Here is a 68,883-nt window from a genome sequence, read left to right on the forward strand (position 1 = left end):
TTCTCTGCGGAGCCCCCGCCCCCCATCAGCAAAGGTGGGTTAATAGAGAAAACCAGCAGGAGTCTAGCGACACGGAGGTGCTGGGCAGACTGGGCAGCTCTCCAGCGTGGCCCACGCAGCCCCGCAAACACCTCCCTCAGCTGAGACTCGGAGCGGGCGCCTCGCGGGGTGGGCAGGCGGAGCCGGTCCCTGGGGCCAGGCCCAGCGCAGCCGGTGGAGCGCGGTCTCCGGGCAGGTGCCAGCGGTGCCTCCCCTGTCAGGGAGACTGCAGACCGGGGGCCACCTTCTCCCCCGGGTGCCCTGGGAGAGAGCCCTCGCCGAGGGAGCTGCCATCTCCGGGAAAGGGCCGCTGGGCTCCCTTCTCAGAGCTGCTCCTGGGCCGGCTGATCCTCAGAAACGGTCGGCCCGAGGACGTTCCGGCACCGAGAGGGGCCGACTCGACTGGGGCTGGCACATGCCGCGCCCCTCCAGCCGGCTACCGGTCAGCCCTCCGCCCCGGCTCCATCTGCCCCTCTCGTCCCCTCGGCTGCTCTGCCGTGGAAGGGACGGAGGGCGGATGGACAGGAGGAGGGCAAGTTCGACTTCTCCGTGTGGGAGCCACAGAGACAGGAGGCTCAGGGCAGAGGGCCGTGGAGGCTGGCCCAGGGCCGGGGCCGGGGCTCAGGGAGGGGAGGCGGCTTCCAGGGACGGAGGCCGGGCCCAGGGCAGTGGAGAGCCGTGGACGGTGATGTCCCTTGTGCAGGGAGGGCTCTCAGGAGAAAGGCTGTCTCTGGTGACAGGACTAGTTCGACCCTACCTGAGGGAGGGGAGGTGTTTCCAGAGAAGCCTGGTGCACCTCGGTCGCCCTCAGTTCAGAGCAGCCCTGGTGCCATGGTGGTCCCTCTGGGGCGGCCTCTGCCCCTGAGTGAAAAAAAACGTGAAGGGTGATGCTGGCCCACCCTACAACACTGCAACCTGATGCTCCACCTTGGACGTGTCCTCTGCATTGGAGGTGCCTGCCTGTCCGTCAAACAGGGCGTGGCTGCTGTTTGGTTCTCCCTGCCTGGGGACCGGTGCTCTCCTCCTCCTCCTCCTCCTCCTTGAACAGGCCTGGGTGTGACTCGGGGGCGGGGAGCAGGTGAGTGCCGTCCCCGCTAGCCGGGGCATCTGCCGTGTGGTTTCATTCCAGGGAATGGAGCCAGGGCCGCCTTCCTGGGGGCGGGAGCGGGGAATCGCAGCCACAGCACCGGACACGCCCTCCCCTTATTCCCTTGTGCAGTGAGCAGTGTGGGGCCCTTCCGGGGGGATGTCCCGAGTCTCCCGCAGGCAGGGGCCTGGGGAGGTCAGACCTGAGCCCCCCCCCCGGGGCCAGGGGCTGGGTACAAACACAACAAGGTGGCAGACAGGCCAGTGACAGCCGCCCACCCTTCCGGGAGCAGCGGGGGTGGTTGGCACCTCTGTGTCGCGGCTGGATTAATGGACCCCCAGCCGACCGCGTGGAGGCGCTAGTGAGAAGCTGTCGGGGCCGGACTCACGCTCCGGGTGTGCCAGGGTGTGAGGCCACCTCTGCCTCCCCGCACTGCTTGGTCTCGACTTGCGGATTCTCTTTCTCCTCCTCCACGACGAAGGAGTCCGAGTGAAACGCCATGTAGCAAGCCCTGGGCGAGAACTCGGACGTGTGTGTGGAGACAGAGGAAAGCCAGGAACACTGGTTAAGTGTGCGCAGTGACGCTCCCGCCGGGGCCCAACCACCGTCTTCCGCGACTTCATTAAACCAGCGGTGGCGTTGGCATGAGTTTAGCCGACAGGATTATCCCGGTGAAACCCACCGGCTGGAGGTGCGGTCCGTGTTGCTTGGCCCTGCTGCAGGGGGGGGGGGGGCGGATGCACCGAGCCGTCCTATGTGCCCCCTGTGGTCCCCCCCACCCCGAGGCGTGCAGCGGTGTGCACGGTTGTGGCCGTGATGTGCGATATACCCCGTTCGTAGTCGCCAGAGCCGGGAGCCGTCGGCCTGGTCTCAGGGTCCCTGTGTTTATGGCCCCTGCGCGTTGATTCATGGTCTTCACTGAGAGTGGGGGTCGGAATAAAAGCCCTTGGTTTCCCCTGCGTGCGTCCTTCCCGGTTCCAGGGTGGGAGCAGCTCAGACTGAGCTCCGGCGTGTGCAGGCCACCGTCACAGCAGGGGTTTCAGGCGGGGCCAGGCCACGGAGGTGAGGGTGCCCCCGCCCGCCCAGCGGGGCCAGGGCTCGCGGAGGCAGCTGCTGTTGCAGCTCAGGGCCCCAGCCCTTGCTGAGCGGCGGGAAGGTGAAATGTAAGTATTTCTGAGCCGTGCCGCCTCCCTGGCTCCTGTGCGAACCCGCCCGGTCACTTGTAGGCGAGCTGCACTTCCGGTGCCGTGGTGGCCACATTGTATCCCTCCCGAGCTGCACGGACAGTTGCCGGTCTGTTTCCGGCTCCCAAGGGGGAAAATGCTGCTTGGAGCAGAGCAGAGTGGGGCGCTGATCCCGATGGTGCTGGCTGATCCCGATGGTGCTGGCTGATCCCGATGGTGTTGGGACTCAGCGCGGCTGGGACAGGAGGGCTGGGGTGCATGTGGGGTACCCCCCGCGCCCTGTTAGATGTCCTTCTGTGCTGCATGCGTGTCCACCCGTGTTTCTGTTCTCCCGAAGCACGCGTGGGCCTATGCCCTGTCACACCAGTCACCCTGGGACGCAGAGGCGGTCCAGGGGGGCCTCTGAGTTACAGGGTGGGGACAGCTGTCTTCTCCCCACGGCTGAGCCGGGAGGGCGGGCGGACTCTACCCGGCCTGTGCAGACCCAGGAGGGCGCGGGGGCTCCCCTGGCGAGCAGAGTAGGTGTGGGGAGCAGCCCCCAGCCCCCTGCAGCGGGGCCCGGGGCGGGGCTCACTGCTTCCCGAAAGCAATTTCTGACACATCACACCCTGTTGGCTGGATGAGTCCTCACGCCACGACGGTGGGTGTCGGTTCACGGAACGCCACAGCCGAAAAGACTCTTTATCACTGCTGTAACCTGTTGGTCGTTTTAAGAAACACTTGAACCACACAAGGGTGATTTTTTTTCAGTTTCCACGGCACAGAATGGCCGAGTGGAGACCAAATACAGTCAGTGATATTATTCCAGTTCCAGAACAGGGACTCCCTTCGCGTGGTGGTGGTGGTGGGGGGGGGGGTGTTTCCCATCACGATGGATACAACTTCCCAGACCCTCGGTGACAAACACAGCAAACAGGTGACCAACACAGCAAACAGGTGACAAACACAGCAGACAGGTGACCAACACAGCAAACAGGTGACCAACACAGCAAACAGGTGACAAACACAGCAAACAGGTGACAAACACAGCAAACAGGTGACCAACACAGCAAACAGGTGACCAACACAGCAGACAGGTGACCAACACAGCAAACAGGTGACCAACACAGCAGACAGGTGACCAACACAGCAAACAGGTGACCAACACAGCAGACAGGTGACCAACACAGCAAACAGGTGACCAACACAGCAGACAGGTGACCAACACAGCAAACAGGTGACAAACACAGCAAACAGGTGACCAACACAGCAGACAGGTGACCAACACAGCAGACAGGTGACCAACACAACGATCAGGTGACCAACACAACAGCGGACAGCAGCACCGCGTCCTCCTGTAGATGTGACCCGCTGTCCACCCGCGTCCTGCGTCTGGAGCCCAGCGACAGGCGCCTGGAACCGAGGACGCGTCCCCTGGCCGGTCTGGCTCCGCGCTCACCGGCTTTCCCGCCGGTTCTGGGGTTCTGGGTGAGCCACCAGGGCGGCTGACTGTCACGGACAAAGGGAGTCCGTAGCCAAGGATCCGATCCCTGCGCTTCGCAGCGAGTGTATTTGAAACAGCGCATTGTGAGTGATGGTTAGCTGCCGGTCATCACGGCGTCCGGACGGAGTGAAACCGCGAGAGGAGGGGAAGGCAGGTCGACACGTCCATCTCCCTTCCGCTTCCCGGGGCCCCGGGGTCGGTGGACACCCCGCGTCAGACCCCGGACCTGGACGTTTCGGCAGCGGTGGCTGGCCCTTGTCCTCCGGTCCCTCCTTTGTGGGCTCCCTACCCACCCTGTTCAGCCTCCTTCGGTGCGACAAACTCTGCACCTGGGGAGTTGTTTTGCCAGAAAAACGGAGGACTGAGTGTGTGATGCGTCGTGAGCGAGCCCGGTGGGTCAGACCAGGGGAGACAGGGCCACTTGATGACCAGGGACACGGGCTGAAGGAGGCGGGTCTCGCCCATCGGCCCTGGGGTGCCCCGGGGCACCTCCGAGGAACACCCCTCCGGCCGAAAACCCGGCTCATTGGGGGGCGGTTTCTGGTTTCCGGGGGGCACTACCCGCCGTCCGTACTCAAAGCGGAGAGGGGAGGAGCTCTGTGCGCCTCGGCGGGGTCCTTCGGAGCAGCCTCTCACGACGAGGAAGACCCCCGCCCACCGAAGACCACACGGAATGCCCGTCTGTAGGCGGGGCGGGGCGCGTGGGCTGCGCCTGTGTTACACTCTCTGTGTGTCTCTCCCGAATCTGCAGGCCACGCCGCGGTCGGCAGGGACGACAGTGAGGTCGTCGCCCTGTGGGGCCGCCGTTCCGGAGCAGCCATGGAGACGCCCTCGGGTGCCAGGGGCTCGGCGGTCTCACCTCTGATCCTCTTCTTCCTGCTGGAGCTCGCCGCCGCCGCTGCCGCCACGGAAATACCCCTCTCAGGTACGGTGCCGGTGCCGGTGCCAGCGCTCGGGCCGGCTCCCTGGGGTCCCTGCGGGCGGGCGTTCTGATTTCCGGGAGGGCCGCATTTCCCTGCGTCCCCCAGCGCTCTGGGCCAGGGTGTGTCTCTGTCTTTGTCAGGTCTGGGTGGCTCGGGGGCCTCGGCTGCCGCCCCCCGTGCAGACGTGGCCCGTGCGAGCCTGAGCTGTAGGTGAGGGGCTTTGGGCCACAGAAGACCCTCTGCAGTGCGACCCACGGCGGTCCTTCTGTGTGCTCCGGTTCCTTAGTTTAGGGCCACTAGGATTTAGGAATGACTGGCACCCAAGCCACCATGACAGAAGGGAAACTGAGAGAGCTTGGTGTTCTGTTCCAGGGTGGCTGTGTATTCAAGGTGGGGGGTGAGTTAGGAGAGTGGTGGGTGCCCGTGCTGATAGCGCTCAGATAACACGGAGATGGTGGCGTGGGTGCAGACCCAGGGCCGGCGGTCTCCTGGAAGTGCGTGTCTCACACGCACGTGCCGGCAGAGGTGCACCCAGGGTTCTGAAAGTCGCTGATCAGGTCAAATGAGTGAAGCTAAAGGTTCAACGAGTAGCGTGTGTGCAATAAACACAGAGCGTGTGCCCGAGTGTTAACTGCGTCGTGCAGAAGTCTGGGGCACTCCTCCTGTGCTCTCCACACCGGGGACTTACAGGACCCTGCAGCGGTCATGGGGCGTTTCATCCGTGAGGTTCAAGCGTGATGATGCCATGTCTCCTGCGTGTTGTTTTGAGAGTCACGGCCCCAGAGTCACGGCCGTGCCTGTGGGTGAGCATCTTGGTGCTGGGAACAGCCCCCCAGTCTCCCGGGTTCTTGAGGGCCAGTCTCGGCCTCGGAAGGTCGGACACGCGCTGCCGGCGAGCACCGAGCCGGACGTGTCCCGCAGGCCCAGTCGGAGCGGGAGCACAGGAGGCCGTCACCTGTGCACTGGGAGGTGTCTACAGCCACTTCCCGGGGCCTCCCGAGTTGCGTGACGTGGAGCCTCCCATCACACACTGTGATTAGCCCCTACGCCTGCGCCCACCCCCAAGTGAGAACCCCCCCACTCTCTGTGGCAGGTGGTCAGGTCTCCGTTGCCACGTTCCCTCTTCCTAAGGAGCCCCACTGAGGTCCAGATGCGAGGTTCCCTCTGAGCAAGATGGGCTGTACCCCGTTGGCTCATGGACAGGCCGGGTGGGCCCGCCCACCGTGGAGATTCTGGGAAGAGCCAGGGGTCGGTCACCTGCAGTCGGGCCTTTCGGTTTGAGTCGGCATCACCTGGTGGGGAGCCAGGTCCCCGGGGCCCCGCGGGAAAGGGCCAGCGTCTTCCCATCCTGCCCGCCGCAGGTCCGGGCCCTGACCGCCCGCCTGCTCTGAGATGGCCCCCCCCCCCCCCGCCCCGTGCCATGGTGCGCCCCGTTCTCCGGCGGTGCAGGGCCTGAGGCTTCCCGAAACCCACGGCACGTGCCCCAATCCGGGTGTCTCAGCCCCTCACCCCTCTTCCTGCCGCGCTGTCCTCAGACAACAATTGTTATAAAATATGAATGACATGTTTTCGGAACAAGCGACTATTACCCACTCATTTCGGCACTCCGGAGCACGCACGGGCAGGTGGAGCCCGGGCAGGCCGTCAGCTCGAGTGTCGGCGCGCCACCGGGTGCCTCTGTGATCGGCCTGATTGCGGAGAAAGGGTTTTATAACGCGGGATGTGTGTGCTTATGACACCCGCAGGTGATGAACGCCGTTCCCTGAGTAACTAGCTGTTGCCGGGACTTCACGGCCTTAGCAAATTTAGGAGAGAATGATGCCCCAATAAACAGGCTGCTCCCCGTCATCAGCCGAGGCTCAGGGACCCCCGGCTGCGAGCCCGCGCCCCCCCCCCCCCACACCTGCAGCAGCAGCGAAGCACTTGGATTCTCGAGGAGGCCGGGGCCGCGCCCCTCAGACGCGGGAGCGAGCAGAGCCGGGGTGCGGGTCAGCTCGGCTGTTACTGCTCCGTTTGCTGGTGCCCCGTGGGGGCAGCCCGGGCGTGGGCGAGTGTCCCTGAGGCGGTGAGACTCGGTCACCAGGCACCTCGGGCAGAAGGGAGAGCCACCCTTGGGTGCTGGGAACCGCTCGAGCCAGCGTCCTGGGCTGACCAGCGGTCCCACGCAGCCGGCCAAGAAACACTCTCGCTTTCATGAGGGTCCAGCCTTGGTCCCTGAGAACATCCTTGCCAGCGTGCCGGGGGCTGAACCAGGAGGCATCTCGGAGCGGCTGACCGGTGTGACAACTGCCGCCGTCGCCTCTGTCCCCCTCCTCCAGGCCCCCCGTTGGGGCGCCGCCGGGACTGAGCAGGACAGTGGGCAGCCTGGGGTCACGCTGGCAGGGCCCTGGCGGGTGTCACTCAGCGTGAATCTGGTGAGCCCCTGACGTCCAGGGAGACAGACAGCTGACCATATGTGTGGTCACTGATAGAATGTGAGCGTCTGAGCAAAAACAGGGATGGCAGCAAACCTGCGTTCCCCACCCTGAGCTCAGCGGCTCCCCAGCAGCTGAGGCTGCTTGGGTCCGACCAGAACCAGAGAGGGTGGCAGCCAGCGCGTTTGGGGCGCCGGGCCATGAAACGGGTCAGAAGTCAGAACTGGGCGCTCGGTCCAAGGCAGGAACCGGTGGGTGCTCTTCCCAAGCGACTCCCGTGTGCCACATCGCAGCACCAGGCCCCCCGATCGCAGAGCCTGTGGGTGCGACACTCTCGCATGGCAGAGCGTGGAAGGGTGCCGCTGGGCCGTCAGGGTGCGCGTGGCAGGAGATGCGCCGGTAACGACCGAGTGGGGAGTTTGGGTGCACACTCCCGTCTCCGGGTGGGACAGTGAGCTGCCCCCTGTTCCAGTTCGGGTCCGAGAGAGGCCGGCGTCCTCATGTCTGCACGCAGAACGGCTCTCGCAGGAGGCTGGGAGCAGAGGCGCGAGAACCCGCGTCGGCCCTGACGCAGAGGCGCGGTGCGTGAGCCGGCTCAAGCTCCCGTCGCGCCGCGTGTCTCCAAGAACACGCACGTTGTCGGTTTCAGCGCGTGACGGGCTCCGTCAGTTCCTGCTGCGGTGGGTGTGGTCAGGCGAGAGTCCTGCGAACAAGGGTGCTTGGGGGTCTCCCGGAACTTTTAGGGATGCCAGGTGACCCCGAGACTGAAGGACTGAGAACGGCTTCTCCAGCCCGAGCCCCCGAACTCTCAAACGAGGAGAAGGAGCGGGTGGGGGCCGGGCGTGGGGTGCAGGGCTCGGGCCCCCTCTGCAGGAGGGTTCCCCCCAGTCGGCCTCCCTGGCTTTCTGCAAACTGCTCCTCTCAGAACGTACCCCCCGAAGTCAGAGTCCCGCTGGACCGCCAACCCCCCGACGGGGTCTGTCCCCTCCCGGGCTGGAGACAGCAGGGGGGCTGCACTCAGTGGCGGGGTGTCTGTTGGCAGGGACCCCGGGGGGCTTGGTGGCAGATGGTCACGTGCCGTGAGCTGTGCCCCCTCAAAGCTGAGCCCAGGCCTGCTCTCCAGCGTGCGAGCACTGAACGTGCCCGTGACCGTGTGTGTGTGTGTGTGTGTGTGTGTGTGTGTTTGGTCCTACGGGGGGCGGGGTGGGGGGGTGGCCTCGAGCCCCCAGCAGCTGAGTCCGGAAGAGGAGGAGAACTGGCGAGCGGGGGTGACAGCTGGCGCACACGCTCAGGGGGGCCCCTTGCTAACACGAGGAGTAAAGGGAGCAAAAACAAAGAGTCCAGGGATGCTGTGTCTCTCCTGTAATAATTAGTCGGACGTTTTATTAGTTTAGATGCCGGCGTTGGTGGCCGGGACGCCACCCGGAGTCGCCCCCGTGTGTCTGTGCCTGGAGATGTGTCACGAGTCGCTGGCTCAGCACAGGGAAATTCATGAGGGCATCTACCGAAGTCTGTGTTACTCCGGAAGGGGAAACTGAGAATGAAATCCAACCTCCGATAATAAGGAAAGTGTTAGATGTTGGTCACACGTCAGTGGAAAGAAACAGTGTAAAAGGAGTGAAGTACGTGTGATGTCTGAGAGAACCGTAAAGAAAGATAAAAACGGTAGACCTGTCCAAGTGACAGGGCCAGCGGGTGGTGGGCAGATGCGGAGACTAAATGCCGGGGACCTCAGAATAGGTCGTTTGCGGTTGGAACGAGACGGCAGGTTCTCTCCTGCTTTAAAAACGGGCCCGTGCCCTGGCTGGCGTAGCTCAGTGGATTGAGCGCGGGCTGTGAACCAAAGTGTTGCAGGTTTGATTCCCAGTCAGGGCACATGCCTGGGTTGCAGGCCACGGCCCCCAGCAACCGCACACTGATGTTTCTCTCTTTCTCTCTTTCTCCCTCCCTTCCCTCTCTAAAAATAAGTAAATAAAATCTTAAAAAAAAAAAACGGGCCCGTTATCCTGGGTCGGAACTCCGGGTGAACGGCCACGCGCAGCCTCGGCACCGGGTCGGGCTCCTCTGGGTCGACCGCACTGTGTTTGATGACCGTCCCCCCGTCGGTGCAGCCCCACATTCGCCGCTGCAGGGCGAGGTCTGCAGCGCCCCGTCGGAGCGGAACTGCCCCCGCCGGGTGTCAGAATCGTGTGTCTCCCTCCCTCTAACCCCCCTCTCCCCGTCCAGTCCCGCAGGTGCCGACCATCACGAAGCAGTCCAACGTGCTGGTCGCCTTCCCCTTCGACGAGCACTTCGAGATCGAGTGCGAGGCCAAAGGGAACCCGCCACCACAGTGAGTGTCCCTCCCGCCCCCGCCCCCGCCCCCACGGCGCTGCCACGTGGGGGTTCCCCGCCCTTCTCCCACGGCTGACCCCCGCGAGCCGGCCACACTGGACGTCTGTCTGCGGGCGCCACAGGGAGGGGCCGCCCCGGTGTGGCGGCTGCGTCCTCAGAAACAGAGTCCGGCTGTTGTTTCCCTACGGCTGTCCACCAGCTGGAGTCGCTCCTCCCCGAAACAAACCTTCTCGAGGGAGGTGCTCAGCCGAGGCTAGGGCGGCTCTGTGCGCTGGGCACAGGCCCCCCCCCCACCGTCCCGAGGGGGCCAGCCCCCGAGACCGGGGCGAGTCCTGCTCCGGGAGAGGCAGCATCTCGAAGCCAGAAGTTAGCGTGCTTGTGAGTGGGGTCCGTGTTACCACGTGTCTCTGCATGTGCCGCCCGCACTGCCCCGTGAGCAGGTCGCTGCCGCTGTTTTCTCGGCTGCTGTAGAAGCGTGCCGTTGCCCGGGGGGGCAGGATGCAGCCGGTGGGCACGGCACTCTCGGTGCTGCTCGGGACCTGCTGCTTGTTACCGTGGGTCATCGTGGTCCCCGCCGCTGAAGCCCGTCCAAAGTGCCGTCCGCGTCGGGGGAGGAGGACCTGTGTGCTGGGGTGGGGGAGGGGGGGCACAGGGAGAATTCCAGACGGTGAAGTTCCAAGTGGCTCAACACGGGCAGCGACGCTCCCTCGTTTCATCGGCTGCGGTTGCTGCCTGTCCCTCGTCTGTCCCTTGTGAAGGCACGTGTTCCGTGAGAATGTGTCACCTGACACGTGCCGTGACCCAGGAGGGGCGCTTTGTCACAGCACTGCCCAGAAAAGGGGAGCGGAGGGGAACGGCAAGGCGATTGCAATGGTGGCCGTGTGACAGCGACGCTGTCCTCCCCGGCACTGGGACAACCAGGAAACTCAGCAAAATTACGCATTGACCTGGGCTCAGATACTCGACATTTATCGTGGTCTCCGAATGTCAGTAACTGGGCAAACTCAAAACCAATCCTCACTTAAAAGGAGCAGAGCAAAGCCCGAGGGACTGCCGATGGGCTCTGTCGCACTCGCGTTTTTGCCGTCCAGCCGCTCTTACGAAAACACCGCGCCTGGTGGGGGGTGTCACGGCAAAGACCGGTCTCTGACAAAGACCGCTTCCGGAGGGCGTGAGGTCCAAGCCCAGGCGCCGCAGGCCTGGCGTCTGCGGGGACCCCGCTGGTTCCCTGTGCGCCCCCCTCGGCAACCACACGGGGTGGGGGAGGGAGAGCAGGAATTCGCTCCGGTGTGGGGGACCCCCACTGGTGACCTCGTCAGCTGCCACAGGCCCGGCCTCCTCACGCCCTCACGTGAAATCTGGGGCTCATAAACGTTCAGTCTGCGGCAGCCTGGGAGGAGGTTTCTGTTGTACCCCAGTAAATACATATATATTACATATATATTTAAATATATACTATATATATAAAAATACTAAGTATATACATATATAAGTATATATATAAGTGTATATATGTATATATTTAACCATGAATGCCTTGGTTTTCCGCATAAACGTCTGTGCATTTGTGTATAAATACCTCTGGGCATGTTACGGTTTTCCCACACCGTTAAGCTGAGTTTTTGTTACAGATTCACGTGGACGAAAGACGACAAGCCCTTCGACCTCTCCGACCCGCGGGTCATCGCCTCCAACCACTCGGGGACCTTCCGGATCCCCAACGAGGGGCACGTCGCGCACTTCCAGGGCCGGTACCGCTGCTTCGCCTCCAACCGGCTGGGCGCCGCCGTGTCGGAGGAGATGGAGTTCATCGTCCCCAGTGAGTCCCGCGGCGGGCGCCGGCCTCGGCGGTGGGTGGAGGGCCAGGGGGCCGCTGCCCTGGGCTGCGGAGACGCGGGGTTGGGGTTTAACTGACCGCCGGTCTGTGGACCAGGGGGCGCTCTCCCGGGGTGATGCTGGGACTCGGGGAGCCGGCGGGCCGTGGAGGTGGCCGCCGTCCACTCAGCGTCCAGTTCTACCGCGTGGTGAGACGCAGGCGTTAGTCGGGTTCGGCCGGCTGTGCCGCGGACACACCCTCAGCCCCTGTTCTCGCCAGGCGGCTCCCTCATTGCGCGGCTCCCCCAGGCCTGGCTGCTGTGATAGGGCGTGGGCGGTCCCCATGCAGCCTCCCGGTGGCCCGCCCTCGTCCCCTGGCTGCCGTGCGGGACCCGGGCGTCCTCGGGGGGACAGAGGACATGGAGCCTCCCTTCCGACGACATGTGACACAGGCAGCTTCTCCCCTGCCGGGGGCACAGAGCGCCCCGGAGAGCCCGCCCAAGGTGAACGGGGTGTCCGCCAGGAGGGGGCAGCAGAGGCCGGTGTTGTCGGGAAGGTCTGGTGTTCCTGGTCGGCACGGGGACCGTGAGCTGCTTTCCTGCCGGGGTGGCATGTATCCACGGTCGCCCCCAGAACCAGGCCTTGGTCACCACCAGCCTGGGCTCCGGGCCCGGGGCCTCTGGTGACCACCCGTCACAACCCCCCCGACCTTAAGGGACGCAGCGCCGTGGGGGTCTAACCAACCACGGGCTCGGAGAATAAGTCTTTACGTGTGACCGATCTGCCATCCGTGGCCAGGCGGCAGTTTCCTCCGGCGCCGCGGACGCTGGAGGGAGGGGACTCGAACACAGTCACAGCCCTCGCGGATATGGGGGAAGGACGCACACGGGCCTCCCCAAAACACCGTGGAAAACCGTGTGCCTTGTCCTAACAGTGGGTGGGGACTGGGTGTACACGGCTGCAGCGGGGAGAACAGAGATCGATAAAGACGCCCGTGACGTGTGCGTCCTAATTGCCCTAAAAGTCGGGAAAAATGTGAAGGACGAGCGAGCTGTGGTGTGAGGAGGAGGAGGAGGAAGAAAAGCGAGACGAGCAGACATCTTGCTTAAAGACTGGAAACAAGTTCACACACACACCACCCGTTACAGGCACGAGCACATGGACTACACGCTGCAAAGGAGGAAAAAGCCATGAATGGTCCACGGCGTGAGGTCCTTCTGTCCACCGACAGGCAGAGACGGTGCCCCAGTTGAGTGTCACCCACGGGGAGCAGCAGGGCGTGTCCCGGGTGGCCGAGGGGCCTCGTGCTGCATAGGGCTCCCAGACGTGACAACGGAGTGTGTCGGCGGAAATGGGGCCGCGGGGAGAGGCAGACGACTCTGTCCGCACAACAACAGGGTGACGGCAGAGAGGTGCTTCCTTCTCGTTATCGGAAGCTCCAGCGCAGAAGTTCCATCGGAGACGGCTGGGGGGTGGGCAGGCCTGGCCGGCAGCCACAGCGGGTGTGACCCTGAAACCCACACCGGGCGTGTTCCCGACACTTGGTGCCATCTCGGGGGGAGAAAGCAGGACCGTGGGCAGTTAAGCTGGGCGCCCACAGTACAGGGACACTGGGAAAGTCCAGCATCTTTGCAAACTGCTGACCGCGTGCATCTCCAGGTCACTCCCGGGCCACAGGGAGACGCCAAGGGGACTGGACGCCTCCCGAAGGGGTGGCGGCAGGGGCTCTGCCGACGGCACCTGCTCCAGCGGCCAGCGCCGTGTGCAGGCAGGGGGTGTTCCCACCCGAGACCCCCCCTCAGCGGGAGGAAGGGAGGGCAGCGGGTGACGTCCGCCCACCGGGGACAGAGCGTGAGGACGAACACGGGCACGCGGACGGAAGGGCGGACGGAAGGGAGGAACCAGCTCCCAGAAAGGAGTGCGGAGGGAGAAAACCATCGGTCGGCCGACACCAAGCATCGGTCCAGCAGAGAGGCGTGGAAGGTCCAGGGCTGGGAGTTGTGCATGATTAGGAGAAAATGTCTTCCAAAGATCGACATGCACGGGGGGAAACACCGCCGTTCACGGATTGGAGGCCTCGGCGGGGCTGAAGTGTGGTTCTTCTGCAGCGTGACCGAGCGCAGACCTCCAGGTGGACTGAGACTTGCCCACCCGTGGACAGTGGGACCGCGGTCTGGGTGTCAGAGAAGACTTGGACGGCGTTCCCGACCCCGGGGCCGGGGGGAGTCCTCAGCACGCCGTCCGCAGGCTCCAAGGGGAGGTCGTCGAAGGGCGCTGGGCTGCACTCGACCTTCAGTCCCTCTCTTCACCAGACGACCCCCAGACGGGGCAGAGGTCAGCCACCGCGCAGGACGGGCGGCTGCCTGCGGACATGACCAAACGCAATGTCGTGTGTGAGTGTGCGAATAATCGCACAAACTCCAGGAAATAACAGAGTGGCCCGGGACGGGAGCGTGCACCGGGGACTGGAGGAACCCTCACAGACGTGGGCGGGTGTGTGCTGGACTCAGAGACCGGCCCGCTGCGACCCAGGCGGCGAGAGTGCCCGGCCCCATGACGCTGCGGGCGACGCCCCAGAGCCCCAGGGCCCGGTCAGGGCGTGCGGCTCCCAGGGCCCAGGCCGCAGGTTTGCAGACACCAGCTCTCGACCTCCTCTGGGGAAGCCCCGTCCCCCGCACCCCTGTTGCCCGGCCCGTGGGAGAGCGCCCTGCTTGGGAGGTTCTCAGGTGGCGCAGCGGGCGTTAGCAGCGTCCCGGAGACACGGGAGTCCCATCCCAGTGGCGCAGACGAGAGGGCCGGCGCGGGTGCAGAGGGAGAGGACCACTGGGCGGTGGGCGTGGGTGAGCCCCGGAGCAGGTCGAGCACGCGTGCACTGCGGTCTGTCTGTGGAAGCTCACACGCAGGTGAGAGCAGATGTTGTCCAGGAGTGTAATCTCCTGGGGCGAGATTATGATGCAAAGTCAAACTCAGGGCAGCGGCCATCTCTGGTGGGACACGGGGGAGGGGGCGGGGTGCGGAGGGGCACCCGACGGGAAGGCCCTGGCGGCGACGGCGTTTCGTGTGTGACGGGCGGTGCGTAGAGGAGTGTGAGTCGTGCTTCCTCCCTTCTTTTCACCCTTTTCGTCTACTCTTCAAACGGCCCCTTTGTGTGTGTAAAACCAATGGGCGTGGAGCCCGGCGATCTGCCTGAGTTCAAGGTCCTGGGCTGGTGAGTGGGGTTCTGCGGCTCGGTGAAGGACAGGGCAGCGACGTGTGCCCTTGGAAGTGACCTCCGGAGTCCGTGCTCAAGGTCACGTCCCGTAGCAAAGGGCAATGGATTCTGGGTCAGAAAGGACCGCTTTGAAAATTATGGGTCTCGGATCATAAAACCAGGTCAATCAGCCTCTCCTCCATCTACCTACCTGCCTGTGTCTGTGCGCGCCGACCCATCCATCCGTCATCTGCTGTCTCTCAGCCAGTTAGCTGGAATAAGATGAGAGAGAGAGAGCGAGGGAGGTTATTGGAAATCTGCTGAAGGAGACGTGGCTGATCCCTAACCCGAATTCTGGCGGTTGCCATGGAGACAGAAAAGGGAAGGCGGCAGCAGCCGGTCCCACTGCAGAGCTGGGAATGGCTCGTTCCAGTCTACAGCGCTGCCTTCCAAGGGTCTTTAAAGAAACGTTTTCTCTGGCGATCGGGGCAGGCCCAGCGCAGACCCAAACAGTGTGGGGGGCTCTGGCCGGGCCCCGCGGGCGCCGGAGTCAGAGGCGCGGCGGGGGGGGGGGGGTTGAGCTAAGCGAGGGGCGATCGCCTCGTTTTCCTGCCGCTGTGAAAAGAGAGAAATAAATCGGTTCCTCGGGCGCTGTGCTCCGTCTCTCCTGAAACTGCTTGGCCGCCACCTCGCCGCTTTCTGGGGTCCTTGGTGCTTTGAGCAGGACCAGAACCCCAGGCCCCAGGGGTTTGCAAATCAGAGACCGACCGGTCAGAGCTTGCTGAAGCCTGTGCCCCCTGACCTTCTCTTGCACCACAGAGATTTGATCCTTTTTTGTATCAGTAGCAGCTTTGTGGTCTGAATTTTGTGATGCGTTTCTCTCGCTCCTTCAAGCTTTCACTAGCAGCCTTGAGGGCTCCAGCCACCCGAGTGCCCAGGCGGGCAGAGCCCCCACAGACGGGCAGAGCCCCCACAGGCGGGCAGAGCCCCCACAGACAGGAGCCTCACACGCACACACGCACAGCCCCTGCTGGCGACTGCCCTGCCCTTGGGTTGGCCAGGGGAGGGGTTGGAGGACAAGCTCCGGACGAGCACAGTGGGCTGCGTCCAGGCCCGGGAAGGGCCGCTCTGCCAGCGGGGTCTGCCGGTGCAGGGTGGAGAGCCGGTCCGGCACTCAGCAAGTCTCACTGAGCCCTCCTCCCGGCTGGCCGCTCTCCTCGAGATTCATGGTGCAGCAGGGAGGGGGGCACTTTCCTGGAGAAATGTCCACCTGGGGGCATGGCTGGAGAGCCTGGGAGGGGGGCGCTTTCCGCCCCTCCACTGTCCCGGGCCCCCGTGGAGTGAAGGTGGTGGCACACGATCCTGCTTCTCCTGGCCGGGGTCCCCCTCTGTCCGCCCAGGGCCGGGCGGCCTCCGCGACCCAGCATTCCTGGTCCCCCTGGGCTCGGGCTGAGCTTCCGTCCGTGTGACGTCTCAGACAACGTTCGAAGCATCGTTTACATACCAGACACAGCCAGCGATCAGACGTTTGATGTGGGCCCGGAGAACGGCCCTGTCCAGTCTGGTCAGGCCCCCCGGGAGCGGTGGGGGCTCTGGAGGGGCGGACCGCCCGTCTGGAACCAGCCGGGAGCCCAGCGCCAGGAAGGGTGGTGGTCCGGAACCACTTTGCACAGAGCTGCCGGTGTCCCAACTCAGCACACCCCGCGCATCTGCCAGACCCACCACACAGGTAGCCGCCGCCCCCGCCGGAGTGACTCGTAAACGGGGGCGTGTCTGCATTTGAACCAAAGCAGACTCCCTGCCTGCTGTCGACTCACAGAGATTAAGTTTCACGTTCACCCGTGGGTGTCAAAACGTTTGCTTTCCCACACGGCATCGGGCTCACTGAATGGCTTCCCAGTCAAAGGGTCGGACCTAAAAACCCCGACAAATTAATGTCCTTTGTGACGTCTGTCCTCAGACCTTGAGTTTTATCACACGGATAAATACTCTTCCCCGTTTCCAGACACCGGGCCCACCTTCGGCTGAAGGCCGCTCCGGAGATTTATGGGACGTGCCAAGGGCTTGGGAGGACGTGTACATTTCCTTTTCCTCGTTTGGTTGTTTTTAATCGGTGGCGCCTTGGAAGGCAGGGGAACGGCGTGTTCCCGCATGCAGGGTGGGGTTTTGCGATCTCGATTTAATCGACGCGGGACGGGCGTTCCTCCCTGGAGACAGGATGTGTTCGAACCGTCGGGTTTCTGAGCTCTCGCGGGGGGCGGCCCTCCGACTGGGGCTCCGTGCGTCTGTCTCGTCAGCGGCCGCACGGTGGACGGACACCGTCTCGGGAGTGGTGCCCCGGCCGGGCCTGTGCCGTTCGCTTGTTCAGTGGGAACCGCGGGCTCTTTGCCTTGGAGTCTGGGTTTCCCCTCCAGGGCCACGCCTCGTGTCCAAGTGCCAGCCAGCGGGGTTGGGGGACCGGCCCAGGACTCCCCCCGACTTCAGGGCCAGTGCGCCCTGGGTGTCAGGGGAAGCCGTTACACAAAACGAGGGGTGAGAACCTGGGGCGTCGGGTGGGGCCGGCGTCTGAGCTGCCACGCGTCACAGCCTGCGGCGGGCCCTCTGTGCAGGGGCTCTGGGTCAGGGCCGAGACCTGGCGGCGCCGCTGTTCACCTGGGGACCCGAACCCGGTGGACGTGCACAGGGAGCAGGCTTCCTGCCTCTCCGTGGGCACCGCACGGCTCCCCAGGCAGTGGCTGTCCCAGGCGCGCTTCCAGACCTGCGGGAGAACGTGCTGGAATGGGGTGACAGGGGACGGGGGGGGTGGTGGTGTGGAGCCAGCAGGGACCCTCCCGTGACAGAAGCCAGCCTCAGCCCATGTGGCCCGGCGGTGTGAGGACCACCCTGTGCCCTGCGACACCAGGCTTTGAGGGTCCCTTGGTTTTGGACAAAAAGCCATGCAGTGCGGCCAGCTGGTGCACCGGCAGGAGGTGGCAGCCGCTTCCCGGGCAGGAGACTCGGGGGCCACTCGGGGAGGAGCCGGACGGGACGGGAGCACGTCTGGGAGCGACCGCAGTCTTCCAAGAGCTGCAGCGGAAGCCCGAGCTCCGGCAATGGGACACCTGGTGCATTCTGCTCGGGGAGCCGGGTTAGCACGTCCCTTCCCGGGCCCTGCTCCTCCGCGGGGCCGGGGCGACTCCATGAGGCCGGCTCCCCTCCGAGGGCACAGGCATTTTGCACGTTCTTGAAGCTGCCGCACAAAAACGTCCGTGAAAGTGCATAGTCAGCGCTGGCGTTGGGGCCCGGAGCTGACGGCCCCCGAGCAGAGAGGCAGGCAGGAGCGCGTGTGGCCGCGACGACATCCTGGTGGGTTCCCACCTTGGGTCCCAGGTGCCCGGGGGTGCGCCCCCCCCTCCCCGCAGGGGAGAGATGAGAACCAGGGCTGGGGGTGTCGAACTTGCTGCAGTGTCTCTGATTGTTCCAGAGGAGATGCGTTAAGATGTCGCTCGTGCCCTTGGGCCTGCGGTGGCTCTGACGCAGCGCCTCCCCCCCTTCCAATGGCTTCCTCTGCAGACGTCCCCAAGTTCCCGAAGGAGAAGATCGAGCCCCTGGAGGTGGAGGAGGGGGACTCGGTCGTGCTGCGCTGCAAGCCCCCCGCCGGCCTGCCCCCGCTGCACATCTACTGGATGAACATCGGTGAGTCCTGCCCGCCCCGCGCCGTGTGCCTGTCCCGGGAGGTGCAGGGCCGCCGAGGGCCACCCCGTCCGGGGGACTCAGCCCGCCTGCAGTCCGCTCCGGGTTTGAAGCGTGCCCCCCCTGCCCTGCTGAGTGTCTGTGGACACGCTGGGAGACATTCACTGAGTCCCTGTGAGATGTGGCCCAGGGCGGGGAGAGCAGAGGCTGGTGATGCACTTGAGTCTGTGCAGAACGCGGTGGTCCCTGCCCAGACCACCCCCCGCCTCCGCCTCCGGGAGGGGGCCACTCAGTGCGGGCTCGCCGGTCTGCTGCCAGCGGTGCTGTGTTCCTGGTTCAGCCAGGCCCACCTCCCCCCCCCCCCCCCCCGAGGCGTGCAGGGACCCGCAGGGAAGGGGCGTTAGCCTGTGCGGTTGGTTGTCCAGAGCGTTCGCTAGCTCTTGAGCTGACATTCTAGCGTCCGGCAGAGCCCACGTCTGGGACGTGTCTTCCCAGCGTCTCTGAATGTTCTCTCCTGGGGCCTCGGGGAGAACGGGGATGTTGGTACAGAGCTCACAGGAAGCTCAGGAAGCGCCTCTCGGCTGCAGCCAGACATCCGGGTGCCATCGCCCCCGGGTGCTCTCGGCTGCATCTGGGAAAGAGGGGTCCCTCTCTCAGAGACGGCCTCGGGGAGACCCCTTTGGAGCAGTGTCCCCCTAAGAAGGGAGCAGCGGTCACGAGGCCCTTGTCTGAGTCTGAGCCGGACTGGTGTTCCCACATGCCCTGTGCACCCCCCGAGCAGACTCGGGGGCCCGGGGGTGGGGTGCGCACGCACCTTCGGGTCCCGGGGAAGAGCGGGCTCCCGGGGGGGGGGGGCCTGTCTTCTTCTCGTTCTTCCTGCTCACGCGCGGCTCCCGTGCTGAGGCCAGAGAAGGAGAGGAGCCGTAAATGGGAGACGGGAAACAGTGAAGCACCGTGTCCCCCCCTTTCAGTTTTCACCTACTGGTTTGAGACAGAGAGAGAGAGAGAGACAGAGAGAGAGAGAGGGAGAGAGAGAGAGGGGAAGGAAGAGAGGAACACTGGTTTGTGGTCCCCCGCGGTGGCGCCTTGTTCACTGTTGGCTTGTGTGTGTGTGTGTGTGTGTGTGTGTGTGTGGGCGCACGCGCGCCCTGACCGGGGAGCAGACCCGCAGCCTCGGGGTGTGGGGTCGGTGCTCGGAGCAGCCGAGACGCCCGGCCAGGCCGAGGGCTGCCGCCCCCGCCCCCCTGACGACAGCCGCTCCCCCGCCCCCCCCCCCCCAGAGCTGGAGCACATCGAGCAGGACGAGCGGGTGTACACGAGCCAGGAGGGGGACCTGTACTTCGCCCACGTGGAGGAGAGCGACAGCCGCAGCGACTACGGCTGCTTCGCCGCCTTCCCCCGGCTGCGGACCATCGTGCAGAAGGTGCCCATGAGGCTGACGGTCAGCAGCTGTGAGTACAGGCGGTGCCCCTCCCGCCGCGGGTGCCGGGCACACGCGTGTCTGTGACCTCCTCCCTGCTGGGGCCGGCGAGAGCCGGGCCACGTTTTCCTCCAGGTCCAGTTCGGCGGCAGAGACGCCACCCCAGTGTGAGACAGGGGCCCTCGCAGCTCTGCGGGGGCCCTGCCGCTCACAGCCAGAAAACCAAACTCCCTTCTGAGAGAAGTTAGGGCGCAATTCACTCCTGTGTAGACAGAGGGGGAGGGAGGGAGGAAGAGAAGGAGAGAAACTTCAGTGTGTGCACCTCTCACGCGCCCCCTACTGGCGACCTGGCTCACAACGCAGGCATGTGCCCTGACTGGGAATCGAACCAGCGACCCTTTGGTTCGCAGGCCGGTGCTCCATCCGCTGAGCCACACCAGCCAGGGCAAAAGGAGCAGTATGACAACTTCTATCACACCAAACTTTCCGTCTTTCCCCACCCGACCAAGTTATTTGAATCACTTCTTATCCATCCTCGGGCCTGGGTGCCCGCGTGGGAACACACCCCGGGGGGAGAAAGAACCACAGACTCGCAGGGCAAGGTGCTCGGCGCCAGTGGGGCCGCTGTCGGCGTGGCCGCGCCCTTGTCCGGCTGGGTGGCGACTTTCTCATCGGTACACGTGACACGCCACGCCAGGGCCTCCCTGCGGCAGGCAGCCGGGGCGGCCGGGGCTCCCTTCCCTGGAGGTGACCTTCGCACCCTCCGCACCGGGGCCCACCGTCTGGGGCGGCCGTGCGGGGTGGGGCTGCGTGTGGACACTCCTTCCCACGGCTTCCCTCGAGAGCAGCTTCTCGCGGAGCCCGGTCACACCTCATCTCGTGACGTTTCCGGGACAACACTGTGACTCCTCATTCTCTGTTGGTGTCCACATCCACCATTGTGTTTGTGAGTTTTTTTTTTCTTCCATTTTTTTCATTTCAGTAAAGCGTAACTCCTCGGGCCCATCCACAGAAACTGGTTCTAAGGGTAAGTGGACCGTGGGCAGCGGGCCGGCCTGGGTGCTGGCCGTGGGAGCTCACTGTCACCTCCGAGTGTGGGTTTCCCTCCGATGCCGTCGTGCGTCTGTTAGAGCACCGGTGTTCACGGCAGGGGAGACCTCTCAGCATCGAGGCGTCTGTCACCCCGCCTTCGATGTATGCAAAGGGGTGACACTCACAAATGTGTGACTGTATAAGGACAACCGTGTGTGTACATAGTATGGTTCACATGCACAGACACGCACACACTGCATGTAGACGTGCACAGTTTCAGCGGAGCAGTTATTCCCAGTCTCCCCGGGGGTCCCTCGTGGTCAGCGGACACCTGGCTGGTAGCTGTCGTGTGCAGGAAGGAAACCATGTTTGCAAAATCGAAAAGGCCGTTTTTCCCGCGAGACCTCCCGGGATGGCTCACACGGGCCTGCCTGTTGCCAGCGGCCCTGAGCATTTCCCAGCCTCTCTTGCCTGTGAGGTATTTTCTGTTTCTTCCTAAGCCGGGGGGGGGACACTTTTGTTTGCACCAGAGCTAGTGCTCTGTGGAAGTTGTCCGAGTAAGCCCGAGTGGTACTGGGTGAGCTCGTTTCCGTAACTCGAGGGGCCACGTGTATGTGTGTGGCGGCGGCCTTTACGTGACCGAGGTCAGAGGTGTAGTTTCAGCATCTGCTGCGGTGTCAGCGGGGCCGGGGTGCCCCCCGGGGTCACCGCAGTCTTTGAAGTCCACACTCTGCTGTGGACATGACACCTTCACCGCACACCGGAGACACGCCTGCTTGAGTGCTGCTCTGACTGACACGTGAGCACACAGATAGGGTTTGGATTTGCGTCGGCACGGACATTCACGTAACTGGTACGTAACGTGAACTCTCCGACTGCAACTGAACGATGGTGTTGGTAGCAGTCATCTGAGGCACCCCCGGAGGAGGCTCGGGCCGGCACCCCGCCAGCCCTGCCCCCCGCCAGCCCGGCCCCCCACGCTGAGGGCGCAGAGGCCAGTGAGGTGGACGTGCGGAAACACCGTCCGGAGGAGCGTGGAGCATGGAGGCCTTTTACTTGCTGTTGTGTTTGAAAAGCATTCCTGGGGAAGTTTCCTTAGATCACCCAAGAGACACTTCCGTGTGTGGTCAGTGAGGCCGCCACAGGCCTGTCCAGCTCGTGTCCCTCGGAGCCCGGAGACACCGGCGTCACACCAGGAGTGTGGCGAGTTCATGGGCACCCAGTGTCCGCCACGGGCGTCCCGAGTGAGGGTCCCTCGGGCAGGCCCCGAGGCTGCGGGGTAGCAGGGCCCTGGGCAGGCACTTGGACACGTCCAGTGAGAGACAAAGGCACACACAGCCACCGAGCGGGGCCGGCAGGGTGGCCGTGGAGGACGTGGAGTCACACGCAGCCTGGGCTCAGGGAACGGCCTCTGTCCCGGGACTGGTCTCCCCAAGTTCGCCCCTGCCCCTGAGGGTGAGGCGGCGATGACACGATTCCTCGGCCCCTCACGCGTGGCCGCCCGAGCCTCGGGCCGAGAGGGAGCCCGTGTGTGTCCGCGGCCCGGTGTTCGGAGAAGGGGCGAGCCCAGGGCTCTGTGGCATCGGCACACGCCTGGGGGGCGCAGGGCCACCTGCGTTTCGGTGGCACGGGGGCTGGGCCCTGGGCTGGAGGGAAACGGGAGACTTCTCTTTTCCGTTTAGCGAACTCGATCAAGCAGAGGGAGCCCAAGCTGCTGCTGCCACCGGACGCCGAGAGGAGCCCCGAGCACCCGGTCACCGTCCTGCGCGGGGACACGCTGTTGCTGGAGTGCTTCGCCGAGGGCCTGTGAGTGGCCGGCCCCGCCCGACCGTCCCCTCCGCGGCGGCGTGCGCAGGGGGACGCCCGTTTGGGGTGGCTGCACGCACGGCCTGATGTCTCTGCCGTGCCTGCCCCCTCCCGGGGTGTCACTGTGCCTCCAGGGCCGTGGTTCCCCCTGACTCCCCAGTTCAGCCGGGACTGAGCCTGGTTACCGTTCGGTCGCTCAGTCCGCCTGTGACGACGTGAACAGAGGCGGCAAGGACAGCGTCCCCCGAGCCGAGCCGCTGGGTGCCCTGCCCGGAGCCCGAGGCCGCAGCTACCTGCCCCCCCCCCCCCCCCCCACTGGCCAGGCCCGGGGCCCTCTCCCCTGGGTGCCTGGTCTCCCTCCCACCGGCGGGCTGTGCGGGCTGCCCCCCTCCCCGTTCCACCTGCCGCCCTTCGCCCCCAGGCAGGGCCTCCCCGTGTACCTTCAGGGGGCTCACAGGAAACCAGAGTCTCCAGCAAAAGCCCGAGGAGGCTTCCCTGGGTCACATTTTGTTTTTTAAATGAAATCGATTGGGGACACATCGGCTACCAAGATCATGTAGGTTTCAAGGGCACACGCCCACGACACATGATCTGTGTGTTCCATTGCGTGTCTACCCCCAAAGTCAGACACGTTTCGTCACCTGTGTGTCTTGAACTTGTCGCCCTTATTCAGCGACCCTCGTGAGCCCTGGCACACGGGGCCACCTTCTGTGACCCGTGCTCAGGCCAGGGGCCCTTGCCCAGCCTGCGTCCACTGGGCGGTCCTCCCCCTGCCCCGGCCTCTGAGTTCCCCGGCAGCTGAGTTCCTCCGTCCGATCCTGAGCTCAGGGTTCTTCTGGCAGCTGGGCGTGCGGGTGGCCGACCGGGGTCTGGGAGGTTAAAGGTCATGGTCGTGCAAATTCGGTGTGTTTTCTGAGTGGGCGGCTTCCCGTTAGACCTGAGGGGCGGATTCGAATGGCTTTACAGCCTCTGCGCCCCGTGAGCGCCCCCTGCTGTCCGGCAGGCCCTCCGGCTGGCTGGTCTGTCTGGACGCCCCCACGGGGTGTCCACGCACTGAGCTGGGCCCTGACATGGCGGCCTCCCTCCTGGGGGGTCCGGTCTCTGCTGTACGGCGGGAAGGTGGCCGTGTCAGGTGGGGGGGTCACAGGGGGAGCCACCGCCCCGCCCTCCAGCCACGCGTGTTTGCCCGGGAGGAGTGACACCCTCTTGGGGGTCTCGCCGTGTCTGAGTCTGGGGAGTCAATAGTGGGTGTTCCCCACGTGGTCAATGAGGACGGGGACACGGCGCCGTCCCTGAGACAGGACGACTCCCGGCCCCTGAGGCTCGACTGAGGGTCCCACAGGTCCTGCGGGTCAGAGAGGAGGGCGGGCGGCCTGCAGTGCCAGCGGTGGGTGGGGGGCAGGGGGCAGGGGGGCCGCAGGGAGGGGGCTTGCCCACACACAATTCCACTGTGCACACCCGCTACCCAATCCCACTCACAGTGGTCATACCCAGGTGTGTGCCCATACCCATTCCTCACACCCATTCCCAATGCTCACACCTACTGCTCAACCCACTGTGCACACCCACTCACACTGCTCACGCCTGGGTGCCTGCGCACTCCCACTCCCACCGGCTGCATGTCGGGCAGAAGGGACGCTGCAGCTCCCCTCCGCTGGCTGGTGGCCTGAGGGTGCTCGCCCTCCCTGCCCCTCTGCTTTGCGGAGTCGTGGGCTTAGGGTGGGGGCACAGCCCCCCTGGTGGAGACCGCCCTGCAGACAGAGGGGGAGAGTGAGCCGGGCTGGGCAGGGGCCTGCACGGAACCCGAGCTTTGCACGGAGTGTGTGTTCGTGCATCAACATGGGCCGAGCAACATAGTTTTCTTCAGCTCTTCAGTGTCCAAACATCGTCAGTAAGCCTTCCTTAAACGAAATAGAAAAGAAAAAAGAAAAAACTTGGCAAGGCTGCAGCTGAACCTGCTTGCGGTAATGTAGCTACATGCCGCTGGAGAAGTTACGTTGTACGATCACTGATACACGTGTAACCATTCTTTTCTCCTCTTCTCCCCTTCCAGGGGGTGGGTTTAGAGGGTTAGACCAATTCTCAACGGCTGGCAAAAACCAAACCAAACAGACAAAGCCTCTGCAGAGAGTGAACGCCAGCCCCGAGAAAGCGCCGGCTCCCGAAAGCCCGGTGTGGCGTGGTGGGTGGGGGGCCGGGGTCCAGAGCAGCCCTCGGCCTGGCACGCTGCCGCGTGGGCAGATGGGCGACAAGCCGGCCGGCCGCGGGCTCCGGGGACGCACCTGTTCGGCGTCAGCTCGGGAAGCCGGCACGGTGCGCTCGCTCGGCCCCCGCCCGCCCGTCTGCCGGGTGCTCTCGGCCCATCCCGCCAGCCACGGTTCTGCTCTGAGGGCAGGACGTGCTCGCCCGCAGGGCGGGGGAGCTCAGGCGTGGGAGGTCCTTGTGGCACCTGCAGCGGCCGTGGGCATCCCAGTGACTGTCCTGGCCATCGCCTGTCAGGGCCACCTGGGCCGATCGGCCGGACAGCAGTAGGCAGTGCTGTTATTAACCGGTCACTGACTGATTTGGCTGCATGCCCATAGTCCAGGAATACACCAGCAGGGACGGGAAAGGGCCGGCCGGAGCCCAAGGGACACCACGGTTCTCGGTGACAGAAAGGGCACCCTGTGAGCCAAGGTCAGGTTCTGATGCGCCACCTGCCCCCTCCCCCCCAGAGACCACCACGAGGTAACTTCTCGGAGCCTCGTGGGAAAGGGATTACAATAAGCCCCATCTTCAGAACCTACTCAATACTTGTTCACGTTTTGGGTTTTTAAAATCGATAACAAAAAGATTATAGTGAGGGACAAAAAGCAGCACCGATGAAAGCAGCCAGAAGGGGTTCCTTCCTTCTCTCCGTGCTCTCGGCCCAGCCGCCAGGGGCAGAGGACGTGTCTCCGGCCCCGCCCGGCCCACGTCCCGCCGGGCCCACGTGGGTCTCCCGTAACTTCTCCTTCGCGAGAGCCATCGGGCGCGGCTGCCTGCGTGTCTGGCTGCGCCCCCACTCCCGTCCCCTCAGGGAGGAGGAGAGAGGGACCCGCCCCTTTCGGAGAGTGACAGCTCGTTGGCTCGGGTTGCCTGTTTCGCTTCTGCTTTTCCTCGGGTGTGTGTTTTGGCTGTGGCATCTAGTCTTTCGCCGCCAGGGCATGGGGGGTTCCCTCCTCCGGGCCTGTCCGCCCAGCTCCCCCCCCCGCCCCCCCTCCGGCGGTCACCGCTTGGCTCTCGGCTCCGAGCCCCACTCTGGAGAATCGGCTCTCGGGTGGGGGGCAGAGGGTCCCAGGGCCGCCCCCCGCTGACAGCGGGTTCTCCGCTGCCCTACCTTCCAGCTGCACACAGGGGAGGGGCGGTTGCTTCCGGCCACCTCAGATCACCCCCAGGGAGGCTGCACACTGGAAACAACCCCCGGGGAGCTTCTGTGTGTCAGTCCTCCATCGGGCTGCCCCTGAGTGTCCCATACGCACGCACGCCCTGCTGACAGAAGAGGGAGGGTCTGGGGGGGCTGCGGCCGAAGGAGGGTGGCGATGGCCGAGGCCTGAGCCGGCCCAGGGCCACAGCGGCGGTGGCAGGGCCGTGCCGGGACGCAGCAAAGCCACAGGATACAAGGTCCGTCCCAGGGGTGCTTCCCGTTTTATTTTAAAAGATGTTTATCGTTCACTTACTGTTTCCCAGGCCGACCCCGCGGATCGAGTGGGAGAAGGTGGGCGGCGACCTGCCCAGAGGCAGGGAGGCCCGGGAGAGCCACGGCAAGGTGCTGAAGGTACAGCAGGTCTCCTACGAGGACCGGGGGCGCTACCGCTGCACGGCCTCCAACGCCCTGGGCGCGGCCACCCACGACTTCCACGTCACGGTCGAAGGTACGCGCCCGCCCTCGCCGACCCGCATCTCCCGCGTGACAGCTGCGTGGGGTCGCACACGCACACGCGGCACACCCACACTGTAGAGCACGCGTGGGAACACAGGTGAGCTCTCCCGCCCTGGCCGGAGAGCGGGCCCTGGGCGACCCACCGCCGTGGGTCTGTGAGTCACCCCGCAGAGCCGCGGAGGTGGGGACGGGTGACGAGGGAGACCGCCCACGCGGGACCCAGCTCGGGGTTTCCCGGGCGTGTTCAGACAGCGGTGGGCCCTGGTCCCCGAGTCAGTCAGCCCGTGGAGACCGACCCCCGTGGTGTGCGCCCGCAGCCCCGCACTGGGTCCCGTCGAGAAAGAGGCGAGCTTCGCCGCGGAAGGACGCGTCGCCACGCAGGAGCAAAGTGGGGGCTGCGCTCCCGCCTGCCCTCAGCGTGCTGCCACCTCAGGCCGCCGTCCACACCGCAGCGTCTGCCCTGGTGGGACGAGCCGGCAGACGAGGCGCTGTCTGGGCTCTCCCCCGGACACCTGTCTGTCTGTCCGTCCTCTGCTGTCCACAGCCGGGGGCAGGCGACCTTTACTGGGTGGGTCATGGGCGGTGACGTCACCTGCCTCTGGAAGGTGCACATAAACGCAGGCGACACGGAGGCCCTCTCCCCGTGAGCCCACGCCTTCGGTCCACAGCGCCGCGGCGGCGGTTTGTGGGGCCGCAGAGGGAAGTGGGCGGAGTCGGGGCTCCTGGTCCTCAGGGACCTCGATGGGTGCGGACTGCACCCCTGGGGCTGATCGCACCGAGGTCCAACACGAGGTGCAGTTGGCCGAACCAGCCTTGTCCTGGGAGGATGCCTGGTTCGCTGCACTTTGCAGGCCGTGTGGTCTTGGTGTCGAGGGGAATGGTCCCTGTCAGGGTTCCACGGGGGACTGGCGCTCCGGGGCTTTCCTCTACATTCCGGCCAAGTTCACCCCTGCAGCTACCGTTCGCACAAGGAACTCCCCGGTGAGGGCCCGCTGTCTCGGTTAGTGGGAGGAAATGAAGACTCGGACACTCACGCCAACCGGGGAGAGCGCTGCCGCCTCTGCCCCACCCCCACCCCGCAGGTGGAGCGTAGGAGGAACGGAGGGGGGGCGGGGTGTGTGTCACGTTCCACGTGCAGCGACAGCAAAGCCAGAGGGGAGGAAGCCCACTGTGCGCGCAGAGACGGGCTCGTGCGCGCAGAGACGGGCTCGTTCCCGCGACGTCCGCCCGGCAGTCGCAGAGGAGCTGGGAGAGGGAGGGCAGGAGAGGGCACGGGGTCTGCGTTTGTCGCCACCGTGGACGACCGACCAGTGCGGCCAGGCCGGGCGCCGCCCCAGCGCAAACACAGCCCGGGAGCCAGGCCCTCCGGTAGCGCGCGCTGCTCCGGCGGCGGGTTGCTGACTCCTGGAAACCCTTCCAGATGGCTGGAGCCGCGCTGCCGAGCGGAATATTTTAACAATCTGGCCACGGCTTCTCGACTGCAGGACCAGCTTTCAAAAGAATTGCAAGGGTTGCAAAAAAAAAAAAGTCAAGGATGTAAAACCCATTATTCGGTCTGAAATGTGGCTGTAGGACTCCAAAGGAATATAGCTTTCCTGGGCAAATTGTCCCCGCTATTCACGGGGCAGCTATTAGCGCCATTGAGATGCAAATACTGTTTTTACTGGGAGCAGTTAATCCTTCCCCCCTAACGGGAAGGCGCTGACCCAGCCCTGGGCTGCGCGTCCCAGGGGCCGCCCCTCCCCGAGGCCCGCGAGCAGCGCCCCGGCCCCGGCCCCGCGGAGCCTGGGCCTTGTCTGCGGGAGGAGGCGGCGAACGCACAGCCGTCATCCATCACACGGGCGCACCAGCGCGCTTCCATTCAGTTTTCTCCTGCCTTCCTGGCCTTCCTCTTTCCCTCCTTTTGTCTCCTGCTTGGAAACTCGCGCACCGAAGCGCCAGCCGCGAGCGCGGAGCACCGAGGCCTTCTCAAAGCCCCATTGTGCCGCGGCCGCGCATGCGTCGTGCCGTGCTGGCGCCCTCCGCCGCCGCGTCCCCCCAGCGGCCCCGCACGGCCGAGCGCCGCGCTTGCAGCCACTTCCAGCCACAGCAGCCGGCTCTGGGGGCCACTGCGTTCCCAGGGCCCGCCCCCTGCGGGAGCGGGACAGCAGGAGGGTCGCTGGGGGTTCGCAGCTCCTCTCCCCAGGTGTCCGAGGTCGTGGCTCTGCTGGTTTAGTGGCGGAGCTGCAGTGGCTGTGTGCACCGGTGCACGGCACACACGTGCGCATGCACGGCCTCGCGTGTTCATTATACATGCATGCGTCATGCCAGTACAAGACGTGCCCAAGTCGGTGGATGACATCTATGCGTGTATTTGAGCCAAACGGACGACAGCGGCCAGGAAGCGAAGTCTCAGAGGACGTTTTTCGAGTAATCCTTCCCCCCCTTTGCTTTGAAACAGTGCTTAAATGACATTTTTCACTCTTCATATCCATGTGCTTTAGAGATTTATGGTTTTTAACTAAAATGGAAACCCGAACGTCCCGGGGGAAATAAGCCAGCGGCACTGGACGGGAATCAGTGCCTGCAGGAATTGTGCAGTGCTCTAGGAAATCAGATTACTCAAGCCATCCACACTCTAGTCTAAATCTTCAACTCGCTCCCGGCGGCACGGCCGTGCACTTCAGGTGACAGAACGTGGCCGAGGTGTCTGCGCTGGAGACAGGGTCTCATTCCGCCGCACGGGGGCGCCCTTGGGGCGGCGGCACCACGGCGCCTGGCGCGGAGAGCTGCAGGCCCTTCCCCTGGTGTGTCTCTTCCTGCAGCGCTGGGCGGGCGGAACGGAACCCGCGCCTTGAAAGGGCTTCCCTGCGCCTTTTACAGAGAGCTCCCCGGGAGAGGACGCTTCTCAGATTCTTCCCCAGATACGCGGACACAGAAGTCAAGGAAGTGCTGAGCACTGTGGTTTTATTCAAAAACGTCTTTAACAGCAGTAATCTTAAATCCCTGCTGCTGCACGCACGTGAGCGTAGCCAGCGCTAGACACTCGTGTCCCTGCCCCCGCGTTTCCTGCTCCGGGGACAGACAGGTGCTCCTGCCGCTGAGCAGGGACCCCAGACGGCTCAGCACGCTGAATTCCCCACCCCTGCTCCGAGTCCAAGGGAGAACGCACGGACACACGCGTGTGCACGCGCGCACGCTCACACCCACGCACACATTTGCGCATGCACTCGGGTGCATGCACACTCTAACACCAGCACGCATGCACACCCCCACAGGTGCACGGCCTTGCAGGACGCTCTGCACACAGCCCGGAAGCCCTGCCGTGTCTGCCACCTGCTGGAGCGTCTCGGAAGCGCAGGCTGTGATGTTTGCGGGCCTCCCCGCCTGGGCGACACCCCTGACGGCCCCCTTTGCCTCTGTCCCCAGAGCCCCCGCGCTGGGTGAAGAAGCCGCAGAGCGGCGTGTACAGCACGGGGACCAGTGTCATCCTGCTGTGCGAGGCGGAAGGAGAGCCCAAGCCCACCATCCGGTGGCGAGTCAACGGCTTGCCCATCGAAGGTCAGTGCCCTTGCTGGGTGCGGGGCTGTAGGGGCGGGGCTCTTGGGGAGGGGAGGGGCTTCCCCGGAAGGGCGGGGCTCTCCGGGAGGGGCGTGGGCAGGTGTCTTCGTGGAGCAGGTCTGGGCAGGGAGTAGGGTCCGGGCTGACCGCAGTTGCAGGGCGGATAGCGCACCCAGCCTCGGCCCTGGAGGGCAGGCCCAGGCCCCCGCCACCCCGTCCCGGCCGAAGGTGGTCCGGCCCACAGTCCCGGCGCTGAGCCAGGGTGGGCTGCTGACCCAGGACCGGAGATCTCTGAGCTTCTAGAGCTCCATCTCCTTTCTGAATCGCGTTCCACCGCATCCAAATCGCCACCGTAGGCCTAACTGTTACCGCCCGTTTTGTATCCGATGATATTCCTGACAAGCCCGGGGTGGGGGTGGGGGGTGCAGAGCCAGCAGCCCCCAGGAGCCGCCGAGTCCGAGCGAGCAGATGTTTCTCCCACGATGCGGCTCGCTGCCCGCCAGGGACGAGGGGTGCTTCGCTCTGCGCCGACGGCGAGCCTGGCCTCCGGGGACCGGGCCATCTGGGGGTAGCGTTTCTCTGGTTACTGGCGCCCCAGCCCAGACGCGGGCTCTGAGCGTGGGCGGCTGTGTTGCATCCCAGGCTTGAGGCCCTGGCCCCGCCTTCCTTCCGTGATTCCGTGTGGGCGCAGCCCCGGGGCGGAGGGCACGAGGAGGGCTCAGGGGCCGTGCTCTGTCTCGGGAGGTTGTACGAGGAGGCGGCAGTCGAGGCGCGCAGGACAGGGTCGGACACAGGATCACCGCATCCATCCAGAAGAGCTTGGCGGGAAGTGCGGGGAGGAGCTCCCCGCCTGCCCAGCCCCCAGACGTGTGGTCAGTGGTCCGGCAGGGCCACCCTGGTTTTCCATTGCTGCTGTGACCGGCGCCCCCAGGGTCTGTGAATGCACCCAGGTGCGTCCATCATCTGTCAGCCCTGCGGCCCAGCTGCCCCGGGCCAAGTCCAGGAGTCAGCGGTGTGGCACCCCTTTCTGGGGAGGTGCCAGAGGTTTCTGCGGGGTCCTGGAGGGAGAGAACCCCTTTCCTGTGCCCTCACCTGCGGGAGGAGGCCCACTCCTGGGTCCTGGCTCCTGGGTCCTGGCTCCCTCCATCTTCAGATCCCGCCACACTGCGCCCTCTGCTCTGTGACTTTCTCCCGGGGTGCCATCTCTCCCCTGGCCCGTCACCGCCGGGAGAGGCGCCCTGACTCCCAGGAGCCTGGGGCTTGCACTGGGCCGGCCTGGGTGACTGGGCGACCCCAGAAAGTCTCCCCGTGCCACAGTCCTTCACCCGTGTCCCATCTGTAAAGTCCCTTCGGCCGAGTCCAGTGACACGTTCACAAGTTGTCACGATGCGAGTGTGGATGACCTCCGGGGGCTGTCCTTCTGCTTCCTGCAGGGCCCTCCTGGGAGTAAGACGCACCCAGCGTCCATGTTCCCCAGGCACCCTGAAGTTCTGGCTGGCTGCCCCTCTGTGACAGCGGCCGTCTGTGTGCTGGGGACACGGTGTGCAGCCCACAGACAGGGCCTGGGCCCCACGGAGCCCAAAGTCCAGTGTAACGCATTCCTTCCCTGCTTTTCGGAGGGGAAGAGCCGCACGAGGAAAACGTTCCACTCAGACGCGTAGCAGTCAGGGTTCCTGCAACCCAGGACTTAGCGTCAGCACTGTTTCCTGTGACGGAGACACAGCGAGATGCACGAAAACAGGCTGACTGGTGACCTTGCAACGTCATTGAAGCTAAAATCTTAGCATCTTTGCCCCTCACCCGACACCCCAGCTAAGGCGTGTTCCTCCGTGCAGCTGGTGTGCGCCGTCACAGCCAGGGCCGCAGGCGCGGTGCCAGACTCCAGGCCGGGCTGGGTCACCCGCCCTCGCCGACACCGTCTGCTCGCCGACACCGTGGCCGTGTCAGTGCCGAGCCCGCGGGTTCCGAGACATCACCACCTGTGTCACCTCCACAGCTGTCTTTGGTCCCTAACAAACGCACCAGGAGTGTCACATGCTGCTGCTTCCAGAACACATTCCCAGAATTGCGCTTGGGTCGGGAGGGAGGTGGGATCGTTGCCACAAAGCGGGCAGCTGGGCCTGTGTTCTGAGCCCTGGAGGAGGGTCAGTGAAATCTGAGAGCTACGCCCCCAAGTGGTCAGACAGCCGACCGGACCCTGCAGGCCTGCTGCGGGTCAGGGGGAAGCACCGCAGGAGGGGAAGAGGGGAACAGCAGCCAGGGGGTGGCCAGCGGCCCTGTGCTGGGTGGACCTGCTCCAACCAGGGGTGGGGCCTCCGGTTCAGAGTGGGGCTTACCGCGGCCTCCCGCTGGGCGTGGGGGTGCAGAGGCAGGGAGCTGAGGTGCTGGGGGCTTGGGTCACCGGCGCCAACGTGCGGGACGCTGAGACGGCAGAATACAGTCACAGTGGACGTTAGGAGACGCTAAAGAATTCGACGCAGTGAACTAACTACATACGAGTCACCCTGAACTGCTCTTCAAATGCAAATCCCGTGGGGCGCGTTTAACCAGCGGTCTTGAAATGTTTTGGGTCCTTTTTAAAAACTGTGTTTAAATCGAACCGACGCCCGTGAACCTCCCGCAGAAAACCCGTTCGCGGGCGACGTCGTCTTCCCGGGGAGGTGAGCTTCGCCAACCTGCAGCCCAACCACTCCGCCGTGTACCAGTGCGAGGCCACCAACGCGCACGGCACCATCCTGGCCACCGCCAACGTGGACGTCGTCGGTGAGCGTCTGGGGCAGGCCCTCCTCCCGCCCTCCCGCCGCGGCCCGGGGGGCGGGGTGCAGGCCGCACTGGGCCGCACTCTGAGTCCTTGACCCACGAACCCGGGGGGGAAGCAGGGCCCCCCTCCCCCACCGTTCATCTCACGTTCAGGCCCCGGACCTGGCGCCCCAACCCGACTTTCCCGGCGCGCGCTGCGTTCGGACGCGCTGCAGAGCAGCCGGGAGCGCTCGGCGGCTTTCCGTCCCCGCAGCACGAACGTGGCTGCAGGAAGAGCGTGCCGATCTGCACGTGTTATTTCTCCCCTCGATTTTCACACAGATATCCCTCCGCTGATACAAACCGACGACGGAGAAGCCTACGCCGCCGTGGCCGGGTCCAGCGTGTCCCTGCTCTGCGACTTCTTCGCCTCGCCGCAGGCGGTGGTGTCCTGGTAAGCGGGCACACGCCCACCCCCCTCACCCCCCAGAGCAGTCAGCGCGGGGCTTCCTGGGCCCCTCCGTGCGCCCCCCGAGGGCCGCCTGTTTCCGTCTTGCTGTGCCGTCCCCGGTGCCTCCTCGGAGAAACGGGGTCACATCCGCCTCCCCGGAGGCCGGGGCCACCCCTGGGGGGTGCGCCCACACGGGAAATGCGGAGAGCCGTTTCTGCCCGCGCAGGGAAGCCGAGGACTGAAGAGGTTACGGGAACGGGCGTAAAGATAGCGCGGTGTTTCCCTCCGGGTGCGTCCAAGGTCGAGCGGTCCTCGCTGACTTGGTTTGGAGAACGTGGCAATGATTACCTGAGCCCGCGTCTTGTGCCAAACACGCGTGCAAAACTTCTCCAGCACGTGCTTTGCACTGAATCGTGTGGATGGCGTGACAGGCCCTGTTCGGTGGGCCTGGTGTGTCTGCGGCTTCAGGAGACACGCATGGGGGTTCACGTGCTCCTCGGTGGTTCCCGCGGCTCTGAGGGGCGGGCACTCATGTGCGGGGGCGGAGCCTGTCTCCCTGTAACCTGCGGGGATGTCGCTCCCATGGAGTTTTACTGCGTTGGTTCTGGTTTTTAAACGCCGTCTGGAAGTCACTGAGGCCTTTAGAGGCTGAGCGATCCGCCCGCAGTGTCGCAGCGGGTGCGTGGGTGACCCGCCTCACCGCCGATGGCCCGGCCTGAGGGGCGAGACCACCCCACGTGCTGCCATGGGGCCCACGCTCCTCCGACCCAGACCGGCCAAGACCCTCCACCCACACTGGGTGTCCCACCCTGGGGCCGACCTGCAGCGGTGAAACACCGGGGACTCCCTCTCTCCTTCCGGGGGCGGGTGTGCGGGGGCGGGTGTGCGGAGGCGGCGGCTGCGGGCAGGCTTCCTGGGCTGGGCCGAGTCAGGCTGTCTTTTGGACTCTTTTGGGCTTTACTTCCTAATGAGTAAATAAATAAGACACCCCCCCCCCCCCCCCCCGCCATTAAAATAGTGTCATTCTTGATTACTGGGCTTGTTGGCGCCCTGGGAAATCCCGTGGGGATGGCAGGAGCCGTGTGAAATTTGAGCTCCGAGGCCGCCCCCCGGGACTCGTCCAGGCTGTGGCCGCAAACGCCTGGAAGTGGGGTGAACACAGGGGAAGCACCTGGGGTGCACAGGGGTCGGCAGAACCCAGAACGGGGCGGGACAGACTCCGGGCCTGCGAGGTCTCCAGGGGTCATGGCCCCTCCAGCACAGCAGGGGGTGCCGAGGGGTCAGGACCATGTTCAAGGCCTCCCTTTCCGGCACAGTGCGCCCTGGCCCACCCGAGCGGAGGAGCCCGCACCCGAGAGCCGGGAAAGACGCACAGTTGTGCTCTGCACCCAGACGCGCGCCGCACTGCTGTCGGGGAGGGGCGGACCCTGGTCCTCCAGGTCCCCTCCGGTGGGGCGGAGCAGATGGTCCCCTGTGACCCGTGGCAGCATCGCAGAGGGCCGGCCAAGGCCCCGGAGGAGGGGCACGCGTGCGTGGCCTGGGCGTGTGGCCCGCCCTCACGGCCCGTGTTGCCTCCCCGTCCGCAGGCTGAGGGTGGAGGAGCTCCGGCCCGTGGCGGGGCCGCGGCACCACGTCTATGACAACGGCACCCTGCGCATCAGCGGGGCCACCGAGGAGGACGCCGGCTCCTACACCTGCTGGGTGGAGAACGCCAAAGGCAAGACGGCGGTCACGGCCAGCCTGGACGTCCGAGGTGCGTTCACGCCGCCCTCGCTGTGCGAGACTTCTCCCTGGGGTCCGGTTCATCTTCGTTGTCCCCCTGAAGGCGGTGGGGGTGCGAGGCTGGCTCATACCTGTCCGCAGCTCTGCAGAGCCCTGGACCGAGTTCTGTCCAGACGGCCCCGCGGGAGCACAGGGCCCCTGGTGGTCCGCAGGCGGAGGCTGCGAGCCGGTGTGGGGGCCAAGGGGGGCGAGGTGTGCTCCGGGTGATGGGAGATATCCGGCCCGTCCCGTTCTGGTGTTTCCGTGACTCTGCTTTAGGTCCGTGACCCACTCGGCCCACTGCCACGAGTTCCCGACGCTGAGCTAACACACCAGGAGTGACCTTAGCGAGCGCAGCTCCCTGAGACGGGCCGGCGGGCGGGCGGGGGGCTGGTCCTGGGTCTGAGTCGGAGGCAGCCCGGTGCTTCCCGTCTGCCCGAGTCCTGGGGCACCGTGGAGCGTCCCTGGGGCCTCCCCAATGTTCCGATTTTAAAATCTTGCAGGAAAATTTGGAGAAGGGAAGGGTGTCACCCCCGCCTGGGGAGGACATGCCTTGGGGACGTGTCACAGGGCACGCATCCGTTTGTCGCCTGTGCTCCCTGACACCTCGTCATGTCTCTGTCCCCCACCCCCCACGGCACACACTTCCTCCCTCCCTCCCTCCTCCTCCTGTTCGATTTCTTCTCTGCGCCTCACCTGGGTTCCCCTGGCTGTTTCTTTCTCTGCCCTCGGCCCGGAGGGCACCCCCATGGACCGCACCCCCAGCCCGCACGCCCCACGGACCCCATTTTTATTTAAGTGTCCTCTTGCCGTGTCCCCTTCGCTCTGTGTCTGTCTGCATTCTCACCGTCCCGTGCACTTTTACGAAATGCCCTTTCGAGGTCACGAAGCCGGACTACATGCAGGGGGCGCTAGTCAGCCAGGTTCAAAGTCCGAGAGGGTGGAGCCTGGACTTCCCAGGACCCTTCCTGCCCAGTGGCCCCCCCCACCGCCCCCAGCGCTGGCCCAGGGGGACCTCCCACCACAGCCTGTCAGGGAGACGGTCCCGTCCAAGAATGCCAGTCTGGTCCGGCCTGATGTCTGTCTTACGTACGTGTCAGGGAGTGCAGGGGCCACACCTGTGCGGGGCTGAGGTGCCCGGCTTGCACACAGAGGAGGCGCGTCAAGGACGGGGCCGGACAGGGGGCGACGCAGCACAGTGGTTGCAGGCCTGAGCGTTGGTCTCCCGCAGGTTGGGGTTCGAGTCCTCTCGCAGCCGCTCGCCGGCAGGAAGCTCCGGTGCCAGCTACCCTTCAGTTGTTTTCTCCACAAAGCGGGCGCACCGGGGTTCACAGAGCCGTCAGGATCGTGGGATGTCACAGTGTGACCGTCTCAGCAGGGCCCCAGTGAGCAGAGAAGGCGCCGTTGGGGAGCAGCTGTCACTGTCAGATGGCTCTGACTTTGAACTTCGATGTAGGAGGAGGGTGTTCAGTAACTCACCGAGAGTCAATGCAATCCGACAGTCTCTGCATTCTGGGCCCGGGCTTCCAAGTAACCGAATTGTCCCCACTTCCCTCGTAGTCAGTTCCGTAGGTGACAGCCAGGACAGAGCTGGGGGGGCGGGGTCAGAGCTGTGGGGGGCAGGTCAGCCTCCGGGGCCAGGTCTCATCCCTTCCCTGTGGCCTCCCAGAGCAGGGTTCTGCGCTTTGAAACTGTCCGAAGGAAGCGGACACCGTCCAGGAAAGCCACGGTGCCCGTGTTTGAGCTTCAGGGTGTGGCTCCCCGTGGTTTACATGAAAGAAAGATGGTTCAAGCCGTTTACCTGACATTTTAAATTTGCTCAGAAGAGTTCAGGATGTGTAGTGTAGTCCTGCTCACCCCTACCCAGCCTCCACGGTGACCAGTTCACGGCCGATGTCCTTGGCCTGCACCTACACTCACTCCCCTTCTCCTGCACTTGTCTTCCTTTCTAACTAGAGTTCCCACTCAGTATCGTACCAGCTCCGGGGGCGGCACAGCGGCCACATGGCCGTGCGCGTCGTAAGTCAGGTGCCCCCGGCGTTCCCAGCCCCCACCCAGCACCGCCTGGGGCTGTCACCACGTCACTGACTGCGTTCCCGGTGCTGTCCTTTGCTTTCTGTGACTGCTCCCCAACTGCCGTCTGTGCTTTTCCATCCCGTCACCTCTCTCCCACGGACTGACTCCCGAACATCGCTCCCTCTAACTCGTTCAACGAGAAAACCCACCAGCGTGCCCGGAGTACCTGCTGTATGCATGCATCAGTGCAGCGGGACAGGCCCAGGGGACCCAGGCCCGAGCCCCGGCGGGAGAAGCGAGGCCCTTTCTGTCCCCAAGCGGCGTCTGTTTGCTCCGCCTCCCGGAGCCGGGGAAGCGGGGGTCTCCCTGACTTTGGTGTTCACTTTGCACGTGGGTTCACTCCGCACCTGGCCTTTGCCCGCTTCCCGGCCCGGATGGACGAGAGCAGAGCTGACCCGTGGTGTTCGGACACTGCAGTGCGGCACCGCTGAGATGGAGCTGTCCCGCCGGCGCCGTGGCGGGTGGAAGCGCGGATGCACATTCTGACCCGTGTGCTTGTTCCGTTAACACAGAGGCCACCACCGTCCGGGTCTCCCCTGAGAACCCGCGCGTGCACCGGTCACGCACGCTGGAGCTGCGCTGCGAGAGCCGCTGCGACCCGCACCTGGCGCCCAGTCTGACGCTGGCCTGGAGCAAAGACGGGGACGCGCTGCCGACCAACGGCACGGAGGACGGCAGGTGGGCGGGGTTGGCGGGCGGGGCTGGCGCGCGGACAGGTGTGATGGCGAGCACGCGCGGGGACGGGCTCGGGCGCGGAGGGGCCTGAGGCAGCCCTCGAGGGCAGACGGGTCCTACCTCACCCCCCGACCCCCCCGGGTTCACCCAGTTTCCGTGACCGACTTTCTGTGTCACGTGGACCGTCCCGTTCGCAGCGCACAGAAGTCGCTGCGGGTGCCCGAGTCTCGTTCCGGCCACAGGGTCACAGAACCGTGGAGATGAGCCCCAAGGAGCCGCTCCCTGGAACTCTGGGTTCTCGGGACCCGGCCTCGGGGGCGCTGCCGGCGTGCGCAAACCAACCAGGGCGGTTTTTCACGGCTGCCCCAGTCCCCGCTGCGCTTCCCCAGCCCGAGGGGACGGCGCCCCTCTCCCTTCGCCCCATCGCCCACCCAGTTGGTCTCGCCGGCAGGACCTGAGCCTGGTGTGGGCCAGTCCCGCTGGACACACCGGTCCTGCTGGCAGGCGCTGGTGCCTTCCCGCCCTTGTGCACGGGCGCAGCAGAAACACAGAGGGAGTGTGGGGAGGAGAGCGGGGGCGGGCGGGTGCTGAGTGGCACCAGACGATGTGAAGGGCGTTGCGGGGAGGTGGCCACCCCCACCCCCCATCGCTGAATGCCCGAGGTGCATTGGGAAGCTCGAAGGGCGATGCTCCTCCCTCCTGCGCTTGTCTGAGCTGGGGTGGGGGCGGAGCCCTCCCGGAGTCCGGGGGCGGAGCCCTGCCGGGGGTGGGGGCGGAGCCCTGCGGGGGGTGGGGGCGGAGCCCTGCCTGGGCAGGCGGTGGGCGTGCAGCCCTTCTCCCAGGAAGGCGGCCTGTTCAGATGGGTCGCCGTGTGCGGTGCGCCAGGTGGGCACAGGGATCGCGTGACCTGGAAGCGAGTTCACGCCGGAGCTCCCCCACGCGGAACTGGAGGGCAGAGCCCTGACTGGGGAGTACAGGGGTGGGGGTCATGGGCAGCCCCTGCGGCCACCGGTGTGGGGCCCGGGGGCCCCGCTGTCTCCCCTCACCGGTAGGACATCGGGGGGCGGTTTCCCCACCCAGTCTTCTCCGCGGCTCGCGGGGGTCTCGCAGCAAAACCCCGCGTTACCGAGGGTTCTCTGTCCACACGGATGGCGTCGTGTGTCTGAACTGAGCGGCTCACTGCTGGGCGTGCATTTCAGATGTAAAGAGACTCGAAGAGTCACGCTAACGGCACACAGCGGTGGGAGACGCTACGATTTACATGCAAGTTGTTCTCGTAGCGAGCTCCGTTGCAAACTCGGTGGCAAACTGGCCGCAACAGAAGGCGGGGCCGACGCGCCCTGCGGGGGCCCTGCAGAGAGCGGGCTGGCACGCCCCTGGCGTTCAGACACCAGCCTGCGGCCTGCTTGGGCGCGGAGGGCGGCGGAGGGGGAAACTGGTCCAGACAGGGGCCGTCCCATCTGCCCGGGGCGCGCTGGCTCTGCAGGGCTGGGAGCGACCGCCTGTCTCAGTGTCCTGGGTGGTGGGTGTGGTCCAGGCCCGTGGCAGCTGTGGGAGGGCCGGCGCCCCCGGGGCACACCTGGGCAGGTGGGCCGTCACCGAGCCCAGGGTGGGCTTGGCCGTGAGAAGCAGAACAGAGCCGTTCCCTTGCACGGCTGTGCAGACACGTGCCTGCGTGAGTGACAGTTCTACCCCGGCATCCAGCCGCACGGCGTCCCCCCGTGAAACGTGCGTGAGGCGGGGCTGGTTTTCCGCGGGGGGACGCAGCTGTGACAGGGTCGCCTCCGTGGCCTGGGCCGTTTCCTCCTCGTCACGCACCCCCCTCGCCCTGCAGGGTGGTCCTCGACGGGGCCCGGCTGACCCTCTCCAACGTCACGCCGGAGGACCAGGGTGTGTATGCTTGCACAGCCCGCACCGCTCTGGACAGCGTGGCCGACAGAACCCACGTGACGGTCCTCGGTGAGCCGCCCCGCCCGTGGGGAGCCTGTCCTTTCCTCCTCCGCTGGCGGTCAAGTTCAGGCAATGACTGTTTGAGCCCCTGCTGCACATGTGTTACTGGTTTGAGCTTCTCGGTTAAGCAGTGACCCCACGTTCTCCCCCCTTGGAAGAAGCTAACGAATGCTAATTTCCTGTCCCTCCACGGGACCAGTGCCAGCCCACTGGGAGGCAGGCAGGCGGTGCTGCCGGCCAAGACGGCCGGGCCCTGGGCTGCGGGCTGCCCCTCCCGGTGGGCAGAGGAGGGGCTAGTGTGGGGGCTGGGCCTCATGGATGTGCCATGACCCGGGGGCAGGGCTGAGCCCCCAGGACTCCAGAAGGGTGCCCACCCTTCTGAGAGGGCCGCAAGTCCTCTGCAAGGTGACACCTGCCACTCAGTTCTCCAGTGACAACGCTGATTGGAACGCGGGCGCACCCTGACTATGCGGGCGGGCAGCTGCCCGAGTCCACCCGTGGGGGAAGCTCGGGGACCACCCGTGGGCCCCCGGCAGCTCCCCTCCCTGAATGCAGCTCCCCTCCCTGATTGGTGCGCCGTCTGTGACCTGGCCCGGAGGGGACCTGGCCCAGGGAGGAGGCGGCTGGCCGTGGCCCCAGGCGAGGTCGGCACTCGAGGCCGCCGCCTGCGGGTCTCACCCCTTGTCTGCCCCCAGACGTCCCAGACCCCCCGGAGAACCTGCGCCTGTCGGAGCGGCAGAACCGCAGCGTGCGGCTGGCGTGGGATGCGGGGGACGACCACAACAGCAACGTCACCGGTAGGGATGGGGGCCCGTGGGCAGAGGGTCTCCCTCCTCAAACAGCCTCGGAGACGTTCCGCACTGTGTCCAAGTCCCTGGTAATGTGAGCGCGCCCGCCCGCCCCGGTCTCCCCCCCCCACAGAGTACATCGTGGAGTTCGAAGGAGACAGGGAGGCGCCCGGCAGGTGGGCGGCGCTGACCACGGTCCGCGGGGAGGGAACCTCGGCCCTGCTCTGGCTGGCCCCCTACGTGAGGTACCGGTTCAGGGTCGTCGCCGTGAACGAAGTGGGCAGGAGCCGCCCCAGCAGGCCCTCCGACCACCACGAGACGCCGCCGGCAGGTGGGTCGCAGGCTGTCCCGCCCGGCGTCCAGCCCGGGTGCTAGCCTTGCCCGTCCTCGACCCTGTCTTTGCAAAGAACCGGTCTAGGACGTCGGGTTTCCCCCATGCAGCGCTCGAGACGTTGTGCGAATGAACAGCATCTTCAAGTCCTCCCGGGGCCGTTAAGAATTAGGCAGGCGCTGGGCCCAGAGCAGGGATCAGCAGGCAGGGCCGGAGTGAATGTTCCTCAGAGCGACCTCTGGTGGCTGAAGGTCAGGTTGGAATCAGATAGAAAGTGAGTTCTGGCTGGAGAGAGAGAGAGAGAGTGAGAGAGAGAGAGAGACAGGGGTCCACTTTCTGGGATAAACCCTGGACGCGGAGGAGGCAGCTCGGTGAATTTCCAGCGTGTTGCAAGCGTCATTAATGTCGAGCACCCAGCTCATTTTTGGTCTCTCGGCCACTCCCTACACTCCCAGGGCATACCCCTCTCTCGCACTGAGACCCCAGGGATGGCGGTGCTCAGGTGTGTGTGTGGCTGAGAGGGCCCGGTCGTGGGTGGGGCTGTGACAGGGGCCGTTCTCCCGGCTGAAGCTCATCCGCTGGATGTCGGTTGCTCCCTTTGACTGAGAAAAAGCGAGCAGGAGTCTGAACCGAATCGGATCCGTGTGTGATCCGAATCTCAGTCAACCTTGGTGCTGACCTTCCTGCTCAGCCCGTTCCCACGAAATAGACGGGTCTCAGTGGGTATGTCCGGGACACGGTGCCGGCCGCTCCCGGCTGCGGGTGTGAGAACCCGGCGTGTAGTCTCGTCCGTCGGCTGATGGGCGGGGACTCACGACGTGAACCCCTAAAGACAACTGTGGTAGAGAAAGTGAAGCAGGTTCAGGTGAAAACGCATCCTCTTCTGAAACACAGGACGATGGTTTTAAAAGTCACGCCTTAGATTTAAAGAGCAGGTTTAAAGTGGAGACAGGCGCGAGCAAACCATCTACCATCGTCCACGAGACTTCAGGAATACCCCTTCACTCGTGTGCATAGAACATTCCAGAGCTGCCCGACGCGAGGGGCTGGTGCGCTGGCTCGTCTCGTGGGGGTCGTTTCGCAGTGCACACCCACGGTGTAAAACGTACGGCCGTAGTTGTGTACACACTCCCTCACACCGTTGCACTTGCTCCTGACCCTCACACAGCGCTCCACGTGAATTATTATAGCTCAGGGGCGCTCACTCTCATCTTCTCGGGACCGAGCCTGACAGAAGCTAGTGCACACTCAGAGTTACTGAAGCGTCTTTCTCGAGGCCGGGTCCGTGGGGTGACCTGCGTGTGGACCACACGGTGGGAAAAGTAACGTCGATGCTTCTAATTTTCCAGCTCCGGACAAGAATCCACAGAACATCAGGGTCCAAGCCTCTCAGCCCAAGGAAATGATTATAAAGTGGGAGGTGCGTATTCTTCCCTGTTTTTCTTTGTGTTTTTCTTTTGATTTGCAGGACAGTGCCCAACCCACTGAGCTACACCAGTCACATGTGTTTTTCTTTTCTTTCTCTTTTGGATCCGTTTGCCAAGCATGATGATAGGACAGTATCTTTAAGAGAAAGGGGGTACGACCTTCCATATGGCACTGTTACACTTTATAACCACATTTCGTTTGCACGTGTTGCGGTTGTTGGGGTGCCGGTGTTGTGAGATCATCGAGGCTCACAGTGGCACCAACAGAAAGAGGATTTAGACTGGTTCAATTGTACTCCGTGGCGGAAGGTGTCCGCTCCCTGACACTTCCACAGCCAGTGTTCTGGGTTTTCTCCCGTTCGACCAGCACTGAAAACCTTAACCTTGCCCTTCCGTTCTGTGTGCGGTCTGTTAAACGTGACGGACACCCGGAGAATGGCTCCCAAGTAGCGGCCACCACCACCTGCAGCCCTGCCCTTCCGCACACGTACACCGAACCCCGGGCCGGCCGGCGCAGGACAGGGCCGGCACCGTCTCTGCTCTGGTCAGCGATGGGCGCCCCGGCAGGTGGCCTGTCTTCCCGTCACCACACCAGTTGCACTTGGACACGGGCGTCTTTGGGCTCAGGACACTCCCTGAGTCCCTGTTAAAGGTTATGAAACAGGCTTTTCTCTTTAAATGAAAAAGGGGGGCCCCTGGCCCCCTGACCCTGTTTGCGGCCTGCTGGGGAGTTCGCCGAGGCTCTGTGGGCCATCGCCTGAAACCACACGCAGAGTGTCGCTGCTGCCGTCTCCTCGGGTTCACGCGCCAAGAAGGCCGGCGGCCGACCCGGTCCGGTCTTTCTTCAAAGTGTTCCCGATGCGGCGCGGTTCCTTTTCAGGTTTGCCAGAGAGCTCCGGCCAAGGCCAGCCAAGGCTCGCTGGCAAGTGTGCAAGCTGAGTAAGGCTCGCGTGCCCAGGGGCCGCGCTGGGGCCGAGGACAGTGTGGCTGTGGAGGGCAGCATGGGGCTGGAGTCTCCGGGCCCCGGGGGCGTCTGTACCCCAGGGCAGTGAGACCTCCCCATGGACGGACCCAGGTGTGACCCACGGCTGTGGGGCCTCTCGGGGTTTTGCTTTGCTTTGCTTTTTTTTTTTTTTTGTTCTGCTCGCTCACGGAAGCATTCCCTTTGGGATAAATGTGGACTTGAAGTTATTTCGCTGGTACAACGCTACGTTTTCAACACCATTCCAAGCAGCGCCTCCGGTCAGCGCTTCGGTAAATCAGACGGAGCCGAGAAATGGCAGATTCCGCAGGAGCAGAGCGTGTGTGACAACACTCTCGAGTCACTCACGGGGCCGGACATGGCCACCGGTTGTGGGAGCGAGCCCTGCAGTCTGGGACCGAAGTCACCCCTCAGTGTGTTTTGCACAACTGATCCACTCAAAGGCACATTCCCATGTTTGCAAAGTGAGCAGGGTGGTCTGGGTCACGGCGGTGTTTGGTGGTGTAAAGTGTGGCTCAGTTAAAGGCACACACACACAAGTAACCGCTGTCCCGTGCTGGAAATGCCACCGCCAGACATCCCTGTGCAGCAAACGAAGTCTGTTCTGGGGGGGGGGAGGGTCGTAAAGCCACAGTAACAGAGCAGCCGGGAGCCGGGACACGGTTCTACTACTGACGGGGGGGGGGGTCCGCCTCTTCTGTGCCCTCAGGCACAAGCCTGCACAGTCGCTAGAAACGGTGATTAGTCTCCGATTTCCTCTTGGGAAGAAGGTGCGGAAGGCTGGGGTCGGGGGAGGAGAGGGTTCTGGTGAAAGGCCAGGGGAGAGCCGGCTCACGGCCATGGGACCCACGGCCACGGGACCCACGGCCACGTCCCCCAGGGCCGGTGTGCGGCAGTGGAAAGGGGAGATGCAGGCTGGCACCTGTGTGGAATGTGTCAGTAGATTCTTCCTCATGAAAAGCGAGACCTGACCCCACGGCCGGCATCCAGGCATGGAAACAGCCGTTCTGAGGGGGGACGGGGTGAGGGACGGGCCGTCTCACCGATGGAAGGACAGACAGGCTCAACCTGTCCCCGGGGGAAGAGGGGACCAGCCCCCCGAGAGGCGGTCCATCCCTTTAGCCTCGGCGCCGCCCCGACCCAGCGGCGTGTCCGTCTCTGACGCGTCCTGCCCCCTTCCAGCCCCTGAAGCCCCTGGAGCAGAATGGCCCGGGTCTGGAGTACCGCGTGGCCTGGCGGCCCCAGGGTGCGCCCGCTGAGTGGCAGGAGGAGACAGTCCGGGAGCACAGCCTGCGGGTGATGACGCCGGCGGTCTACGCACCCTACGACGTGCAGGTGCAAGCCGTCAACCGCCTGGGCGCCGGGCCCGAGCCGCGACCCGTGACCCTGTACTCGGGAGAGGACTGTAAGTGACGCTGCAGCCCTGCGGGGTCGGGGGCTCGGTGGCCCTCGCGTGGGTTGCGCCCCGTCCACGCTGTGTCCAGCTCCTCTGGCGCAGAGTAGGTGCGTGCCGTGGAGGTTCAGTCCGCAGGGTGGAGGGGGCCCCCTTCTCCGAGAAACCCCCGTGGGCCAGAACGCCCCTTGGGGGACCTGGCTCCACGGTGATGCCTCTCCGTGGCCACGTGACCAGCCAGCCCCCGAAGAGGGCCAGGCTGGCAGTGACCGGGAGCTGACCGCCACCCTCTCCTGCCCCGCAGATCCCGACGCGGCCCCGGAGGTCCAGGGGGTGGAGGTCGTGAACAGCACGCTGGTCCGAGTCACCTGGTCCTCGGTGCCCAAGGACAGAGTGCACGGGCAGCTGAGGGGATACCAGGTCTGTGCCCCAGCTCCCTCCCCTCCCCCTGCGGCGGCGCCGCGAGCACGCTTCTGGGCCTTGGCAGGGGCGGGGCGGGGGGGGGGGTTGGGTTAGGGTTAGGGTCAGGGGGTTGGCACCTTGTGCCGGAGACCGAAAGTTTGCGGGTTCGATCCCTGGTCAGGGCTGACCAGTCAGTGTCTCTCTTTCACAGCGATGTGTCTCTCTCTCTCCTCTTCCTTCTCTAAAATCAATCATCGTATCTTAAGGGAAGCTTTAGAACCCTGAACACCTAGGGAAGCACTGCTTCCGGAAGCAGCCGGGAAGAGCCCCGGGCGCTGTGGCTGGCCCGGTAACCGCCCCGCCTTCCTTGCAGATCACCTGGTGGAAGACCAGGAGCCTGCTGGACGGCCGGCCGCTGCCCAGGGAGGCGCGCTCGCTGCGGCTCCCCGGCCCGCGGGGCTCCGGCATGCTGCCCGCGCTGGACGCCTTCAGCGAGTTCCGCCTCACCGTCCTGGCCTACAACTCCAAGGGCGCCGGGCCCGAGAGCGAGCCCTACACCTTCCAGACGCCGGAGGGAGGTGAGGGGCCCGTGTGGAGCAGGGCCGGCTGGGGGAGGGGAGGGCCCGGGCGGCCGTGTGGGTCCCGTGAGTGAGTCGGTGTCTGGGCCCCCACGGAGAGCCACAGCCGCGGGGGCTTCGGGCGTTGGCCGTGGAAACGGCCCCAGTGGGGAGCGTCTGCCCTCGGTCTTGTGTCTTCCAGTTCCCGAGCAGCCGGCGTTCCTGAAGGTCGTCAAGGTCGACAGGGACGCGGCCACGGTGGCCTGGGGGCTGCCCGAGAAGCTGAACGGCCACCTGGTCGGCTTCCTGCTGCAGTACCAGACGAGTGCGTGGGGGCTGGGGGGGACCCGTGGGCACGTCCGGTGTGCTGGGCGTGGGCTTGCTCTGCCGGAGCCTCGGTGGGGGGCGGGGTGTGGCCTGGGCTCCGTGCCCCCGGCCGGAGGGGGAGCAGCCCCCTGCCTGTTTCATGGACAGTTTTCTGGGCACACAGCCGTGCCCACGCACAGCTGTCTGTCCACAGCTGTGTCTCACTACAGAGTCCGAGGGCAGTAGCTACGTAGAGGCCGCGTGGCCCCCAGGGTCGATAGATTCACAGTCCAGTGCTTTTCCGGAAGGTCTGCCCCCTCTGTTTTAGTGAAAGCAGCCCCCTAGGGGGCGCCAGAGACCGTGTTCACTGGTCATTTGCCGAGACCCTGAGCCACTGGCCGGTGCAGATCCAGGCCCGGGGCCCCTTCCTGCCGGGCGGGGTCTCCCCAGGCACAGCTGTGATTCAGCCTCGTGCAGTCAGCCAGAGCCCACAGCTGCGGAGGCCCCGGGGCCCGGCACACCACGGGCGCTGACTTGGGTGGGTGGGCGGTCTGAGCACCCAGGACTGAGCCGGGCGGGCCCTGTGCTCTGTCCCTCAGTCAACGACACGGAGGAGATCGGGGGAGCTGCACGCCGTCAACCTCACCGCTCTGGCCCCGCCCCGCTGGCGCCTGTCGGGCCTGCAAACCAGCACCAAGTACAAGCTCTACCTGCGGGCCTGCACGGCCCGGGGCTGCGGCAAGGCCGTCACGGAGGAGACCGCCACGCTGGGGGCCGGCGGTGAGTCCCCGGGGCGCGGGCGGGGTGTGAGTTGGGGGTGGCCCGACCTCAGTCTGCCCGGCCGCTGGACACAGAGTTAGTTTCCACCGTGTGTGAAGTGGTGGGTTTGCACGCCACGGCCGTCTAGGCTGGCCTCCGCAGGCCCGGCCAGCAGCTGCCGTTCACTTCCCTGAGACAGGGCCGGCCGGCCGCGCGGCTGTCCGTAAGGCCCCAAGGAGGACGCTCTCCTTCCGGAAGCGTCTCCTCTCCGAAGCTCGGCCTCTGCCCGGGCGGCCGGCCCGCCACCCGGCTCCCGGGTCGGCTCGTTTCCCGCCCAGCGGTTGGCCCCGAGCATCCGACGTGAAAATGGCCAACAAGTCCGCCTTCATCCACGCAGTTTGTCCAGTTTAATCTCCGACTTTTTCTCCAACTCAGAACCACGATCCTCCCCAGGACTTTCCTCCAGCAGGCATGCTGGGGTGTAGCCGCTGGGCGTTCCTTAGTGTCAGGAGCACATGGGAGGAGAAACGAGAGAGGAGAGCGAGAGAGGGAGACTCATCGGAGGACGGGGAGGGGGGGGCTTGTGGGAGCCCCCGGCTGACCGGCTGGGGGTGTTTGTGGTGGGGAAGCGGGAGGCGGGAAGTGGGGAGTGGGAGAGGGGCCTGTCCTTGGAGAAGGGGGCTGCAAGCCTTTTCTCTGGTCATCTCCTGGTTGTCACGCTCGGGCTCTCGGGCGCACGGCCGAAGGGGGAGACCAGGGCGGGAGTGAGTTGGGTGCTCTTCTGTCTGCTGGTTTGAATGAAACGCTCGCTTCGCTCTAGTTTCCAACAGCTCACGCCACTTAACATCCCACTAACGTTTCTGCCGCCCGAGGCAGCCCTCACCGCCTTCCCTCCCAGCGGCGCGGGGTCTCCACGGCTCTGCTCAGCTAATGCTAATGTAACCGGCCCTATGCGGCTTTCCTCGGCCACGGGGCCTTCTGCAGGCACTTCTGGAGGGCAGGGTCTCTCTGATCGGTGTGACCAGAGACCCTGCCTTCGGGCTCCAGCCTAGAATGTAGCACACGACACGGCTCCCCACTGAAAACAGCTCCGTAGCCCCTGGGGCTCCCCGCATGAGGGGTGGCTCTGCCCTCCGTGTAGATCAACGTGTCCTGGTTTCCATTTACTCTGTTCAGTTCATTCCTAGCGATGTGTCTAAGAAAGTATTTTAGGTGTCTTGTTGCAAGATCACGCACTAAGGGTCTCTCTTAATTTCCCTTGACTCCCATTTTTATCGGCAACTATGACTTCTTCTGGGAACACGTCGGCATGCTCGCGTGTTTCGGAGAGGGCCGCTTCTCAGAACGCTCCCCAACCTCCGCGGGGTCCCTCCCCTGCACCTGCCAGTCTGCCCTCGGTGCAGCTCAGGGGCCTGCGAATGCCCCGCACTTGACACATGACCGTGCCCTGACCCACACCACCATGCCCGGGGGGTGGGGGAGAGCCAAAAGAGTGGCCCGGGGTTCGGCGGGCCCTCGGTGGCCTCGCTCAGTCCCCCGCTAGGTTTGTCCACGTCTGAGTGACACGGGATGACAGTGCCCAGGGCTCTGACATCTGCTCTGGGTCCTGCACCGCCCCCCCCACGTGGCCGGGCCGACCTGCAGGCCGATCCACCCGCCTGCATGTCCTCCGGGGGGCGTGAGTGAGTCCCATTCACTGCCCTTGCCGAGTGCCAGTGAGTTAGGAAGGAAACCCTGACACGCTGACGGGACTGACCTCCTGACCGCTCAGGGGCTGTCTGAGGACCCAGGGCCACGCACGGCCCTGATCGTCTCGCGAGACTTTCCTGCTTTCCCGTGCTCACGGCCTCTGTGCTCCCACTGTGTGCGTTCCTCAGGCAAAGGGGCCGGGCCGACGGCAGCAGGAGTCAATGCCACTCAGCAGGGCCCCCCGCTGGAGGCCCTCCCTGCGCCCGGAGCTGAGCCCGCGGTGCGCCTGCTGACTAAGACCTGGGTGGATAACAATAGCATTTTCGAGGATGTGGTTGAGGCGAGAGGGAGAGGTGAGGAGTGGGGTCGTGTGGGGCAGCCCTAGCCGGTCCCCCGGTGTCCCGAGAGCGCAGGGCGCGCTTGTCCCCACTCCCCGTGTCACAGGCAACGACACGCAGTGTGTCAGCAGAGAAAAGCGGCCTCGATTTGTTTTGGCTCGGCATTTCCAAAAACCCCAGCGAAACACGCTGCCCGGGCCCTCCTTCCTTCACTGCTCTGTCGCCGTAGCCGCCTACAGCTGTCTCCTGTGCACTAACCCTGCCGGTAGCAAAAGCTAAACAGAAAAACCACCACGCGCACCAGGACGCCCAGAGCGGCCGCGGTGGCCTCTGTAACCCCGGCAGCTCCTGCTTGCACTTCTGTTGTGTGTGTTGAACTTGACCGCCTGCCCTGTCCTCTCTGGTTTCCGTTCTCAGACTCAGACGTGACCCGAGAGGCCCTTGCTCGGTCCCCGCCGAGCGTTGGTCCAGGCTCCCCTCCCTGTCCTCGGGCCCCCCCCCTCCTCCGGGGTCCCTCGAGGGAGGGCCCAATGCTGACGCCCGTTTGTGTGTTGAGAGATGACGTTTAGTCGTCCCCGGGGCCGGGGACGCGAGCGCTCAGGGGGTGCCTTCTCTGTGCGGCAGAGCACGCGGGCCTGTACGCGGACATCGCCACGCAGGGCTGGTTCATCGGGCTGATGTGCGCCGTGGCCGCCCTCACGCTCGTCCTGCTGACCGTCTGCTTCGTGAGGAGGAACCGCGGCGGGAAGTACTCAGGTAGCGCCGCGCTCTGCCAGGCCCCCGGGCGGCGCGGTTATCGGCAGCCCACCGTGCGTGTCGAGCGAACAAACGAGCTTAACTTCCACATTTTGGTAAAAATACACGGAAGACATGGGCAGTGGCACATCCCGCTGCCTCCCTGTGGAGACTGAGCCGTCGTGCACAGATTCTCAGGGGCGAGCGCGTGAAAGGGACGATTGGTTGGAAGCTTCACGGAGACCCACCCCCCGCCCCCGAGCTGCCTTTGGGGGCTCGCCCCGTCGCTGTGCGGCGCGGCCCTCCCCGAGTTCTAAGGGAGCCTCTTCCCACGATGCCCTTGGAGGGGACGGAGGTCCGCACCCCACACTTTGGGGCGGCTGGGGGACCCCGGCTCTGTGGTGCGCCCTGCAGGCACAGGGCGCTGCGTAAACTGCTCCCCACGTTTAGTTTAGTGGGGGTCCTCGATGCGCGGGAACTGGGATCCCGGAGAGGGGGAGCCCCCGGGAAACCCTCCTTTCCTGTGAGGGGTGACTGGCGGGCGGTAGCCCGGCCGGCAGGGCCCCCGGCTGCTCGAGCCAGGGAGGGGTAGGCCCACCGTCCCCAGGGAGGGCCGCGGCATGGCCGGCAGGTCCGTAGGTTGAGTACATGCCTCCTCTCCCCTCCCCGCAGTGAAGGAGAAGGAAGACCTGCACCCGGACCCGGAGGTGCAGTCGGGGAAGGACGAGACCTTCGGCGACTACAGGTGAGCGCGCGGCCGCCTGCTGGCAAGGGGTCACAGCCCGGGGGTCATCACTGGGTGAGGTCGCCGCCCACCCCCCAACCCCCGAGCCCTCAGATAGGTCAGCGCCTTCCTCATGCTCTTCCCTGACCCCGAGTGCCGCCCGGGAAGGTCCCCCCAGGAGACCGTTGTCCTGGGGGCCGCGTCCCAGCCCTGGGAGTGGCTCCTCACCAGCCACCACCGCCCAGCCCCCGCCAGAGCCGCCGCCCGGGTTTCTGTCGCTGTGACACAGCACCCCGTTCCGGGGCCAGTGACCGTCCCCAGCAGGATGGCCCGTGTCACACTCCTGCCGGTTGTGTGTCCAGCTCACCTGGCTCTGGCGGTGGTGGTCCCTGCAGTGACCGGCTGGGAGGGGGGCACACAGACGGCACTGCAGGGCCCCAGCGTGGGCACCGGCCGGCTCGCACGGGGCACAGGCCACCTCTGCACGCGCTTCCTGGTGACGGCGAGTCCCGTGTGACGGGGGGGGGGGCGCAGAGCCCTGAGCCCGGCGTCCACGCTGCGGCCTGAGGGGCCACCACATGCCACGTGTCACCCAGTGCTGGTTGCGTGCTTGTTGCATTTTTCTAAACTCCCCCCTTTTCCGGTTCTGTAGCCGTGTTTCACTGGGTCTGCCCCTGCGCGGCGGGTGGTCTCACTGCCCCTGCGCGGCGGGTGGTCCCACTGCCCCTGCACGGCGGGTGGGCTCACTGCCCCTGCGCGGCGGGTGGGCTCACTGCCCCTGCGCGGCGGGACGAGGCCACGCCGGGTCCCAGGCGCCTCACCCGCCCCGAGTGGCTTCTCCCGAGGAGCAGAGCCCAGACCGTCAGCACGGGGCCCCTGCGGCGCTCACGGCCTGGAACGCCAGCCGCCCCTTTTATCCAGCAAACCGAGCTTATAGACTGTATTTAAGGAACCTCTCTGGTTAGGAGGGGCAGAGTTCGGCTGAGGAACCGGAACAGGAGAGTGGTCCGGGGAGGGGCTGGCGACCCGGGCCCCGAGGGTCGGGAAGGCCGAGGGGGAGCCCAGAGGCTCCCTGTTGTGGGGACGGCAGGGGCGCTGGGAGGACGGGGCACAGGTCTGGGTCACTCGGAGGGACGCGGGTCGGCCGTGACTTTGGAGGCGTGCGTGTGGGTGTGGGAGCGTCCCTCGGGGCGGGTTCCTCCGTCCCCAGGGTCGGCCCGAGCGCCCTGCACGCCGGGAGAGGCGCCAGCACCCCGCTGGCAGCTCAGGGCACGTCCCCCCACACACGTCTCTTGTCTTCCAGTGACAGCGACGAGAAGCCGCTGCGCGGGAGCCCCCGGTCCCTGCACCGGGACACGCAGGCCACGGAGAGCGCGGACAGCCTGGTGCAGTACGGGGACGGGGACCACCGCCTGTTCAGCGAGGACGGGTCCTTCATCGGCGCCTACGCGGGCTCCAAGGAGAGGGGCTCCGCGGAGAGCAACACCAGCTCCGTGGCCACCTTCCCGCTGCGGGCGTGACCGGCCCGCCGGCCTCCTGCGCCCACCTGCTGCGGGGCGGGGCGGGGCGGGGCGCGGGGCGTGTGCGCGGGACGGACCTGCACTGCCAGGAGCCCCCGGGGGGCGGCCGCGCCCCGCAGACCCCTGGGGAGGAGCGGCGTTGCCGCGAGGAGGGAAGCACCCGGCACCGCAGGCCCGGGTCCCCTGCCTGCCCCTCTCCGGGTGGGAAGGTGCAGAGGACACGGCCCTGAGTGTGGACCCACCGCCCCCGCATCCAGAGGCCCTCGGGGGGTGCTCCCCGAGTCCGCAGGGCCGGGGCCACCGCATGGGCCTCTCAGAGCTGCCGAGTGACTCTGTGACAAGGGGGTGGAGGGTGGGCAGACAGGTTATTTAAGTGTAAAGAGGCACGTGAATGTCTTGCCAGAATCCCTCGTGGACTGTGTACAAAATCTATTATTTAAGTTTTAGGACAGGTCTTCGGCAGACTGTCGGCTCCTGGTCACGGAGCTCTACCCGTCTGCCCCCCAGGCGGCCACGTTCGAACGGACGTCGGGCTGTTTTGCTTTCGTCGCGCATCGCTTTCCCGTCCGTGGTGGCGTCGGTGCCCGTCCGGTTTGTTCCGCTCTCGGACCAAACCCAGCTGCGAAGGGGGCGGCCGCCGGGGCCGCCGGACACAGCGCAGCCCGAGGTCTTCGGGCCCCCGGGGGCCCTGAGTGGGTCCACGCGACTCCGCGTCCACAGGACGGCCGCCTCCTTTCCCGTCCGTGTGGCTGTCCACGGATCCGCTTCGTGAGCCCGTCGTGCGCACGGTGTCCCTGCCCACACGGTGTAGGGCGGAGGCGGCTCCACGCTGAGGCCAGAGGGGCCAGAGAGCGCAGGCCGGCCTGTCCATCTGTCCATCCGTCCGGGAGGGTCAGCAGGAAGACGCTGCCCGGCTCCTCTCCGGAGCCACGCCCGCAAACTCGAGGCCCCACACGGGAGACTTTGTCCGAAACGCTCGCCTTCTGTTGCCACATCGCTGCTTCCGACAGCCTCCGAGTCAGAGGCCACATGGGTACGGGGGGGGGGGGGTGTTTCCGGATGTTTCCATGGCCTCTAAAACAACTTTTGTCGCTGGGTGTCCTCCCGCCCGGCCCCCCAGAGAACACTGTTTGCAGTAGAGGTTCCTGTGTGTATATGTTCGCCCCCCCACCCCGGGGGGGACCTTTTCTCCCCCCCTTCCCCCCCGGCAGCGTCCGTGCGCACTCAGGGGACTCGGCTCCCGGCACGCGGCTGCCGGTGCTCCGGAGCTGCGGGTGGAAGCCCCTTGGAAATCGCGTGGGGGACCCTGCATGTGTGTCGGTGAAACTCAGCGTCCACCTCTCCGTCTGTGGAAACCTGTCTTCGGCCCGCCACGAACCTCCAAGTGTTTACGCGAAACCCCTTCACAGATGTTTCTCCCTTTTTGGACTGCTGTCGTGGGCACCGCCCCTGAGTCCTGGACTTGGGCCTCGGTGCCCACTCGGTCTCCTGTGGGCCAGCATCGGGGCGTTTGCAGTGGGTATCAGCGCGGGGACCGCGGGGAGTGGCTGTCGGTTCAGACCCCGTGCGGCCCCCGAACTCCATCCCTGCCTGATGGCTGAGGAGCGGCTTTTCCGGGGGCAGCAGCATCGTGGGCCGGCTCCCCGGGAGCAGTTTCCGGCGCTTGGCCGCCGAGGAGGCCACGGTTGCGCCTGGTGGGGGGCGGCCGTGCAGGGGTTTTCGCTCCTGTTCTTTGTCGTCCGTCAAAAGGGGCCGGAGGGGACCGTGCACGTTGGAAACAGCCTCGGGCAGAGCACCGGGAGCAGGCTCACTGCCCGTCCAACACAAGTGACCACATGCTCCCTGGTCCCACCCCCAGGGCCCCCTCCCCCTCCGTCTGGGTGGTGAGGACGCCCCTGCCTGCCCATGGGCTCCAAGCGCCCCAAACTCCCGGACGTGGGGAGCACCACTGCGCCCCGTCTGCCCTTGTGCCCCTGGGGCCCTGTCTCACCCGTCCCAGCCTGTGTGGCCTCTCCCCGGAGCTCCGGTGCAGGGGGGCCGGCCCTCCCCCCGGCTGCCTTCCCCTGGTCTGCTGTCAGCGCTGTGCGGACGCCACCGGTTGCGTGTCGCCAAGGGCCACCCCGGGTGGGAGATCCGGGTCCTCTCCCGGCTCCAGCGCCGACCCCGGGCGCCAGACCTCCGGCAGGTGGCCCGACCCCTTCGCTGCGAGTGGTCTCGGCGACGCCGTGCCAGCGACGTGCTCAGTCCCCTTCTCTTCGTCACAGGGTGTTTTTTATGGAGAAACGTTGAAAATGATGTAAAAGCTGAGATGCCTTGTACCTTCATCCACACGCCGGCCGGCACCCCAACGCTGCGTCAGAAAGTCACCCCCACACACCACCACGGTTTCCCCTGTGAGCACAGAAATCTATTTTTGTAGAGGAACGAGCCCCCAGGAAGCACGCGACCCTCCTGTTCCGCGGGCAGTGCGATGGGCACCTGCCGCCAGCACGGCCCGACGGGGAGACGGCCAAGCCGGGTCTCTGCTACACGGACGCGCTCGTCACGGGCTTTGCATGTGTGTTTGTAAGAGGGTGTGTGCTCGGGGGGGGTTACTCTCTCCGTGTGAAGGCATCCGCTATTTTAGGTGTGCCCATGTTTATAGCCAATGTGAAAGCACAGTGCCGTTGTGCCGGAAGTCCCCAAATAATATTTTGCCCTATTTGATACTCGAGGAAGATTTGAGCTAAAGAGAGGCCGATGGTGAGGAACGTCGGCTTGTTGTTTTCTGAGCATGGAGAGCGTGGTTGCCAGTGGAAGCCCTTCCCGGATTATGTTCCCACGAGGGCACGTGGGCCGTGGACACCGTTCCCAGCGGATCCCGCAGGGCCGGGGCGTCGGCTTGGCCGGCACATCCGCCCTCCCTGCGGCCCCGAGCGAGGCCAGTGGCTGGAGCCAGCTGGCTCCGCCCTGTCTCGGGGGCTCCAGGGCGCCCTCGCGGGAGGGGCCGGCGTGTGCGCCCGCGTGCCCGCCCCACCTCTCTCTGGGGGCCCGGGGCTGTGTTCCCAGTGGGACTTGGTCATTGACGTGTTTGTGCTGTGGGTGGCGCTGTGTTTTCCCGACGGGTGCGTAAGGCTTCAGGATGTTTTCATCATTCATGAGATCCGACTTTCCGAGTAAAGGTTTGACTTCACGGACCCACACGACGTTTGTGTTCCCTTCCGTCCCGGTGAGAACAATCAGAATTTTATTACCACCAGATCTCCGGTTGCCTCTGACGCCGGAATATCGATCGGTGAGGCACAGATTGGTAAAGGATCAATGCGGTATACATGAAGTGTTTTTATTTCAAGGGCTGTATTTCCAAGGGACAGTTTAAAACCAATGTCAGCCCTGGCTGGTGTAGCTCAGTGGATGGAGCACAGGCTGCGAACCAAAGTGTCGCAGGTTCGATTCCCAGTCAGGGCACATGCCTGGGTTGCAGGCCATGACCTCCAGCAACCGCACACTGATGTTTCTCTCTCTCTCCCTTCCTCCCTCTCTTCCCTCTCTAAAAATAAATAAATAAAATCTTAAAAAAATGTCTACAAAATGTAACTTGCCAATAAATTCTATACCTCAGATTAAGGTGAAATTAAGGGGAGTGTGCATCCATCTGGCTGTTTTTAAAACGATGCAGAAATGCCACTTTTCAAGGAAACACCCAATAACCGTGCTCCCCCAAAAGACCCATGGGCGACATGCACCCAGTCCAGCACAGCAGACGGACAGTCTATTGACAACTGGGACGTTAGGAGTGTTTCCCACGTGCTACGGCGTTTAACACAATCTTGTCCGTAGACTGAGGCCAAGGTCAAGGCCGAGGCCAAGGCCAGGGCGGCCGTGCACTTGGTGGGTGAGTGCAGGCAGCCTGCCCTGGAGACCGGAGCCGGCTGCCCGACCCCGTGCCCAGGGCTGAGGTCCCAAGGGCGTCCCTGCGACCCCACCTCCACCTTCTCAGGAGTGCCAGGGAGGGTGAGTGTGAGGCTCAGGCTGACCCCATCTGCACACGTGTCTCGGGGCTCAGGTGTGCGGTCGCAGCATCGGCCGGGAAGGCAGCCACTGTGGCCCGAGTCAGCAGCTGGGCGGCGGTGCCCCACGAAGAGGCAGGGGTGGGGGTGCGTCGGTAAGCGTGGTGGGCTGGAGCTCTCCCATGGGGGGAGACGCAGCGTCCGACCCTGCTGGCCCCTGGGGCGCCTGCAGACCCGGTCCGGGCCTCGTCCTCTCGTGCAGACACGTGACCCCAGGGGGCTGTCAGCCCAGGGCTCTCCTCAGGCCGAGGCTTCTGCAGGGGAACCTCCCGCTCGGCCTCCCCCCCCCCCCGGACGTCTGAAGGCCCCTCACGGCCGGTGGTTCTTCCCGCCCAGGGGCAGTGCCCGCCCCCGCAGGTGCTGGCCGCCCGCCGGGACGCTGCCTCCTTCCTCCCCGGGCTCTAACCCTAACCCTAACCCATCGCCGGCGGCGGCTGCTGTGACTGCCCGAGCGTCTCCTGGATCTGTCCGCTGCTCTGCCTGCAACTGTGGTTGTGCCGTGCCCGCCGGCCCTGGTCCTCGGGCTGTGCCGTGGATCGGTGCCCCCGCACGGGGCGGGCGACAGTCGGGGTGCAGGTCTGGCCGTGCTGTCCCCTCTCGGACCCCCAGCGTGCCTTCCCCCGCTCTCTGCGCACGTCAGAAATCTTCCGGCCCTCGGTGTCCCGCACGGCCGGACCCCGCCCAGCACCGGCACTTGCTGTTCACCCTCCGTTTCCCCCTCCCTGTCCCGCGCTGTCCCCGGTGCCTCTGGGGCCCCTCCCAACGCCCTGGGCCTCCTCCGGGCTGCACCAGCAACGGCTCCGGCGGGCAGCTCTGCTTCGACCACAGCCACTTGCAGGTGGGCACAGGCGTAGGGTTCATGGGGCGCCTCTCGCCAGGCCTCTCCGTGGCTGAGAGGCCGGGAGGCCCCCCAGGGCCGTCCACACCCCCAGGAAGCATGGAGGGGAGAGCACCCGAGGGTGCAGACAGGCACCCATGGGAGGAGGGGCCTGGTGCACAGATCCAGCCTTCCCCGTGCTCCCCTGTCCCGCCCCGCCCCCCGCCCCGTGCACAGGACAGTCCCTGGGTCGGAGCATCACTGGCAGGTGCAGCGGCCAGTTCAGTTGAGCACCTTCTGCAGCCCCCTCGGTCCCCGCCTCACGGCCCCTGGGCCCCCTGCCTCGCACACGCGTGTGTCAGGCCCGCAGTCACTGGTAAACCCGCAGCCGGTGCACGGATGGCTGCGGACCCTGCTGTGCAGGAACCAGGCCAGGGCGCCGTCTTTTATCGGCGGCAAGCGCTTGTCGATTTCCTCCCGTCCCGAGGTCCCTAAACCTCTCGTCGCTCCTGCACAGAGCCGCTGGTCCGCTCTCGGGCCCTCGGGCAGTGTGTGGGCGCTTCCCCGGGGAAGACATGCAGACCGAGCCCGGCGCTGCCTCTTGGTGCGTCGGATGGAGGGCACGCCTCTCCTGTTGTCACCCCTCACTGCTGCGGGGTGTTACTGTTATTGTTTTGAATCCTCACCTGAGGACGTTTTCCCATGGCTTTCAGAGAGCGGGTGGTAGGGGGGGAGAGGCAGAGAAGGAGATCGGTTGTCTTCTTGTGCACGCCCTGACCGGGATTGAACCTGCAACCTGGGAATGTGCCCTGACTGGGGATTGAACCCAACACCCTTCAAGGCCCTTCGAGACCCTTCGGTCCATGGGATGGTGCCCAGCTCCCGGCTGGGGCACTGCCCCAGTTCTGCCCTCCTTGTGGCTGTGAGATCACCATCGTCCTTTCCCCAGGGAGTCCAGAAGGTCCCCAAGGGCAGGACGAACCTTCCTTCTCACCAAAAACCCCGATCACCTCGCACAGCGCCCCCTCTGACACCCGGGTGTCCAGTGTCACATCACAGAAGGGGTGCGGGCCCCAGGCGTCACGTGCCTGTGAGTTCAGGCCACTCCTCGGGCAGAAAGGAGCCTCCGTCTGCCCCCGAGCGCCTGTCGCCTGTGTCCTCTGTCCTCGTGAGCGGCCCGGCATCGGGGACGAGCAGGGACTGTGCCTTGTTTGCTCTGCCTCAGGCCCTGTCGGTCCCAGCCCCAAGCTGGCTCTCAAATCTGCTCCTGTTTCTCCAGCGGTGCCGCTGCCCCAGCCCCAAGCCCAGGGCAGCTGCCCGCCCCCCTCCCGTGGTGGGTCTTCCGGCCCCTCTCCATCGACCACAGGCCCGGGAAGTTTATAAAGTCCACACCTAGTTGTACTCAGGTTTCGCAATGCATGCGGCCACTGTCCCAAATTCCCAGGCTCAGGACCCTGCGGGAGCCAGCCCCTCCCACCTTCCTGACCCCACCTCCTAGGGGCCACCTGACACTGCCCCCCCAGAACCCAGGGGGCCGCAGCCCTGCCCCAGGACACTGGCGATCGCCCTTCTTCCTGCCCCGGCTGCCCTTCCCCCAAACCCTGTGTAAACCGGGTAAGGTCGCTGCTGCAGAGAGGAGGGGACCGATGGTCAGCGCTAGTGTGGTGGCAGTACTAACCCTTGTACTCGCCACGGTGACCAGTCCCCTGTTAATTCACAGTCTCACGGGGTTCCGGGAGGACAGCAAGGCTGTCTGCCCCTCCCACAGCCCGACACCCGGCGGGGCCCAGGCAGGGCATAGACCCAAAGCCAAGGTCAGGTGTGCACAGGACTGGGGCGGGGCACCAGGTGGGAAACAATGTAACAAGTAACAGTGAGGGAGAACACACCACTCATCCAAACCAGCCGGCCTCAGGCGTGCGAGTTTTACAAAACTCATATGTTTACGATGTGCTGCATTTAATGTGGTCTTTGTTTCACCGTATATAAAACACCGAGTCATTGTTTGTATCTTGGAAACTAATATAATGTTAGAGGTTAGTTATACCTCAGTGTAAAAAACAAAAAAGAGCCCTGGCTGGTGTGGCTCGGTGGATGGAGTGTCGGCCTGCGAATCAAAGGGTTGCTGGTTCGATTCCCAGTCAGGGCACACGCCTGGGTTGCAGGCCAGGTGCCCAGTAGGGGGCACATGAGAGGCAACCACACACTGATGTTTCTCTCCCTCTCTCCTTCCCTTCTCCTCTTTCTAGTAAATAATATCTTAAAAAAAGAAAAAAAAAACATATAGCCATCTGAAAAAACACTGCACAGCACGCTCATCACAGAAGAAAAAAATGGTCAAGGCTGATTCCGAGCCCTCTCCTCTGCTGTTGGGAAACGGTTTTTCACGTTTTGTAAAACAACTCAGTGGTTAACGCAGAAGTTCCGTATAAGGATCAATACAAATTTTTGGTACGGGGGTCAACTTCAGTCAGTTGCATACAAAGAAATTAACTGTAATACAATGTGCATTTTAAATATATTTAATTATGTATTTTACATATAATTCAATATTTATTAGAATGATTATGATGATTAAAAAGTGTGTAATGTATGCTTGTAATTCCTTGGGAGAAATGCTCACATTATAACACAGTCCCTATGTAGAGCATCATAATTAACTGTGTCTTAAAATGAATTTAAAATCACCAAAACACGTCCCTCTGAGGAAGTTAAACGGTGGCAGCATCTTCTAATTGTACCGGTTTAATACAAGGTGTAATTAAAAGACTGGACCACTAGGTGGGAGTGTTTCAAAGTGGTAACAGCTGTGGGGACTCACAGCCCCCTATGGTCAAGGCACCAAGTTTTAACGATTTCGGCGTGTTAGTTACTAAAGCTCTTGTTTCACACCGTGGCCCCCCTGTAATCACTACTGACGCCCATGAACTCAAGCTTTGTGGATTATACGGGCCTTTCTAACACTGAAGGGAGAGTATTTTTGAGATCTGGACAGCGTGACAAAGTTATCTGTCGTGATACTTAGGGCGTGAAAATAATTACTTTCTAAGTTTAATCATTTTCTTTCTGATAGAAACAGGTGGAAGTAATTTCTTTTTCCAAAAGATTTTATTAATTTACTTTTAGAGAGAGTGGAAGGGAGGGAGAAAGAGAGGGAGAAAAACATCCGTGTGTGGTTGCCTCTCATGCGCCCCCTACTGGGGACCTGGCCTGAAAGCCAGGTGTGTGCCTGACTGGGAATTGAACCAGTGACCCTTTGGTTCCCAAGCCGGCACTCCATCCACCGAGCCACACCAGCCAGGGCTGGTTTCTGAATTATTTACTTTATTGCCTATCTCTAAACAAATGGACATTTCTTAGATCTTTCTTGAACACAGAACCGACCCTGGGGGTGCCAGCGCCCCTAAACACCACAGTAGCACCGACACCACGGGCTGTTGCGAGGTGAACGAGAGTGCGGATGGGCAAGAACCTCAGCCACAGGCCGAGGGCTGACGTCACCTCACGGCTGCAATGAAACCCTTTTATAAACCTGTTAACTGAGAATTCCGTGGTGAAGGGGAAGGGGTGAAATAAACTCTTTGTCAAATCAACTCTTTGTCCAGAAAGGTCACTAGGGGAAGCCTGCGTTGACCTCCAGGGCAGGTAAACGATTCATTTCAAAATCAAGTTGAAGGTGGACTTCAGCGCGTGAAAGTTAAATCCCTGCACCTGGTTGGCTTCGTGACCACACAGGTGAGCAGGCAGGAGCGCCCCCTGGAGGACAGATGGGGGCAGGCGTGCCAGGTCCACCCGGTGGCCCCGGGTTCTGCAGAGCTGGGCTCAGGCCCGGAAGATGGACTTCTAACAGTTCCCGGGAGCTGCCGCCTCCGACGCTCTGGGGAGGCGCCCAGGCACCGCCGACCTCCCCCGGAGCACAGATTTGCAATCGGTTAATGACGCTCAGGGACGGCAGAACGAATTTCCCGTTGGTTCTCCAAATACCCTTTCCATAGAAGGAGCAGCCCGACCCTCAGAACAAAAAGCAATTGCATTTTTCCTTCCTGATTTATGGGCAAAACCTCACAACACAGGAATATCAGTGTTTCATGTTTTTTGACATCTAACATATCTAAGAATTTAAGTTATGGATTTTTATAAAATAGCTTAAAACTACTTTCTGTACCACAATGTATAGGAAACATTTTTTTTCCGTCACCTGAGGACATTTTTTTTCATTGATTTTAGAGAGAGAGGAAGACGGGGGGCGGGGGGAGGGAGGCATTGATTGCTTGTCCTCATCCACACCCTGATTGGGGCCCCAGCCGTGAACTTTGGGTCTTCAGACACGGCTCCAACCCCTGAGCCTCACCGGCCAGAGTGGAAAACGTTTCCGGGTGGAAGCGATCGAGTTCTGAGCCCCACGAACAGCCTCACACCCTCCTGCTTCAGAAGCAAAGCTCCTCCAGCAGCTGCTGCCACTTTGCAGGCCCTCTGGGGACCTCACCCCTCGGGAAACGGCAGCAGCCCTCAGCCTTTCTCTGATCAGTGTCTGTGGGCTGAGCTCTCGCTGTGGCCAGGGCTCGGCTGCGCAATTTGTTTTTCTACAGATTTTATTTACTTATTTTTAGAGAGGGAAGGGAGGGAGAAAGAGAGAGAAAGAGAAACATCAATGTGCGGTTACTGGGAGTCATGGCCTGCAACCCAGACATGTGCCCTGACTGGGAATCGAACCTGTGACACTTTGGTTCACAGCCTGCGCATCCACTGAGCTACGCCAGCCAGGGCTATTTATTTACTTTTAGAGAGAGGGTAAGGGAAGGAGAAAGAGGGAGAGAAACATCCTGTGGTTGCCTCTCTAGCGCCCCCCACTGGGGGCTGGGATATTCCACAACCCAGGCATGCACCCTGACTGGGAATAGAACCAGTGACCCTTTGGTTGGCAGGCCGGTGCTCAGTCCACTGAGCCACACCAGCCAGGACCTCGGCTGTGCAGTTTAATGAGGGCGGGCAGGACGCTGCACGCAGGGACCTCAGCTCCACGGGGTGCCTGGGCCTGCCCACGTCCCCGGACCTCACGCAGAGAGAGGGGCGCAGCACTCAGGAGCCCCCCCACTCCACGACTGTGTCTGTCTTGTTCCCTCACTGAGCTGCCCCCTCTGGTGCCAGCTCTAGGGAGTCTCTGAGGACGCACGGGAAGTGCTGCTTGCTGGCACCGCTTCCGCCTGCCATCAAGGCCAAGGGCGCCGAGACACAGGCTCTGCTGGGCTCCTGCCCACGCTGGCACGCGGCGCCCGACACGCTGCTGACGCCTCGGGGCATGCACGCCGGTGGCACCCGCCCTGCAGGTCACTCAACATGCAGATTCCACACCGGACGGGTTCACCATCGTCACTCAGCTGCCTACGTCACAGGCCCGATTAGCCGCTCACTCCCTGTCCTGCTTGTCAGCCACGGACACACGAGGTCCGTGCAGAAGGTGTCCAGCCACGGAATGTGAGAAACGGAGACATTTACTGAAGGAGACACACTGCACACAGGACGGTGACACTGCAGTCCCTTCCAAGTGGGCACCTGGGGACCTCACACAGGTCTCCCAGTCGCCATCCGCTGCCCTGTCGTATTTTCCTGAATCTCATCCAAAGTCTTAAACCTCTTCCCTCTCACAGGTGACCTTAGTTTGGGGAAAAGCCAGAAGTCACAAGGCACCAAATCTGGGCTGTAGTGGGGCTGAGTCACCTGGGTGATCTGATGTTTCACACAAAAACTCTGCATGAGATGTGATGCGTGAGTGGGCACATTGTTGTGATGAAGCTGCCAGTCACCAGCTGCCCACAGCTGCGGCCTCTCAATCATTGGAATAGTTTCCGCAGAGGAATGTTCAAGCTTAACACAAAACTTGATGCAGATTCATTGCTCGACTCGCTCAGTCATTTTGAATGTGACGGCCACACAGTATTCATGCTCACTCAATGGCGTCTACCGCCCCTGCTGACTAGGACAGTGAAGTCGTCCTTGTTCTCACATGTGTGTTCCAGTCCTCTCCCCTTCACTGCCAGGTTACACGGATGTCATGCAAACTGTTCTCGTTATATTAACAATGGTGGGACTTTTTCTGGATGGGCTCCAGTGTGGGTGAGTGTGTGTGTGTGTGTGTGTGTGTGCACGGCTGTGTGACAGCAGCCTGACAGGTGAGAGTGATGAGGACACACGACAGCCAGGTGTTCCTCACAGGGTGTGTGAGTGGTTTAGAGTGTGAGTGGCCAAAGGGAGGGCAGCCCGTTGCACGTGGCGGCTCCAATCCCGCCGAGAGGGCCTCCTGGAGGGCTGCCTGGAGGAGGAGGGCACACGGGGTTCAGCCAGTGCTGGCGCCGGATTGCTTGGTCACAGCTGTTCCGGACACAGCTCGCTGGCCTCTGTGGGCTGGAGGTCCCAGCCCTGCGTTTGAAGAGCCGGAGATTCCCGGGTTTCATTCTGGCATCAGCACCCAGGAGCTGCGCACCTGGAGGGCCCTGCGGGAGCCCTTCAGCCCCTCCGAGCCAGGTCACTCAGGGCCACCGTCTGTGGCTGGGAGACAGAGAACATTCCCTCTCCCTCCGCCCTGATGCTCCATTGCTCCAGGCGTGTCAGACGGGTCCCGGTGCGCCGCCGGTGCTCCGTAAAGTGGGTGGGGCTGCAGCTGACGTTACAACGAAAGGATACATTTTCAGGTCTATCACAAGGGGAGGGGCAACCAGGCGGCAAAGACTGGGGGACTCAAGCAGCCCCCCTAACCCCAGGGTCCCCTAAGGCTTGGAGGCGGGGCCTGTGCGGAGAGCTGGGAGTTGGGGAAGCCCCCGGGACCTTGGGACCTTGGGACCTTCCAGGCCCCGCCCCCTGCCCCAGGCTCAGCTTTAACCTGTGCTCTCGGCCAATCGCGTGGCTGGGCTTCAAGGACCGCCCTCACCTGGTGACCAGCTGGTAATTGTGGCACCACAAGCGAAGGTGACTTGTCAACTAAAAAATGCCACCTGCGCGCAAAAATACGGGCTTCCGATGACTTTTTGGAATTCAGAAAGCTGTGCTCCATGTATAGTGCGCACCCCTACTTTCCGCCCAGACTTTCAGGACAAAAAAACACCTTTCATTTTAATTTTTTATTTCAATTTTTATTATATTTAGTTACTTGTTTTTTTTTTGTATTGTAAAGGAATTTTAGCATTTATTTTTTAACATATTATGGTATAAGAAATGTTGTGTAACACATAGTACAAAACTACCCATGTATATAATGCGCATCCTTATTTTCCCCTCAAAAATCTGGGCAGAAGAGTGCGCATTATCCACAGCAAAGAACGGTGCCCACCGCAACCCATTGACACCCCACCCGCACGACCTGCTCTCACCTGCGCTGGAGGCCCCCGGGGCCGGCGGAAGCGCCGCCTGCCGGAGCTTGGCTTGCAGGGTGACAACATGGGCGCCACAATTTATAGTTTTAATGTGAACATCTCACCTGAAATGCCATATGCTGTGCTTGAGTGTAAGATTGTTAGGTTACAGAACCACATGCTTACGAGTTTGTCACGAAAGACTTTGTAACAAAAAGGGGCGTTATTTGTCCCAGACCCCATATTTTATTTACCCACTGACACGGGCGTCTTAAAGAGGCGACGCCCCTGCTGGAATCGCTCAGCTCGGGCTGAAGCGCTCTCGCTCTGAAGGAGCCTGAGCAGCCACTTTCACGCAGAGCAAGGAGCGGGTGTGAGCGCTGGTGGCCGCAGCGTGGGCTGAGACCGCGGGGTCACCCAGAAGATCGGCCACGGCAACGTGGCTGCAGGGCTGGCTTGTAAGGGTCACGGCACAAGGTCGTTCCGCCTCTGAGACGTCACCATCATCCTGAGACCTGGTCAGGTGGCAACGTTGTTGGGCTCAGCCGTGGGGAGGGAGCGTCGAAGAGCAGAGTTGCCAGCGTCTGGGAAAAGGACCTCCGTTGCGCGGCTTTCCAAGGTCACGCCAGCAGTAGGTCAATTCCTTCCACCCGCAGGGCCCTTTCCTCCCGTGCAAAGCGGGGTGGACCCCGCTCCCGCGGCGCCTTGGCGTGCAAAGCCGTGAGCACACGGGAAGGCGCGGTGGCCTCTCCCCGGCTGGCACCGGCTCCCGCCGGCTGCGCGCGCGAAGCAGCTGCGCCTGCGCGCACTCTCTCCCGCTGGAGACGCTCCGTCTGCCCACGGCAGAGGCGGCTCCGCTGCGGCGCGCGGCTGCGCCTGTCGTCGGGATGAGCTATTTCGGCTGGAAGTCAGTCTCTAAAAAGGACCGGGACTTGGGTGTCAAAACAAGCATTTATCACCTCAAACTTCCCGGGAGAAGCCCAAGTCTGGCTGCCATCTGGGAGCGCGCACCGCAGGGGGCGGGGGGCGGTGCGGAGTCACTGCGCGGTGCGCCCACTAGGGGGCAGGGGGCTCGGACACGTCCCTGCTCGCCGGGCGTGGTCCCCGGGAGGACGTGGGGGTGCGGGCTGGCGTGGTGGGGGTCATGGTTAGGGAGATATATATATATATATGTAAATATATATTTCACTTTAGTTTCTAAGTAGTTAAACACAGCTTAGCGTTGACGTGGAATCGATGTTTGGGGAGCAGCTGCAGCCGGAGCTCAGTGAGCCCGGGGCTCAGCCGGGGAACCGCGCAGGGTGTACTGCGGGGCTGGGGGGCGCGGCCGGGGACCCCGGGAGACAGGAGCTTCCCTGGACAGGGCCCACGGGGCTGCTTGTCGCTCACCTTCCAGGTCACCTCGGTTTCTGCCCACACCGACCCGCTGTTTCCGTTTTTCCTGCGTCTTCGTGTTTCCGGGACGTCTCTCTGCTACCGACTCCCACAGCCCACTGGCTCGGGGACCTGGGTGCCTGCTCCTTCTGGAACTGGGAAGGAAATGCAAAATACGCTTCTCGATGAAAAGGTCAGTGCACACCAAAGGCGACGCCGGTGATGTGGCCGGACTGCTCTGGGGAGTGTTCAGACCGCGAGGTGCGATTCCAGTGCATCGGGGTCAGTGGGACGTTCTGTACTGGTGGAAACGCCGGGCCGTTTTCCTCTGGCTGATTTGTGGTTTTCAACGTGGTCTGCTGTCTCACACGTCCCTCCCACGTGCCGTCCTGAGCTGCCGGCGGCCGTGGGAACACTGAGCGTGGCTGGGGGAACCCAGCAGCGGAATTTTCACTTTTTAAATTTTAATTAATTGGGGTGTCAGTTTTGGCAGCCAGGCCCGGCTCGTGGCCATCACGCTGGCCAGCACTTCCTCTGGCAATAAATGGAGAGCCGGTGCAGGCGATGAGGAGAAGGTGTGAAGGCCACACCCGTCTGCCCACGGACGCACGCCGGGGGCACAATTGGTCGGTCTTCTCACCTCTAGGTGGTTTCTCCCGGAGCTAGTTCAAGGGGAACCTCGTCTCCGAGCCAGGAGACAGTCAGAGGCAGGTGGCCTCCGTCAGGATGTGCCCGGGCTCTTGAGTGGCGGAACACTGCGGGTCCCCGTAAATGTCCACACCCGTCCCCATGGTCGAGAAGTGCACTCACGACAGAGCAGAAACAGGCAACGTGATGCAAATAGGAAGCCAGATCCGCCGGTGACCACGTTCGGAACTTGAGGGTCGCTGCAGCGCTGCCTGGATTTGGGACAGTCGCCCCAACCCTGTCTGGCGGACGGACCTCTGACTCGGCAGGTCAGCCTCGGAGCGTTCCAGAACGGGATCCCTCGCCGGCCTAGGGAGTCTCCCGGCCCACCTGGAGCCGTGCGGAGAGACCCCCACGTGTCCTGACGGGTCTCGGGGTCTCCTCCGCAGCAGCACGGGGCAGCGGGCCGGAGGCTGGAGGTGGAAGCAGCCGAGGGACACTTGTCATGGCCGACGACAGGTGTGAGGGTCACCCCGAATATGATCAAAACGCTCATGTGAGCTGTTTTACGGCGGCTCTGGGGTTTCGGAGGGCATTTAAAATGTCTGGTTTTAGCTAAAATATTTGGAATGGGCAATAATTGTGGAGTAGCGTTCACACCATGTTCCAGCCGTGCTCCCCCCCAAGTGGCCGTGAATCCAGTTTTGTTACAGGCACTGGCTGTGACTGTCGGGGTGTTGGCAGGGGTGGGGGTGGCTCACCAGGGGCAGGGAGCCCCTGTCTGTCTAAGCCTGCAGACTGCCTCCTGTCAACCGTGGTCCTGTGCTTGGGGTTGGCGGAGTGGTTCTAATACATGCAAGGATGAACACTGACGCTTACCATGATCCTACCTTGGACGTTTTGCAGCATTGCGCAGCCTCACGTGCCGTGAAAACCCCTAATGGGAGATTGCACATGGAAATGTTCTTATCTCCTCCTCCTCCTCCTCCTGCTGGCCGGCCTCTGAGCTGGACAGAGGTTACTCAGTCATGCCTGACAGTCACCGCACCCAGGAGGTGACACTGCTGACACTCAGCTGCCTCCGTCTCAGGGAGACTCTACAGAACAAGCATTCCTCACGGACCAGCCAGGGGTGGGGCGGTCCTTTCTGCGCTGTGGCTGGAGGGGACCGGAAGTGGTGTTTCCGGGGAGCCTGAGCATGAGGCCGGGGAAGGGGGGGTGGGGAGCGTGCGGGCCGTGAATGAACGGAGCTGGGCCTGCGTTCAGGGTTGTGACGTCCTGCCCCCAGACGAACGAGATGCCAACTCACGTTTGGTTCCCTGTGTCTCCACAGCCTCTCGCCACTGCGGGTCTCCCCGGGGGGACGGCCGCCCCTTTCCAGGCAAAGGCACACGGGGCGCCTCCTCAGGCACCCTTGGGCTCACCCTCAGGTCTTGTGACTGACCCCATTCCCTCCACCTTAGAAGGAGTCCGCTCCCAGGACTCCTGGCCATTTGAAATGTCTCACCACCAACGTCTCCCACGCGTGGGCGTCTCTGTGGGCATGTTTGCCGTGGTCTGTGCTGCGTGGATTGTCTTGTTGACGGTGCCCACAGACCTCCTTCCACGGTGGCGCTCCCAGTGGCCACACTCTGAGGTCTGCGTGGCGTCCACTGTGGGTCCGGGCTGTGGCCTTGAGTCCCGCAGGCTGCTCCCCGCCCCGTGGCTGAGGGTGAGGGGACACAGGCAGACCGGGCCTCGCGCACCTGTCTGCTGACCTTGGCCCAGGGGCCCCTGTCGGCTGCAGGTCATTCCCCGGACAGTGCAGGTCCCCCCCCCCGACACCCCACTCAGAGTCAGACCCCCGGAGCCTGACAGCTGTGAGGTCCTGCTTCCCCTCCCGGGGGCGTTCCCCCTAATCACACCCCCGAATGTTTTCTCTTCCCCGGGGACCCCCTCCTGGAGCGCTGCCCTCTCAGAGGTGCCTTCACTCACACGTGTCTCTTCTCTGGACACGAGCGAGCGACCCTTCGGCGCCCGCCTACCGCGTGTCACTCAGGGCACAGGAGCGGGAGGGACCCCCGTTGTAAACCGTGGGTCGGAGCGATCGGACGGCGGCGCACACCCGTCACCCATTTTCCGACGTCCAGTCCGCGCCCTCGCACGAGGGAACGGACGTGAATGAGTCCATGCCCCACCTGTGGACGGTAGACAGCGGGAGCTCCCCTTTCTCCTTGTTCTCGCCAGCACTCACCGCTGGGAGACGGCCTCGCACCCTGATGTCCTCGTGACGGCGTCCACAGACGCTCCTCCCACGGGGCTGAGCGTCTCCCCCCAGGTCCGCCGGAAGCCCTCCCGCCCCCGCGGCCCCCGCAGCCCCCGCAGCCCCCTGCACCGTGCTGGCTCCGCGGGTCTTTCGAGCCAGAGAAACGATGTCGTTCTCGGTGACGGGGTTCGGCCTCCGGGGCAGAATGGAATCGTCTTAAACACCACAGGGGGGACCGTCAGCTGCCACCCACTTAAACACCCCAATTAAAGAACCTTTACCGGCAGCCCATGCGTGCACTTTAACACCGGAGAACTCGCAGCTCTAAGAAGTCGTTTTGTGGGGTGCTTCTATTCAAAAGTCCCCCGGGTTGGAGGTCCCTTTCTCACTGTCACAGTCGCAGGCTGGCACGCCTTTCCAGGTGGCTCGTCCCTTCTCCTTCTTCAGGAAAGTGTCGTCACTGTGCTTCCCGCCCTCTGCAGCCCTGCGCCACCACGGGCTCCTGCGGTGTTGGATTTCCCCCTGGGCCCTCGGACTGTTCCAGCACCGAGCTGCGGCTGGAGGCTCTGTCCCCAGCGGCCCTGCCTGCCCCTCCCACAGGGGCGGGGCCTCTGCCGCGGCCCCAGGTCCTGCCTGCTTTCTGTGTCCTCACCCTCGCACACATCCCCCCCCCTTACGTCCTGCTCGCTTACCCATCTCTGACTGCTTCTCAGGGGACCCACGCAGACGCAACCACGCCCTTCCCACAGGTGGGAAAACCGGCTCGCCGAGGGCTCGTGTCTTTGCCCAGGTCGAGCGTGTTTCCCAGTGAAAGGGAAGAGACAGAGTCAGACGTGTGTCACTCTGACGTGAGGCCCCGTGCTGTCTCCCTCACGCAGCGTGCTTTGCAGGGCACACGCCAGGTTCCACGAGAGTTCCATGTGGGAGACAGTTAGGGTAGCGTACGGTCTGTAAAAGTCTTGCAGTGCACCCCGGCTGGTGT

General features: G+C 63.9%; 1 protein-coding gene across 1 annotated transcript; it reads left to right on the top strand.

Annotated features, from left to right (window-relative positions):
- The first annotated feature begins 4,576 nt into the window (after positions 1-4,576).
- CHL1 (cell adhesion molecule L1 like) lies at positions 4,577-51,478 on the top strand. The gene is given in 28 exon segments (XM_028518556.2): positions 4,577-4,718; positions 9,357-9,462; positions 11,096-11,283; positions 18,022-18,144; positions 19,422-19,592; positions 20,544-20,588; positions 22,276-22,399; positions 26,108-26,292; positions 29,709-29,840; positions 32,464-32,493; positions 32,496-32,603; positions 32,922-33,033; positions 34,617-34,783; positions 37,380-37,545; positions 39,377-39,501; positions 40,188-40,289; positions 40,414-40,611; positions 41,961-42,031; positions 44,203-44,425; positions 44,718-44,833; positions 45,189-45,393; positions 45,575-45,697; positions 46,278-46,297; positions 46,299-46,458; positions 48,315-48,479; positions 49,089-49,220; positions 49,872-49,944; positions 51,227-51,478. Coding segments are annotated over 28 exon segments (3,693 nt in total). The 5' UTR covers positions 4,577-4,612; the 3' UTR covers positions 51,444-51,478.
- The last annotated feature ends 17,405 nt before the right edge of the window (positions 51,479-68,883 follow it).

This window comes from Phyllostomus discolor, chromosome 7 (assembly GCF_004126475.2).
Source record: "Phyllostomus discolor isolate MPI-MPIP mPhyDis1 chromosome 7, mPhyDis1.pri.v3, whole genome shotgun sequence".
NCBI lineage: Eukaryota > Metazoa > Chordata > Mammalia > Chiroptera > Phyllostomidae > Phyllostomus > Phyllostomus discolor.